At 43.0% G+C, this 72,089-nt stretch overlaps 1 long non-coding RNA gene across 2 annotated transcripts; it reads left to right on the plus strand.

Annotated features, from left to right (window-relative positions):
- Positions 1–16,577: 16,577 nt before the first annotated feature.
- Positions 16,578–52,487, plus strand: LOC130355811 (uncharacterized). 2 transcript variants are annotated; one of them, XR_008888665.1, is made up of 3 exons: positions 16,578–16,696; positions 51,890–52,023; positions 52,381–52,487. It is a non-coding gene; the product is annotated as an uncharacterized LOC130355811 (long non-coding RNA). The 2 variants fall into 2 exon arrangements; XR_008888666.1 differs by lacking the exon at positions 16,578–16,696 and adding an exon at positions 16,743–16,864.
- The last annotated feature ends 19,602 nt before the right edge of the window (positions 52,488–72,089 follow it).

Genomic DNA, 72,089 nt, shown 5'->3' on the forward strand with positions numbered 1-72,089 from the left:
CCTCGATATGCCGCGGGGTCACGCGGTGTCCCCGCGTCATATCGGGTCGGTCCCGGCGGCTATCAATGGCCGGGACCCGCGGCTAATACAGGACATCACCGATCGCGGTGATGCCCTGTATTAACCCTTCAGACACGGCGATCAAAGCTGACTGCCGCGTCTGAAGTGAAAGTGAAAGTATCCCAGCTGCTCAGTCGGGCTGTTCGGGACTGCCACTGTGAAATCGAGGCGTCCCGAACAGCTTACAGGATACCGGGAGGGCCCTTACCTGCCTCCTCGGTGTCCGATCGACGAATGACTGCTCCGTGCCTGAGATCCAGGCAGGAGCAGTCAAGCGCCGATAACACTGATCACAGGCGTGTTAATACACACCAGTGATCAGCATGAGAGATCAGTGTGTGCAGTGTTATAGGTCCCTATAAAAAAAGTGTTAATAAAGGTCATTTAACCCCTTCCCTAATAAAAGTTTGAATCACCCCCCTTTTCCCATAAAAAAAATAAAAGTGTAAATAAAAAATAAAACATATGTGGTATTGCCACGTGCGCAAATGTAAATATATCATTAATTAAACCGCATGGTCAATGGCGTACGCGCAAAAAAAATTCAAAGTCCAAAAAAGCGTATTTTTGGTCACTTTTTATACCATTAAAAAATGAATAAAAAGTGATAAAAAAGTCAGATCAAAACAAAAACTGCACCAATAAAAACTTCAGATCACAGCGCAAAAAATGAGCCCTCATACCGCCCTGTACATGGAAAAATAAAAAGTAATAGGGGTCAGAAGATGACATTTTTAAACGTATAAAATTTCTTGCATGTAGTTATGATTTTTTCCAGAAGTATGACAAAATCAAACCTATATAAGTAGGGTATCATTTTAACCGTATGGACCTACAAAAAAATGATAAGGTGTCATCTTTACCGAAATATGCACTGCATAGAAACGGAGGCCCCCAAAATTTAAAAAATTGCGTTTTTTCTTCGATTTTGTCACACAATGATTTTTTTTCCATTTCGCCGTGAATTTTTGGGTAAAATGACTAATGTCAATGCAAATTAGAATTGGTAACGTAAAAAATAAGCCATAATATGGATTTTTAGGTGGAAAATTGAAAGGGTTATGATTTTTAAAAGGTAAGGAGGAAAAAACGAAAGTGCAAAAACTGAAAAACCCTGAGTCCTTAAGGGGTTAATGTTAATCCTGTGGAATGTTGTAATAAAGGGAAGGAAGAATTTCTGTACTGAACTATGTGTCAGTGCGTTATTCACTATAATAATAATTATTGATTTGGAAGGGAACAGATATCCACTAGGTCTTGAAGGAGAGATCTACTTCAGCACTTTGAGCAAAGGTTCATGCATCTTCTGTTTTAACGCAACACACCTGGAGAATTGAAAGAAATTTAATCATTATTTTTCATTAAACTTCCTTTCAGCCACATTCCCCTAACTTGACTATAGGACAAGACTGTATTCATTCATCATAGAAGAAGTGATGGGATTCATTAGAAACTACTACAACTATCTAATTTTCCTGAAGACAACTGTGTCTAATAATTTCCTTCCAGGTACTGCTTACAACCTTAGTAATTCAAGAAAAACAGACAAAGGCAGACCTTTGATATCGGAGAAGCTGCATTTTTTCTTTTGGCTCTTGGAGAAATTTAGGGTGGGACAGATGGGAAAGCTGCTACCTGCTAAACTACCATGACATTCTCAAGTTTGTCGGAAAAGACCAGCCCAACTATTGGAAACCAAAGACTATCCACCAGCTCATTTAAATAAAATACCTAAACAGAGTTTATCCCATGTCTCCATCCTTCCATGGATGATACTGTTTAGCAGAACATGAATTCTAGAAGTTTGACCAACCAGCACAAGTTGACATGGATGGCCATTCAGGGGGGCTTAACCCCTTAAGGACCAGGCCATTTTACACCTTAGGACCAGAGCGTTTTTTGAACATCTGACCACTGTCACTTTAAACATTAATAACTCTGGAATGCTTTTACCTATCATTCTGATTCCGAGATTGTTTTTTCGTGACATATTCTACTTTATGTTATTGGTAAAATTTTGTCGATACTTGCATCGTATCTTAGTGAAAAATTCCAAAATTTGCTGAAAAAATTGAAAATTTAGCATTTTTCTAACTTTGGAGCTCTCTGCTTGTAAGGAAAATGGATATTCCAAATAATTGTTTTTTTTATTCACATCTACAATATGTTTACTTTATGTTTGCATCATAAAATTGACGTGTTTTTACTTTTGGAAGACACCAGAGGGCTTCAAAGTTAAGCAGCAATTTTCCAATTTTTCACAAAATTTTCAAACTCACAATTTTTCAGGGACCAGTTCAGGTTTGAAGTGGATTTGAAGGGTCTTCATATTAGAAATACCCCACAAATGACCCCATTATAAAAACTGCACCCCCCAAAGTATTCAATTACATTCAGTCAGCGTTTTAACCCTTTAGGTGTTTCACAGGAATAGCAGCAATGTGAAGGAGAAAATTCACCATCTTCATTTTTTACACTCGCATGTTCTTGTAGACCCAATTTTTGAATTTTTACAAGGGGGAAAAGGAGAAAATGTATACTTACATTTGTATCTCTCGAGTAAGCACATACCTCATATGTCCATGAAAAGTGTTCGGCGAGCGCAGTAGAGGGCTCAGAAGCGAAGGAGCGACAAGGGGATTTTGGAGAGTATGTTTTTCTGAAATGGTTTTTGGGGGGCATGTCGCATTTAGGAAGCCCCTATGGTACCAGAACAGCAAAAAATCCCCACATGGCATACCATTTTGGAAACTAGACCCCTTGGGGAACATAACAAGGGGTAAATTGAACCTTAATACCCCACAGGTGTTTCACGACTTTTGCATTTGTAAAAAAATATATATATTTTTTCACTAAAATGTGTGTTTCACCCAAATTTCACATTTTTGCAAGGGTTAATAGCAGAAAATATCCCCCAAAATTTGGAACCCCATCTCTTCTGAGTATGAAGGTACCCCATAAGTTGACCTAAGTAATAAGTTGACATAAGTAATAAAGTTGACATAAGTAATAAGTTGACATAAGTAATAAAAATAGCAAAAATTCAAAATGAGAGACAGGTGGCCAAAGAAAGCAAAACTAATCCTAAATATTTTTTTAGATATATAAATGCAAAAAAACCAAGGACAGAGCATGTAGGTTGTCACAGGCGATCAAGAGAAGGCGGAGCTACTGAATGGGTTCTTTAGTTCTGTATACACTATGGAAGAAGGAGCTGACATTGGCCAGGTCAGTGCTGGTAACACATCATGTAATGTACTGAACTGGCTTAATGTAGAGATGGTACAAGGTAAGTTAAGTGATATAAATGTAAGCAAATCCCCAGGACCGGATGGACTACACCCAAGAGTTCTTAGAGAGGTAAGTTCAGTAATATCTGTACCCCTGTTCATGATATTTAGAGATTCTCTGGTGTCTGGTATTGTGCCAAGGGACTGGCGCAAGGCGAATGTGGTGCCAATCTTCAAAAAGGGCTCTAGGTCTTCACCAGGAAACTATAGACCGGTAAGTTTAACGTGCATTGTGGGTAAATTGTTTGAAGGACTTATAAGGGATTACATACAGGAATACATAGGGGATAATTGTATTATAAGTGATAGCCAGCATGGGTTTACTAAGGATAGAAGTTGTCAAACCAATCTAATTTGCTTTTATGAAGAGGTGAGTAGAAGCCTTGACAGAGGAATGGCTGTGGATATAGTGTTTCTGGATTTTGCTAAAGCATTTGATACTGTCCCTCATAGACGTCTGACAGGTAAGTTAAGGTCTTTGGGTTTGGAAATTTTAGTTTGTAACTGGATTGAACACTGGCTCATGGATCGTACCCAGAGAGTGGTGGTCAATGATTCGTACTCTGATTGGTCCCCGGTTATTAGTGGTGTACCCCAAGGTTCAATACTGGGACCGCTGTTGTTTAATTTATTTATCAATGATATAGAGGATGGTATTAACAGCTCTGTTTCTATCTTTGCAGATGACACCAAGCTTTGTAGCACGGTACAGTCTATAGAGGATGTGCATAAGTTACAAGATGACTTGGATAGACTAAGTGTCTGGGCATCCACTTGGCAAATGAGGTTCAATGTGGATAAATGTAAAGTTATGCATCTGGGTACTAATAACCTGCATGCATCGTATGTCTTAGGGGGGATTAAACTGGCAGAGTCACTGGTAGAGAAGGATCTGGGTGTACTTGTAGATCACAGACTACAGAATAGCATGCAATGTCAGGCTGCTGCTTCCAAAGCCGGCAGGATATTGTCATGTATCAAAAGAGGCATGGACTCAAGGGACAGGGACATAATACTCCCCCTTTATAAAGCATTGGTACGGCCTTACCTGGAATATGCTGTTCAGTTTTGGGCACCTGTCCATAAAAGGGACACTGCAGAGTTGGAAAGGGTGCAGAGACGCGCGACTAAACTAATATGGGGCATGGAACATCTTAGCTATGAGGAGCGATTAAAGGAGTTACAATTGTTTAGTCTTGAGAAGAGACGTTTAAGGGGGGATATGATAAACGTATATAAGTATATTAATGGCCCATACAAAAAATATGGAAAAAACTGTTCCAGGTTAAACCCCCCCAAAGGACGAGGGGGCACTCCCTCCGTCTGGAGAAGAAAAAGTTTAGTCTCAAGGGGCGACACACCTTCTTTACCGTGAGGACTGTGAATTTATGGAACGGTCTACCTCAGGAACTGGTCACAGCAGGAACAATTAACAGCTTTAAAACAGGATTAGATACATTCCTGGAACAAAATAAGATTAATGCTTATGAAGAAATATAAAATCTCATCCCTTCCCCAATATCGCGCCACACCCCTACCCCTTAATTCCCTGGTTGAACTTGATGGACATATGTCTTTTTTCGACCGTACTAACTATGTAACTATGTAACTATGACCTGAAGTGCACTACGGGCGAACTACAATGCTCAGAAGAGAAGGAGTCATATTTGGCTTTTGGAGAGCAAATTTTGGTCGGGGGGCATGTCGCATTTAGGAAGCCACTATGGTGCCGCAACACCAAAAAACCCTCACATGGCATACCATTTTGGAAACTAGACCCCTTGAGGAACGTAACAAGGAATAAAGTGAGCCTTAATACCCCACAGGGGTTTCACGACTTTGGCATATGTAAAAAAATATATATATTTTTTCACAAAAATGTGTGTTTCCCCCCAAATTTAACATTTTTGCAAGGGTTAATAGCAGAAAATACCCCACAAAATTTGTAACCCCATCTCTTCTGAGTATGAAGGTACGCCATAAGTGGACCTGAATTGCACTACGGGCAAACTACAATGCTCAGAAGAGAAGGAGTCATATTTGGCTTTTGGAGAGCAAATTTTGCTCGGGGGGCATGTCGCATTTAGGAAGCCCCTATGGTTCCAGAACAGCAAAATAACCCCCACATGGCATACCATTTTGGAAACTAGACCCCTTGAGGAACATAACAAGGGGTACAGTGAGCATTTACCCCCCAATGGAGTCTGTCAGAACTTTGGAACAGTGGGCTGTACAAAATTTTTAATTTGCACAGCCCACTGTTCCAAAGATCTGTCAGACACCAGTGAGGTGTAAATTCTCACTGCACCCCTCATTACATTCCGTGAAGGGTGTAGTTTCCGAAATGGGGTCACATGTGTTTTGTTTTTTTTTTGCGTTTGTCAAAACCGCTGTAACAATCAGCCACCCCTGTGCAAATCACCTCAAATGTACATGGTGCACTCTCCCTTCTGGGCTTTGTTGTGCGCCCCCAGAGCACTTTGCGCCCACTTATGGGGTATCTCTGTAGTCGGGAGAAATTACATTACAAATTTTGGGGGGCTTTTTCCCTTTTACCTCTTGTCAAAATGAAAAGTATAGGGCAACACCAGCGTGTTAGTGTAAAAAATTTATTTTTTTACACTAACATGCTGTTGTAGACCCCAACTTCACCTTTTCATAAGGGGTTAAAGGAGAAAAAGCCCCCCAAAATTTGTAACACAATTTCTCCCGTGTACGTCGATATCCCATATGTGACCCAAAACTGTTGCCTTGAAATACGACAGGGCTCCAAAATGAGAGCTCCATGTGCATTTGAGGCCTGAATTAGGGATTTGCATAGGGGTGGACATAGGGGTATTCTACGCCAGTGATTCCCAAACAGGGTGCCTCCAGCTGTTGCAAAACTCCCAGCATGCCTGGACAGTCAACGACTGTCCGGCAATACTGGAAGTTGTTTTGCAACAGCTGGAGGCTCCATTTTAGAAAGAGTGGCGTACCAGACGTTTTTCCTTTTTATTGGGGAGGGAGGGGGGCTGTGTAGGGGTATGTGTATATGTAGTGTTTTTTACTTATTTTATTTTGTGTTAGTGTAGTGTAATGTTTTTAGGGTACAGTCACACGGGCGGGGGATTACAGCAAGTTCCCACTGCGAGTTTGAGCTGCCGCGCAAAATTTGCTGCATCGCAAACTTGCAGCCTGATACTCACTGTAAGCCCCCTGCCCATGTGAATGTACCCTGTACATTCACAGGGGGGGGGGACCTCCAGCTGTTACAAAACTACAACTCCCAGCATGCACAGTTTATCAGTGCATGCTGGTAGTTATAGTTTTGCAACAGCTGGAGGCACACGGTTGGGAAACACTGAGTTAGGAAACAGACAATGTTTCCCAACCAGTGTGCCTCCTGTTGTTGCAAAACCACAACTCCCAGCATTCTCAGGCATGCTGGGAGTAGTAGTTCGGCAACATCCTTAGAGCCAGATGTTGCCGAACTACAACTCCCAGCATGCTGGGAGTTGTTGTTTTGCAACATCTGGAGGACTACAGTTTGCAGACCACTAATACAGTGGTTCCCAATCTGTGCCCTTCCAGATGTTGCAAAACTACAACTCCCAGTATGCCAAAACTGTCCAGGCATGCTGGGAGTTGTAGTTCTGCAACATCTGAAGGGCCAGATGTTACAGAACTATAACTCCCAGCATGCCTGGACAGTAAGGGCATGCTGAGGATGTGTAGTTTTGCAACATCTGGAAGGGCACAGTGGTCTCCAAACTGTGGACCTCCAGATGTTGCAAAACTGCAACTCCCAGCATGCCCAGACGCCAAGGGCTGTCTGGGCATGCTGGGAGTTGTAGTATACAGGGTCCCATTACAGCAATGCATGTCGCTTTACGGCGACGTGCATTGCTGTAAAGGGCCCGACCGCGGCTGAAGATCTACTCACCTGTCGCCGCCGCCGCCATCTTCCTCGCCGGGATCCGGGTCTTCAGGGACGAGGTAAGTACCAGGGCTGGTCCCCAGCACTCGCCCGTCCCATGCTGCGTCCTCCGGTCTTCCTCCCGTCCTCTCCGGACTTCCAGGGGCCGGGCAGGGCGGGAGGAAGTAACCGCCCCCCCCGCCCCTTGCGATTGGTCGGTTAGTTAACCGACGGATCGCAGGGGATCGGAGGAGGTGGCAGGCTTGCCACCTCGCTCCGATACTTCAGCATGGTCCTGGCTGTCTGTGACAGCCGGGATCATGCGAAATTACCGGGCGGTCGGGTCCCAGAGACCCGATCAGCCCGGTATCGCCGCAAATCGCAAGGGCGATTTCCCTTGCGATTTGCGGCGATCGCCGACATGGGGGGCCTACATGGCCCCCCTCGGCGTTTGCCCTGGATGCCTGCTGAAGGATTTCAGCAGGCATCCAGTTCCGATCTCTGCCCGGCGAGCGGCAGAGATCGGAAATACAACAGGATGTTCTCTAACGTCCTTGGGCCTTAAAGCCCAGGTAGTGAGGACGTTAGAGCACGTCCTGTGTCCTTAACAGGTTAAAGGGGTACTCCAACGCTTAGACATCTTATCCCCTATCCAAAGGATAGGGGATAAGATGCATGATCGTGGGGTCCCGCCGCTGGGGACCCCCGTGATCTTGCACACCGCACCTCGTTTATAATCAGTCCCCGGAGCGTGTTCGCTTCGGGTCTGATTACTGTCAATCACAGGGCCAGAGCATTGTGACGTCAAGGCTCTGCCCCGTGTGACGTCACGCTCGGCCCCCCTCAATGCAAGCCTATGGGAGGGGGCATGATGGGGTGCGGCGTGCAAGATCACGGGGGTCCCCAGCGGCGGGACCCCCGCGATCAGGCATCTTATCCCCTATCCTTGGATAGGAGATAAGATGGCTAAGCGCCAGAGTACCCCTTTAAAAAATGTCATGCATGTCAGTGAACTATGCAACACCAGGTACTGCCCAAAGTGTCTAATCTCTAAGGACACTTGCATTTCTCTAAACTCAGAGACTTTCTTATAGATATGAGCTTTCCAAACCCAGTTGCACTCAGAACTCTGGGGAAAAAGCAGCTTGCCGAACATTAGAACTTTACCAGGTTTAACTTGTATGAGCTTGGTAACAATGCTATTATCAGAGAAGGGATGAGGAACACATGGTATTTTGGCAACTGAATACATGATAGGATGAGGAAGTAACAGCTAGCGGCAAGATCACATGACTGCAGGTTAGCCAATAATTGTTTGCATTAAGTTACATACAGCTCGTAGGCCAATCAGGAGACAGCACATAATTTGATTTAAGACTCTGATAAAACCCTATGCACTGCATTGTTGTTGCCATCTTGGAAAAAAAGGTGAGCAGTGCACAGAAGAACTCATTGTGAACTACTGATGCCAGAAAGACTTTACAAATACAATACAAAGTAAGTTGAGCAGAGCACTGTGCAGTGGCTGACCTCAGTGACCTGCATTGCTGTGTCCATTTGCAGCACTACAAATCCCAACAGTATGACTGCAGAACAAGCGAAGTGAAGATTTATTATGCCATAGTTTCATACAAGGATGTGTTTTGGCATGGGAGCCTTCCTCAGCTCTTTGCCTATGGCAGAGAGCTGAGGAAGGCTCCCACGCCGAAACGGGTCCTTGTGCTAAACTATGGCATAATAAATCTTCACTTTGCATTACTGGTGAGTGCTGGGTATCATCTTTCTTCTACCTGTGGCTTTACCCTACCTCGTGCACCACTGCAGACTCTAGGGAAGTGCCAACATATCACTATATTGAACTTGTCCATACCAGTTAGGACACATCACCTTTGTTACAGCCAAATGTGCCCTGGGACACAGTCCAGGAAGTGCAGACAGGACAAGTGCTCCTCTGTGCCCACTTCAGACCTGTCTCTTAGCCTGCATTGCGCACATCTAGAGTGAGCATGCGTTGGTGTTCTGAAGTTTTTTGTGTGTTAAAGAGTCCTGCATACTCTCCACCCAGCTCCGAAAGTGAGCCAAAAGCTCTTTAGTGTGTGATTGGTCTTGATTGGCTGATGCTGCACCTCCCTCAGCTCTCGACAGTGAAAGCAGCTCCTCCCCACAACAAAGGCTCCGAGCATTATAGGAAGAGGATGTGCACAGCACGTCTGCAGTTTCAAAGGGCCAATAGCCAATTAAAGTTCTACCTTATTGAGTGCAATTCAGCATTCCCAGACTCCTGAATGGCTAATCAGTATATCAGTATTCCGGAGTCTGGGAAAGCTTACTGACACACATGGTGACAGTCATATAAGATGTCTTAAAGCTTTCTCAGACTCTGGAATGTCTGATCAACATTTCTGCCATTCAGGGGCCTGAGAAAGCTGGATGATACCTAGCACTAAACTGCTGAACTAATTTAGCCAGATATTTATTTTACACATTATACCTTCTTATACATTGACCATAGTGTATTAGGTATACTACTGGCACACTCCCACAATGCTCTCTGTTTTACATGTGTGTATTAGGAAAACAGAGAGAAGGGGGTTACAGAGTAGCCTTCTGTAATAGGAGGAAAGGCAGAGCTCACTCTCAAGGCACAGTGACTCAGAGCATAAGCAAGGTGGAAGTGTGAGGGCAAAAGACCTGCTTGCAGAGCACATGCCCCCTCCAGAGTAGAGGATGTGAGAGCAGAAAGGAGGTATTTGCGGGAGAAATAAAGGTGCTAGACACATCAAAATATGTACATAAGCAGGATTAGGTGCTAAGTAATATATAACTTTTTTTTGTGTGGGATATGACAGGTATTTTTCAAGTATAGTTCTATTAGCATTATAAGCTATGCTCAATGGGGAAGATTTATCAAAACCTGTGCAGAGGAAAAGTTGACCAGTTGCCCATAGCAACCAATCAGATCACCACTTTCATTTTTTTTACAGGCCTCTTTAAAAATGAAAGAACCAATCTGATTGGTTGCTATGGGCAACTGGTCAACCTTTCCTCTGCACAGGTTTTGATAAATCTCCCCCAATGAATCTTTAGAAAAAGAATGAGACATGGAGGTACTATGGTTATTATTGTAACATCTGCCCTCCAGCCAGACATGCTGGCCCTGAGTGCTCTCTTGTCATGTCCCCGCTTCCGGCGGGGCTGGGATTCGCATCGCGGGACGCACCGTAGATTCCGCTCCCTGGCACAGCTCACGTCATAATCCACACATGCCCAGAGGATCCACCACCTGCTGTGACCCTGACAATTATGCATAATGTATGGTAGACAGAAAATCTGTCACATGAAATCTGATCTGAACAAGGTGATGGTCTTCTCAAAGGGGTGGCCATTTGGAGAGGATTTACTGTACTTAACAAATGTTCAAATTACTTTTTAATGTCTTCACTTCATAGAATATGACTGCATGAGGTTATAGGCCAAAACCCGGGGGCTACTTCGAACAAACAATCCCAATATAGCTTTACTTTTTCTAGAAGGTAAAGCAGCATTGTGATAGGTTCTTAAGAGCAATGGCATTTATTTTCATTTCAGACAGTTCACACATATTCTTGTATGTCCAGCTTTTCATCTACTATACATCAGTATCATCCTTACAAATATAAATACATTTAAGAAATGTGTCCTTGTAAACATTTATATAGATGGATTTGAATCTATGCCAGTTATCCATGGCAACACTCAATATTCCCCAAAACAAATAAAGAATAGATAGACACCTTTACAACATTAAATAGTGGTACTCCACTGGAAAGCATTTTTCTTTAAATCAACTGGTGCCAGAACATTAAACAGATTTGTAAATTACTTCTATTTAAAAATCTTAATCCTTCCAGTACTTATCAGCTGCTTTATGCTGCAGAGGAAGTTCTTTTCTTTTTGAATTTCTTTTCTGTCTGACCACAGTACTCGCTGCTGACACCTCTGTCCATTTTAGGAACTGAGATTAGAAGCAAAACTCCATAGCAAACCTATCCTGCTCTGGAATGTTCCTGACATGGATAGAGGTATCAGCAGAGGTGGTCAGACAGAAAGGAAATTCAAAAAGAAAAGAACTTCCTCTGTAGTATAAAGGTGCTAATAAGTACTGGAAGGATTTAAGATTATTAAATATAAGTAATTTACAAATCTGTTTAACTTTCTTACACCAGTTGATTTTAAGGGGTACTCCGGTGAAAACCTTTTTTCTTTTATATCAACTGGTGGCAGAAAATTAAACATATTTGTAAATTACTTCTATGAAAAAATCTTAATCCTTCCTGTACTTATTAGCTGCTGAATACTACAGAGGAAATTCTTTTCTTTTTGGAATGCTCTCTGATGACATCACGAGCACAGTGCTCTCTGCTGACGTTATTATACTAATAATAACGCTTTATTTATTGTTCTTCTTAGTGGGATTTGAACCCAAGTCCCCAGCGTTGCAAGGCAGCAGTGCTAACCACTGAGCCACCATGCTGCCCTTAGCATACTTCTGCTATGCATCTGCTATGCATGGTTGCTAAAATGGACAGAGATGTCAGCAGAGAGCACTGTGCTCGTGATGTCATCAGTGTTCCAAAAGAAATGAATTTCCTCTGTAGCATTCAGCAGCTAATAAGTACTGGAAGGATTAAGATTTTTTAATAGAAGTAATTTACAAATATGTTTAACTTTCTGCCACCAGTTGATTTAAAAGAAAAAATATTTTCACTGTAGTACCCCTTTAACCCCTTCATGACCCAGCCCATTTTCACCTTCAGGACCTGGGCATTTTTTGAAAATCTGACCACTGTCACTTTAAACATTAATAACTCTGGAATGCTTTTACTTATCATTCTGATTCCGAGATTATTTTTTCGTGACATATTCTACTTTATGTTATTGGTAAAATTTCACTGATATTTGCATCCTTTCTTGGTAAAAAATCTAAAAATTTCATGAAAATGTTGAAAATTTAGCATTTTTCTAACTTTGAAAGTCTCTGCTTGAAAGGAAAATGGATATTTCAAATAAATTATATATTGATTCACATATACAATATGTCTTCTTTATGTTTGCATAAAAAAATTGACAAGTTTTTACTTTTGGAAGACACCAGAGGGCTTCAAAGTTCCACAGCAATTTTCCAATTTTTCTCAAGATTTTCAAAATCGTAATTTTTCAGGGACCAGTTCAGGTTGGAAGTGGATTTTAAGGGTCTTCATATTAGAAATACCCCATAAATGACCCCATTATAAAAACTGCACCCCCCAAAGTATTCAAAATGACATTCAGTAAGTGTTTTAACCCTTTAGGTGTTTCACAGGAATAGCAGCAAAGTGAAGGAGAAAATTCTAAATCTTCATTTTTTGCACTCCCATTTTCTTGTAGACCCAATTTTTGAATTTTTACAAGGGGTAAAAGGAGAGAATTACCCTAACATTTGTAACCCAATTTCTCTCGAGTAAGGAAATACCTGATATGCGTATGTAAAGTGTTCGGCGGGCGCAGTAGAGGGCTCAGAAGGGAAGGAGCGACAATGGGATTTTGGAGAGTGAGTTTTTCTGAAAGGGTTTTTGGGGGGCATGTCCCATTTAGGAAGCCCCTATGGTGCCAGAACAGTGGACCCCCCCCCCCCCCCATTTTGGAAACTATACCCCTCATGGAATTTAATAAGGGGTGCAGTGAGCATTTACACCCCACTGGTGTTTGACAGATATTTGAAACAGTGGACTGTGCAAATCAAAAATTGTATTTTTCATTTTCACAGACCACTGTTCCAAAAATCTGTCATACACCAGTGGGGTGTAAATGCTCACTGCACCCCTTATTACATTCCGTGAGGGGTGTAGTTTCCAAAATGGGGTCACATATGGATATTTATTGTTTTGCGTTTGTCAGAACTGCTGTAACAATTAGCCACCCCTGTGCAAATCACCTCAAATGTACATGGTGCACTCTCCCTTCTGGGCCTTGTTGTGCGCCCATAGAGCACTTTGCGCCCACATATGGGGTATCTCCATACTCGGGAGAAATTGCATTACAAATTTTAAGGGTCTTTTTTCCCTTTTACCTCTTGTGAAAATGAAAAGTATAGGGCAACACCAGCATGTCAGTGTAAAAATTTTTTTTTTTTTTACACTAACATGCTGGTGTAGACCCCAACTTCACCTTTTCATAAGGGGTTAAAGAAGAAAAAGCCCCCCAAAATTAGTAAGGCAATTTCTCCCGAGTACGGTGATACCCCATATGTGTCCCAAAACTGTTGCCCTGAAATACGACAGGGCTCCAAAATGAGAGAGCGCCATGCGCATTTGAGGCCTGAATTAGGGATTTGCATAGGGGTGGACATAGGGGTATTCTACACCAGTGATTCCCAAACAGGGTGCCTCCAGCTGTTGCAAAACTCCCAGCATGCCTGGACAGTCAATGGCTGTCCGGCAATACTGGGAGTTATTATTTTGCAACAGCTGGAGGCTCCGTTTTGGAAACAGTAGCGTATCAGACGTTTTTAATTTTTTTGGGGGAGGGGGGGCTGTGTAGGGGTATGTGTTTATGTAGTCTTTTTTACTTTTTATTTTAGGTTAGTGTTAGTGTAGTGTAGTGTTTTTAGGGTACAGTCACATGGGCAGAGTTTCACAGCAAGTTTGCCGCTGGAAGTTTGAGCTGCAGCGCAAAATTTGCGCCATCTCAAACTTGCAGCAGTCACTGTAAACCTCCGCCCATGTGAGTGTACCCTGTATATTCACATTGGGGGGAGGGGGCAAACATCCAGCTGTTGCAAACTCCGAGCATGCCCTTTGGCTCTCCGTGCATGCTGGGAGTTGTAGTTTTGCAACAGCTGGAGGAACACTGGTTTGGAAACACTAAGTTAAGTAATAAACTTTCAAGTGTTTTGCAACCAAACTTAGTGTTTCCAAACCAGTGTGCCTCCAGCTGTTGCAAAGCTACAACTCCCAGCATGCATGGTCTGTCAGTGCATGCTGGGAGTTATAGTTTTGCAACAATTGCAACAGCTGGAGGCACTGAGGTAGGAAACGGACAATGTTTCCCAACTAGTGTGCCTCCAGTTGTTGCAAAACTACAACTCCCAGCATGCCCAGACTGCCCAGGCATGCTGGAAGTTGTAGTTCGGCAATATCTGAAGGATCAGATGTTGCCGAACTACAACTTCCAGCATGCTTGGGCAGTCTGGGAATGCTGGGAGTTGTAGTTTTGCAACATCTGGAGGTCCACAGTTTGGAGACCACTGTATAATGGTCTCTAATCTGTGCTCTTCCAGATGTTAGAGAACTACAACTCCCAGCATGCCTGGACAGACTGAGCATGCTGAGATTTGTAGTTTTGCAACATCTGGAAGAGCACAGATTGGAGACCATTATACAGTGGTCTCCAAACTGAGGACCTCCAGATGTTGCAAAACTACAACTCCCAGCATGCCCAGAAAGCCAAAGGCTGTCTGGGCATGCTGGGAGTTGCAGTTTTGAAACTCCCAGAGGCCGCAGTGAGATCTCTTTACGGCGATCTCACTGCTGCCAATGAAGATGCCTCCCTGCTGCCGGAAACTCACCTCCGGGACGCAGCGCCGCCGGGACCGCATGGAGGACGTCGCTGGCGCTGGGACCGCTCGGGACACCGCTCGGATGGGTAAGTGACGCCGGGGGACGGGTCAGGGACACTTAGCAGAGCGGTGTGTGTCCCGATCCCCGTGATCGGGACTCACACACCGCGCTGCTAAGTATTTTCATAGCGAAACGCTGCTATCAGCTAGTCAGATTTGACCAGCTGATAGCAGCGATCGCTGGGGTGGGGGGGGGGGGGGGGGGGTGGGGGATGAAACCCCCCGTAGTCGCATGGTAAGATGGCCACCATCTTACCGGGCGCTGCGGGATGCCGCGAGTAGCGGCATAAATGTTCATGACGTACCTGTATGTCATGGGTCGGGAACACCTTGCCACCCATGACTTACAGGTATGTCATAGGTCGGGAAGGGGTTAAAGACATTTTTTTTCCAGTGGAGTACCCCTTTAACCTTTTTTTTTCACTCCCAATGCATTAACTTATTTGTAACTGTGTCAAAATTCTGTGAATATGCTAAATTCGCTCTATATCTGAATGTATACAACATCTGCTACATCACTTTATATTTCAGGAACATGCATTTGCACCATTAGATCACCATGGGAATAAGGACAATATGCATTTAGGTATATAGGCTGGCATTTCTCATTGTATGAAACATTTTTCTACACCTTGTTTTTGTGTGCTGGTAATGTGTAGGAGCACTACATTTATGAAATGGTCACAGAGCATTTGATACATTCTGTGCACAAAAAGGTGCAGTTAATAAAACCCTTCCATATCATTTGTATTGCCAAAGTCAGTGGATTGCAACTCAAAATCAGCAGAAATGTGTAAACCAAAAGTTGCAAAAAAAGGTGCAAATAAACCTTGCTTGTGCCTTTTTTTGTGCCTTTTCTGGACACAAAAAAAGTTGAAAGACAATGAAAAATTTTGGCCACAGTGTACTGTACTATTCCTCTCATTTAAGAAACTGTAGGCTGGTACTGAGCTTGTGCATGGGTAATCCAGCACCCATGTAGTTAATAAAAGAGCGATTTAGGAGGAGATAAATCAGTGTTTATTGAGTAATGCTATTGTGTTTCGGAAGGACAAATGCAGTTGTAATTCTTGGTTCACATCTCTTCAGGTTTTAACATTGGAAGTATTTGTCAGGAGTATAAAGCTTACAGCACACATGAAACTGTGTATAAGCAATCTTCACCCAGAGCTACAAGTGGGGCAAATTGTGGTGATGGCTACTCTTCATACTCCTAAACAAATGATGCAGTAGGGCAAAAATCTGAACAGTTATCTAGTTGGAAGAGTGAGAAAAACTGGGAAAATGGTTCATCTACTTCTGCTTCTTTTGTGTTAAATAAATGTAGTTTCTGTCAGAACTTAATGTTATTTAAACGTTAACCCCTTAAGGACATTGGATGTAAATGTATCTCCTAATGGCCTGGAACTTTGTGCACAATAATTGCAATTTTGCCCCTGTGTGTTCAATGTCTGCAAGCAATCTTCCCTTTCTCATGATGTCCTTTTGCGCGTAATAATAGAGGTGACATATAACATCATGAGGAAACCTTGGGTTCATGATTTGAGCTCTGATGACTCTATGGGGGAGATTTATCAAAACCTGTGCAGAGGGAAAGTTGCCCAGTTGCCCATAGCAACCAATCAGCTCGCTTCTTTCATTTTAAACAAGGCCTCTGCAAAATGAAAGAAGCAATATGATTGGTTGCTATGGGCAACTGGGCAACTTTTCCTTTGCACAGGTTTTGATAAATCTCCCCCTATGATCCTATTGATTTTAATGGAAGAAGACAGAGGATTGCTTAGTATCCGATTCATAGGAGACACCAAGACAGTGTGTAGATCCTGCCGGTATACTGACTCTGGCAAACCTCTCAACCTTATGTTATTATGCAGGTTTCTGTTTCCAAATTTATCTGGGCTCTCAGACAGGATATGCAGTCTTGCAGCAGTGTCTTTCAAATCTCTGACTGTCCAAAATCATAGACTTAAAGGTCTCAAGGTACTGATTCAGATACATTGTAATGAAGAAACTTCAGTTTTTTACTGCCTTAAGAGCCTTATATCAGGCTATTTTGCAGTCCATGGTAAGGGCAGACATGTCAGGCTTGGTAGGCAGAAGAGCTCATAGAGTTTGCAACGCTGGGTGACCCTTGAGGGCAGTGCTTTCCAAACTCAGTGTCACAACTGGCGCCGGCAGTCTTCTGGTGTGCTGCAGGACCATCCCATCCCTCAGCAGCAGCCGCCCCTGGTCACTGTTTGTAAGTCGCCATTGCCTGGGCTGCCTGATTTTTTAACTTGCTGCTCCGGGAGGCTGCCGGGATCTCCAACATCCCACCTGAGGAGGGGAGGAATTATGATAAAGTTGCACAGGTAGTGATGAAGCAACACATCGGGTGATAGAGGTGGGAATGGAATGGCCCAAGGGTGATGAAGGGGGCAATGAAATGGCATAGGAAGTGGGTGATGAAGGGGAGTGATAAAGTGGCACAGGGGGGTGATGAAATGACCCAGGTGGTGATAAAAGAGGCAAATGAAATGGCACAGGGGTTGATGTAGGGGGTGATAAAGTGGCATAGGTGGTAATAATGTAATACAGGGGGTGATGAAATGGCCCAGGGGATGATGAAGGGGAACAGGGGGTGATGATGGGTGGGGAGAAGAAATGGTACAGGGGGTGATGAAGTGGGTAATGAAATGTCACAGGGGGTGATAAAGGGGGTGATGAAGTGGCACAGATAGTGATGAAGTTGCACAGGGGAGAATGAAGTAGCACAGGGGATGATGAGGGGGGGGGGAATGAAATGGTACAGGGGGTAATGAAGTGGGTAAGGAAATGTCACAGTGGGTGATAAAGAGGGTGATGAAATGGAATAGGGGGGGGATAAAGTGGCACAGGGGTGAATGCAGGGGGTGATGAAGATGGAAGGGATGAAATGGCACATGGAATGAGGAAGAGGAAATAAAACGGCTTAGGGGTTGATGAAAGGGGTTGATAAAGTAAATACTGCACATTAGCGCTACTGTATTAGAGGTTTGGGGTGAGGAGCAGTGTTAACCGTATAAAAGCTCTAGCAGAAGCACAGGTTATACTTGTCTGCTCCTATCATGTCAATTTTTGCATTTTCATGTTTTATTCATCACAATTTAAGAGCCATGGTGACTTTACTTTTTAATCTAAAGACCCATATTAGGGCTTGCTTTATGCAGGGTCAATCTTTCTTTGTGATGACACCATTTATTTTACCATAAAATGTACAATTTTCAACTTTTTTACAATTTTGTTTTTACAAATCTAATTTTTATGTCTAGCACCTTGATTTTTTTTATTACACTTTTAATTTAGCTCACAAGTCTGAATTCCTCTTAAAGGGAGAGGGTGTGGCCTCACTGTGCAGGTCTCCGCCCCCTCCCTCAGTATGCTGTCTGCTCACATCTCCCCTAGCATTAGCAAAACTACAACTCCCAGCTTGTCCTCACTGACAGTAGCGGGACACAAGCTGACAGGGGGAGGATTTTTCCTCTAGCTGTGAGCCCTGCGCTCACAGCTGTCAATCAAGGAAGTGTGTCCATGACATAGGTGATGATGCATGGACACAGCAGGACTAGAATGTGTCCAAGCAGGCAGGGGGGGCCAGTTGTTTGACTTTTTCAGTATGAAATACTGAACATTTTCTAATGAAAACAATTGCAAAACCTATTGGTTTTGCATGCTTTACAACATATCAAAAGTTTTTGTATCTGACAGTGCCCATTTAACCCCTTAAGGACCCAGCCATTTTACACCTTAGGACCCGGCCATTTTTTGCACATCTGACCACTGTCACTTTAAAAATTAATAACTCTGGAATGCTTTTAGTTATCATTCTGATTCCGAGACTGTTTTTTCGTGACATATTCTACTTTAACTTAGTGGTAAAAATTTTTGGTAACTTGCATCCTTTCTTGGTGAAAAATCCCAAAATTTGATGAAAAATTTGAAAATTTTGCATTTTTCTAACTTTGAAGCTCTCTGCTTGTAAGGAAAATGGATATTCCAAATACATTTTTTTATTCACATATACATAATGTCTACTTTATGTTTGCATCATAAAATTGACAAGTTTTTACTTTTGGAAGACACCAGAGGGCTTCAAAGTTCAGCAGCAATTTTCCAATTTTTCTCAAAATTTCCAAACTCGCTATTTTTCAGGGACCAGTTCAGGTTTGAAGTGGATTTGAAGAGTCTTCATCTTTGAAATACCCCACAAATGACCCCATTATTAAAACTGCACCCCCCAAAGTATTCAAAATGACATTCAGTCAGCATTTTAACCCTTTAGGTGTTTCACAGGAATAGCAGCAAAGTGAAGGAGAAAATTCACTATCTTCATTTTTTACACTCGCATGTTCTTGTAGACCCAATTTTTGAATTTTTACAAGGGGTAAAAGGAGAAAATTTATACTTATATTTGTATCTCTCGAGTAAGCACATACCTCATATGTCCATGAAAAGTGTTCGGCGAGCGCAGTAGAGGGCTCAGAAGCGAAGGAGTGACAAGGGGATTTTGGAGAGTATGTTTTTCTGAAATGGTTTTTGGGGGGCATGTCGCATTTAGGAAGCCCCTATGGTACCAGAACAGCAAAAAATCCCCACATGGCATACCATTTTGGAAACTAGACCCCTTGGGGAACATAACAAGGGGTAAATTGAACCTTAATACCCCACAGGTGTTTCACGACTTTTGCATTTGTAAAAAAAAATAAAAAAAAAATATAAAAAAATAAAAAAGTGTTTGTAGCCATATTTCTCTCGAGTAAGCACATACCTCATATGCCTATGTAAAGTGTTCGGCGGGCGCAGTAGAGGGCTCAGAAGCGAAGGAGCGACAAGGGGATTTTGGAGAGTACGTTTTTCTGAAATGGTTTTTGGGGGGCATATTGCATTTAGGAAGCCCCTATGGTGCCAGAACAGCAAAAAAAAAAAACACATGGCATACCATTTTGGAAACTAGACCTCTTGAGGAACGTAACAAGGAATTAAGTGAGCCTTAATACCCCACAGGGGTTTCACGACTTTTCCATTTGTAAATTTGTTTTAATTTTTTTTTCACTAAAATGTGTGTTTCCCCCAAATTTCACATTTTTGCAAGGGTTAATAGCAGAAAATACCCCCCAAAATTTGTAACCCCATCTCTTCTGAGTATGGAGGTACCCCATAAGTTCCCCTTAAGTGCACTACGGGCGAACTACAATGCTCAGAAGAGAAGGAGTAATATTTGGCTTTTTGAGAGCAAATTTTGCTAGGGGGGCATGTCGCATTTAGGAAGCCCCTATGGTGCCAGAACAACAAAATAACCCCACATGGCATACCATTTTGGAAACTAGACCCCTTGAGGATTGTAACAAGGAATTAAGTGAGCCTTAATACCCCACAGGGGTTTCACGACTTTTCCATATGTAAAATGTTATTTATTTTTTTCACTAAAATGTGTGTTTCCCCCCAAATTTCACATTTTTGCAAGTGTTAATAGCAGAAAATACCCCCCAAAATTTGTAACCCCATCTCTTCTGAGTATGGAGGTACCCCATAAGTGGACGTCAAGTGCACTGCAGGAGCGCCACAATGCTCAGAAGAGAAGGAGTCCCATTTGCAAACTTTGCTGAAATGGGGGGGACATGTCGCATTTGGGAAGACCCTATGGTGCCAGGACAGCAAAAAAAAAAACACATGGCATCACATTTTGGAAACTAGACTCCTTGAGGAACGTAACAAGGGGTAAAGTAAGCCTTAATACCCCACAGGGGTTTCACGACTTTTGCATATGTAAAATAAAAAAATAAAAATTTCACTAAAATGTGGGTTTTCCCCCAAATTTTACATTTTTACAAGGGTTAATAGCAGAAAAGACACCTCAAAAATTGTAAATACATTTCTTTGGAATAAGGACATATCTTAATTTTTTATGATTTTCGCTCCGCGGGTGCACACCAGGTCTTGGAGTGGGAAGTCAGTCAGGGGCCTTGAGCTTATTATAGCAGCCAGGATGTGGGATCCCCCCTCAAGGAGCATTAATGGGGGGAGCACTGAGCCCTAAATAGGGGAACACTATGGGGGACAACGGGCCGTAACTGGGGTAGACAGGTGGGGTACAGAGGCCCGTAATATGGGGTACAGTGGGCCAGAAAACTCTAAATCATAAAATAATAAAACAGGATATGTTCCCAGAATGATGACCCAGAGCATAGCCAAAACTAAAAAAAATATGCCCGCCCCAAACCCTATGCTCTGAGTCATCATTTTGGGAATGTGATGTGTGTGGCCGTCCCTAACCTGTTGCCTCAAATGCGCACCCCGCTCAGGTGGAGAGAGAGCGCTGCGCATTTGAGGCAACATAAAAAGTCCCCGATGATTGTGACTCAGTGACCTATGACCCATTTTTGAAAAAATACCCCCAGAGGTCTTATCAGGTTTTTTTTTTTTTCAGTTTTTTGGGGGCAATTTAGTGATTTATGGGGGTTATATTTTGGAATGTACTCTGGACTTGGTACATTGGTCAAATTATGGAAAATTCAAATGAAAAGGGAAAATGTAGGGCTCCATGGAAGTGTGATACTCCCTGAAGCAGCTTATGCAGAGGCCCGGATTATCTGGGCAAGTGTCACATTGGTACCTGGTGTCCCTCCGAATCCCCCTCCTGTAACACACTCTGCATTTTTTCTGGGATCGCCCCTTCTTTCCACTGTGGGGGATCTCACCTGGAAAGTGTTGGCCTGGGACGATCCTGGCGCCTATAACTCCAGACCCTTGGGAAGTCCGGCCTGCTCTTTCCCGGTCAGCAAAGATCAGGAACCTTAGGACTTCTTCTTGGTACTGGAGGAATGTCCCTGTGTTGCCAGCGTACTGGGATAGTACAAAAGCATTGTACATGGCAACCTGTACCAAGTAGACCGCAACTTTTTTGTACCATGCCCGTGTTTTCCGCATGGCGTTATATGGCTTGAGGACTTGATCAGAGAGATCAACTCCCCCCATATACCGATGGTAGTACAGAATACAATCGGGCTTGAGGACCGGTCCCACAGTACCTCGCACAGGGACAGGGGTGCTGCCATTCCCATGAATAGTGGTGAGTATAAGGACATCCCTCTTATCCTTATACCTGACCAACAACAGGTTATCATGGGTCAGGGCACAGGACTCACCCTTGGGGATAGGCGTCTTAACAAAATTTAGAGGGAGGCCTCTCTGATTCTTCCGCACGGTCCCACAAGTGGACGTGGATCTGGCGGAAAGGGATTTGAACAGAGGGATGCTGGTATAAAAGTTGTCCACGTATATGTGGAAACCCTTATCCAGCAATGGGTGCATAAGGTCCCAAACGATTTTCCCGCTAACACCCAGAGTGGGGGAACAATCTGGGGGTTCAATACAGGAATCTCGTCCCTCATATTCTCTAAACCTGCAAGTGTATCCGGAGGTACTCTCGCAGAGTTTATAGAGCTTCACGCCATACCGCGCCCGCTTCGAGGGAATATACAGGCGGAAGATGAGTCTCCCCTTAAAACTGATGAGAGACTCATCTACCGAGAGGTCCCTGAGCAGTACGTAGGCCTCCAAAAATTTGGCCCCAAAGTGATCGATGACCGGCCTCACTTTGTAAAGCCGGTCATGGGAGGGATCACCTCGGGGCGGACATGCCGCATTATCTGCATAATGCAGGCATTTCCGAATCGCCTCGTACCGCTTCCGTGTCATCGCCATACTGTAAAGCGGGGTCTGATAGAGGACATCCCCGCTCCAGTAATGACGGACACTTGGTTTATTGTCCAGGCCCATATGCAGCGTGAGGCCCCAAAATGTCCTCATTTCCGCTGCATCAATGGCGCGCCATTCATTGGACCTGGCCAAAAAGGAATCGGGGTGGTGGGCAATGAACTGCTGGGCGTACAAGTTCGTTTGCTCCACCATTAGATTGACCAGGCTGTCACTGAAAAAAAAACTTTAAAAAGTCCAGATCAGTGAACCCAGCCGTGTCAATCCGGATTCCTGAGTCACCAACATACTCAGGAATCCGTGGCTGATAACCCTCTGGGGGGCTCCAGACAGGGTCAGCGGAAGGGGGCTCTGCTGCACTTGTCTGGGGGGCCGGACTCCTATTACGAGCGGCATTGCCACTCGTACTAGTGTCGGCCACTGGGTCACTCTCATGGGGGGTGCGTGGCCTCGCCTGGCGGCGTCTCCGCCGCCGTACAGGGGACTCATCATCACTACTAGATGATGAGGAGGGCGATGAAGAACACAAAAAAGTTGATCTTCATCGTCCTCACTGGCAGATTCGGAGTCGGAGGCTAAAAAAGCGTAAGCCTCCGCTACCGAAAATGCCCGGCGGGCCATCGCCTTTTTTCTACGTTGGTGGCGGGGGGGATTGTCGGTGGCGGGGGAGAGGGGGTGTGTGCGGGGGTGGGGCGGGGAAGTATGTACTGTGTGGTGCTTGGTGTAAAAAGCGTAATAACAGTAATAGAAAAAAAAAAAGCTGTGGCCAAAAAAAAAAATGGGGTGGCGCACGCAGCTCCCTGAACCCCTAATAGTACCCGGGGTAAGGGATCAGACCCTAATAGGACCCTGGGAGACCTATTAGGGGGTCAGGGGAGGGGGAGGTACTTTTTTAAAACTTTTTTTAAAACTTTTTAAAAAACTTTTATTACACTCTGTTACTTATTTGCTCCTACCTGTCCCTGCCCTCAGCTTTCCCTATTCTACAGCTCCTGAGGGGCTCCGGAGCTCTGAGGGGGGATCAACGGTCCTCTTCCTGCTGCCTGAACGAAAACAGTGGGTCCAGCAGCGGGAAGGGACCGTTAACCCCTCCTCTGCCGCTCTGCTATTGGCTGGACGATCGCCAGCCAATAGCAGCGTTGCTGGGGCGGTGACAGTATCGTCACCACTCCCCAGCAACTGCAGGTGCTTGGCGGTGTAATTGTACACCGCCGATCACCATTTATTTCCAGGTCATCGGGTCACAAGTGACCCGAATGACCCGAATCGCCGAAGATCGCTTGCGTGATTTCGCGAGGACCCGGGACCCCCCTCGGCATTTGCACGGCATGCCTGCTGAAGGATATCAGCAGACATGCCATTCCGATCTCTGCCCGGCGCACGGCAGGGATCGGAAAACGCCAGGACGTATGGGGACGTCCTGGGTCCTTAAAGCCCAGGGTGCGGGGACGTCCCCGCACGTCTTGGGTCCTTAAGAGGTTAAAGGGGTACTCCCATGGAAAACTATTTTTTTTTTATTATTAACTGGTGCCAGAAAGTTAAACAGATTTGTAAATCACTTTTATTAAAAAATCTTAATCCTTTTTAGGGGCTGTATACTAAAGCGAAATCCAAAAAGAAATGCATTTCCTGTGATGTCCTGACCACAGTGCTCTCTGCTGACCTCTGCTATCCATTTTAGAAACTGTCCAGAGAAGCATATGTTTGCTATGGGGATTTTCTCCAGTTCCTAAAATGGACAGCAGAGGTCAGCAGAGAGCACTGTGGTCATGACATTACAGGAAATGCATTTCTTTTTGGATTTATTTTTAGTATACAGCCCCTAAAAAGTACTGGAAGGATTAAGATTTTTTAAGAGAAGTGATTTACAAATCTGTTTAACTTTCTGGCACCAGTTGATTTAAAAAAAAAAAAAAAGTTTTCCATGGGAGTACCCCTTTAACCTGTTAAGAACACGGTGACCCCGCATCATATCGCGGCGGGCCCAGCGTCATAGTGAAGCCGGGACCCGCCTCTAATAGCGCGCGGCACTGATCGCGATGCCGCTATTAACCCTTTAGCACGCTCAAAGCTGAGCCGCGTGGCTAAAAACGAAACTAAAAGTGCCCGGCTAGCTCAGGGAGCTGTTCGGGATCGCCGCGGTATAATCGCGGCATCCCGAACAGCTGTAGCACAGGAGGAAGGTCTCTTACCTTCCTTCCTGCAGTCCGATCGCCGAATGAATGCTTCAAGCCTGAGACCAGGCTTGAGCAATCAATCGTCGAAAACACTGATTCATCCAATCCTATGGAGATGGATCAATCAGTGTAAAAGATTAGTTAATGCAATATTATAGCCCCTTATGGGAGCTATAATATTGCATAAGAAAAGTGTAAAAAAAATCATTAACCCTTTCAATTATCCCTTCCCCTAATAAAAGTTTGAATCACCCGGCATTTCCAAGAATTAAAAAAAAAAAAGTGTAAATAAAAATAAACATATGTGGTATTGCCGCGTGCGTAAATGTCCGATTTATAAAAATATACCACTTTTTAAACCGCAAGTTCAATGGCGTACGCGCAAAAAAATTCCAAAGTCCAACACAGCGCATTTTTGATTACTTGATCACTTTTTATACCACAAACAAAGTGAATAAAAAGTGATCAAAAAGTCTGATCAGAACAAAAATGGTACTGCTAAAAACTGCAGATCACGGCGCAAAAATATGAGCCCTCATAGCGCCCTGAACACAGGAAAATAAAAAAAAGTTATAGGGCTCAGAAAATGACAATTTTAAGCGTATAAATTTTCCTGTATGTATTCTTGATTTTTTTCTGAAGTGATACAAAATCAAACCTATACAAGTAGGGTATCATTTTAACCGTATGGACCTACAGAATAAAGATAAGGTGTCATTTTTGCCGAAAAATTCACTGCGTAAAAACGGAAGCCCCCAAAACTTATAAAATAGTGTTTTTTCATCAATTTTGTCGCACATTGATTTTTTTTCCCATTTCACCATAGATTTTTGGGTAAAATGACTAATGTCATTAAAAGTAGAATTAGACGCAAAAAAAAGCCATCATATAGAATTTTAGGTGAAAATTTTAAAGAGTTATGATTTTTTAAAGTTAAGGAGGAAAAATTGAAAATGAAAAAACAGAAAAAGCACGGGTCGTTATTGGGTTAAGGACTCTTTTATATTTTCATCAACAGACTAGTATGAGGGCTTGTTTTTTGCGAGACCAGTTGTCCTTTGTAATGAAATCACTCATTTTAACATAATACGCAACCCAAAAAATACTGTATGTGTTGGAAAATTGATAAGAATATAGCAATTCTGCAAATTTTGGATGGTTTCGTTTTCATGCTGTACACTTTACGGTATAGACATGTTTTCTTTATTCCTGGATCAATACGATTAAAATGATACCCATGATTACATACTTTTCTATTATTATACCGCTTAAAAAAATCGCAAACTTTCGTATAAGCGGCAGTATGAGGGCTCATTTTTTGCGCTGTGATCTTTAATTTCTTTTGATACCACATTTGCATATATAAAACTTTTAATACATTTTTTATCACTTTTTTTGGAATAAAATGTTATAAAAAAGCAGCACTTTTGGACTTATTTTTTTTTTACATTCTCCCCGTTCATCGTATGGGATAATTATATTTTAATAATTATATTTTAATAGTTCGGATATTTATGCACGCAGCAATACCAAATAAGTTTATTAAATAAAAAATGTTTACACTTTTTGGGGTAAAATGGGGAAAAACAGACAATTTACATTTTGATTGGGGGAGGGGATTTTTCAAATTTTTTTAACTTTTATTTTTTACTTATTTTACTTTTATTTTTACATTTTAATAGTCCCCATAGGGGAATATTTATAGCAATCATTAGATTGCTAATAGTGTTCAGTGCTATGCATAGGGCAAAGCACTTATCAGTGTTATCGGCTATCTTCACTTCTGGTCTGCTCGATCTCAGACCAGAGTAGAAGATGCAGGGAGATGGACGGAGGCAGCATTACAGATGATCAGATTGCCGCGGCAGTGATGCGGGCGATCCGATCATCCACATTAAGTACCGCACTTCTGCAGATGCCATGATCTGTATTGATCATGGCATCTGAGGGGATAATGGCAGACATCCGCGCGATCACGAATGTTGGCCATTACTGGTGGGTCCCTGGCTGCTATCCGCAGCAGGGACCTGCCGTGCATGATCCGAGCATCAGCAGCCGGGACCTGCCGCGCATGACCCGAGCATCGCTCCGATGCTCGCGGTTCTCTATAGGACGTAAATGTACGTCATGGTGTGTTAAGTACCACCTCACCAGGACGTACATTTACGATCTGTAATTTATTATTGGTACTATTTTGATGTAGATAGGGGGGGAGGAGTTATTATTGTTGTCTTTAGAAAGTGTTTTGAAGTCAATTTATTTGGTTTTTGATTATGTGCTACATATGTATTTTACTATCCAGGGTGGTTGATAAGTTTAGTGCACATAAGTGCAACTTTTTTGCACAAAAAAGGGCTTTCTAAAGGCAGGTTTGCAAGCCTGGCCTGAGCTGGTGTAGATCTGCAGTGTTTTTTGGGGGGGGGGGGTTGCACCTTTTGTGTGACATTCGCACATGCCACATTTCTTGAACCAAATATAAGCAAAAAAAATGTAGTATTTTATGCTGTTTACTGTGCAAGATCAATGCCATGATGACATCAAATAAGGATTTTTTTTTATTTACATTGCTTTTATTAAAAAAATTGGAAAATGTAGGTGTTTTGAAATGGTATTATAGGAAATATTTTTAATAGATATAAAAAAAAAAACATTTCCTATATTTTTTACACTTTTTATGCCCCCACCTCCTCATGTGACTAAGCAATCAATAGATTACTTGCGCTGATCAATGCAACCACTGTTAGCAGGGCATTACACATGTACATATTACATAGACAGGACATTACATTTGAACAGAGAAAAACACAAATAGATATACAGAAAAATATGCTTACTTTTACCCTCAAAAAAACTGTATTGCCTTGTAAAGTAATGATGAAATTGAAGAAAAGGTGATCTTTTGTCTACGCATTAGTATGCAATTCTGTCATTCTGACATTTACTTCAGCATTATGCTCTTAATTTTCCACAAGTCTTTTGTGTTACAAAGATATAATTATGGTTGTAGGCTTCTTGTTGTTCTACAAAAGCTAATATGCAAAATACTTTGCCTGTAATATAGATTTGTTGGCTTGTGGGCTCGTATTTATGAATTTGTATATTTTTTTTTGTTTATTTATTTTTATTTTTTTTGCAAAGAATGAGTACAATTAGGGATTAGCAAATCGAACCTGATGAATCCGAATTTGTTACAAATTTCAGGAAAAATTCACTTTGCGTCAAATGCTAATATTGCCGCGATTCGATCGCACAAATCACTTCATTAAACTCCATTTATTGTGGTCCAGGCTCCAGGGCATCTAAGATGGCAGCTCCATATGTCAGCACATGGAGCAAGGAACGCTGGGAAGGTGGGAACAAGGGTAGGCAGGATGACCCTGAATCACATGCAGAATGCAGCCTATCAGCAGCCAGGCACCCCTGTCACAGCTCTATATAATCGGCAGCCATCTTGCAGCCACTCATTTCAGCGTTTTGCAGAGAGAGAGAGAGGGACAGAGAGCAGTGTGTGTTGCACAGAAAAGCATTTTTACAGCAGTGATTCTCCTCAAGCCCAAATCCAGCCTAGAAGCACTGATAGGGAAGGGAGAGATTGAGAGAGAAAGTGCAATTGTGGGAGTATTAAAGCAGCGATTCACCTCAAGCCCCAAACCAGCCTAGAAGCACTGATAGGGAAGGGATAGAGATTGAGAAAGAAAGTGCATTTGTGGGTGTATTACAGCAGCGATTCGCCTCAAGTCCAAATCCATCCTAGAAGCATTGATAGGAAAGAGAGAGATTGAGAGAGAAAGTGCAATTGTGGGTGTATTACAGCAGCGATTCACCTCAAGCCCAAATCCAGCCTAGAAGCACTGATAGGGAAGGGACAGAGTTTGAGAGAGAAAGTATAATTGTGGGGGTATTACAGCAGCGATTCACCTCTAGCCCAAATCCAGCCTTAGAAGCATTGATAGGAAAGAGAGATTGAGAGAGAAAGTGCATGTGATGACTGGTTCTGCCAGAACCCATAGGGTTAATGATTTCTAGCCCTGTTGTTTGTTTTTGTTGCTGGGATGACGCCTCTGTGCTCCTGGGTGTGGTTAAGCTTGCTGTGCCAATGAGAGTCATCCTGGTTGCAGCTCAGGCATATATTAGGAGTCTTTTTTCAGTCATTCTCTGCTTGTGATAGATCTTAGTAACTTACCTAGTTATCTCTGTGCTCATTTTTATTCTGGTTTTGCGACTCTTGGCTCGGCTTTTAACTTCTCTTTGATACTCTGTTACTGTACTTCGTGCTCTCCAGGTTTAGACTCGGCCCTCTGACTACGTATTTTTGTGTGTGCATGTTTTTGTTTGTTTGCTGTCAGTTGTGTACTTTCAGCCTTTCCCGACCTTTTGACAATTTTGTAGTTTATTGTTTTGACTTTTTGACTGTCCCTCACTTATTTAGGAAGGGACTACTTCTCTTTCAGCTCCTTTGGAACCTCAGGTTAGTCTTCCTGACAGTGAACCGAAAAGCTTTTAAAACCTTTTGTGAAAGTTGCAAGCTATCAGTTAAGACCCCATTCGTCTGGGACTGAGGCCCAAAAAGTTGGCATTATTATGTCTCTTTTGCAAGGAGGTCCCCAAGAGTGGGTATTTTCTCTTGATGCTGATAACCCAGAGTTGTCCTCTGTGGACTCTCTGTTTGCTGGTTTGGGTCTTCTGTATGCAGAACCTGACCGAGCTGCGTATGCTGAGCCTCAGCTGCGTACATTAAAACAGGGTCGTAGACCTGTCAAGGAATATTGCGCAGATTTTAGGAAGTGGTGTGTGGCTTCCAAATGGAACACCCCAGCTTTGATTTGCCAGTTCAGACTGGGGTTATCTGACATCCTAAAGGACATGCTGGTGACCTACCCCTCTCCCGACACCTTAGACAAAGTTATGGCTTTAGAGGTACTTTTGGATAGACGTTTGCTTGAACGCAGACGAGAATGTTGTTCCTCCTCTGTCTCTCCATTTTTGCCTGTCTCCTCTTCTGTTTCCAATCATCAACCGGTGTCTGAGGAGGAACCCATGCAGCTTGGCTCCATATCTACTCCAGAAAACCAAAAAAGGTTCCGGTATCTCAACGGCCTGTGTTTCTATTGTGAAGAGGATACTCATTTCATCAGTACCTGTGCCAAGTGTCCGCGTCCAAGTGGTCATCATGGTGGCCACTTGGGCGCACAGGTATTTTTCGATTCCCAAAAATGTAAACCTGCCAATTTGTCTCTGGGGGGAATTGATATGCCTTTTGTATCAACTAATGTATCTTCAGGGAGTTCTAAGAAGCCAGCTAAAATTGTTCTTGTTGAACCTGTGTCTGAGGATTGTGAGGAGGGTAATATTGAGCCAGATGACACCAATGACTGGTGTGATATTGAGGATGAGGACACGATAGAGGAAATTGATCGTCCGTCTGTCTCTCAACCCTCGAAGATTTGTAAGGGTCCGGTGGAGCCTCATAAAAGGGGGGGTACTGTGACTACTGGTTCTGCCTGAACCCATAGGGTTAATGATTTCTAGCCCTGTTGTTTGTTTTGGACGCTGGGATGACGCCTCAGTGCTCCTGGGTGTGGTTAAGCTTGCTGAGCCAATTAGAGTCCTCCTTGTTGCAGCTCAGACATATATAAGGAGGCCCTTTTCAGTCATTCTCTGCTTGTGATAGATCTTAGTAACTTACCTAGCTGTCTCTGTGCTTATTTTGTTTATTCTGGTTTTGTGACTTTTGGCTTGGCTTTTGACTTCCCTTTGATACTCTGACTACGTATTTTTGTGTGTGCATGTTTAGGTTTGTTTTCTGTTAGTTGTGTACCTCCAGCCTTTCCCGACCTTTTGTTAGTTTTGTAGTTTATTGTTTTGACTTTTTGACTGTTCCTGACTTATTTAGGAAGGGACTGTCACCGTGGTTACAGACCTGTTGTCTAGGGCAAGTACGTAAGTAGGCAGGTACAGGGGAGTGGGCTAAAATAGTGTGCACTCCTTCCCTGCCCAGACGTGACAGTGCAATTTTGGGTGTAGTACACAACAACTGTGTGCTGCAGCACTGGTGTGTACAACAACTGAAAAGATAATAGTAGTGTAACGTCCGTTTACTTGTTTTTGCATTTTTCTGTTTAGGTAATAGGGGGGGGGGGGGGGGCTATTTAGCCAAAGTTCTCCTGCATTCTGGTGCTGGTTATTGAGTGCAATACTACTATGTATTTTTCTGCTATATTATGACTATGTCTGCTTGAGCATTTACCTTGTATTTATATTTTCATTTTATCTGGGTTTCAACCATGGTTATATAGCATGCTCCATGTATTTTAGTATGTGTTACATTAGTCGATTTTAGGATTATGTTTGTTCGTTCTGCTCTGTCTGTGTTCACACTGAGTCTGAGTCTAGCTTGTACCCTGTGCTCTGTATGTTATATTCTTGTTCGGTGTTCTTGAGTCTATTCAGACTCATCCGGTTCTAGTCTAGTGTTTCATGTATTATATTTCCGTTTCCTACTGGGTTAGCATTTTGTCCACACGGTGGAGTGTTTCCGCTGGCCAGTAGCCTATTTGGCTTTGTTAATGGCTACTCCTATAGTGGAGTGGGGAGTCCAGTTTGTATGTTCTGTGTCCCCGTATCCTATATTTATATCCTGTTTGGTTGATCTGATCTTTGTCCTTTGTACTTGTACCTGTTTGTGAACAGTGTTCTATTTTACCTGTTCACTTTAGTGTTTTGGCTCTCAGTTCTCCTGTTTATCCCCCTCATCTCCTGGATTCTGCTTTATGCTCATATCATGCCTTGTCTTGTTCATTTTATTATGTCTGCCATTTTTCTGATATCCGGTTTATGAACTGTTTGTTAATACACTATAGTCTGCTCTGTTTGTGAGTCTATATTCTGACCTGTTAGTATGTGTATTCTGTCTGGTAAATCTGGTTGTCTAGCAGTTTTCTGTTTCTCTTCTGGTTTGTGACCAACTATGTATATTATTTGTTTTTACGCCACTGCACTTTAGCGCAGGAAGGGACCGAGTTGTCGATCCATAGTTAAGGATGGATGGGCAAGTAGGTAGGGAGAGATGTTTTAGGGTCAGTTTAAGGCTCACTCTCCCTGTCCCCCTGGTTGGTTCATGAAAAGTAGACAGCCAGTTAGGGTGAGCAGAGAACTAAAAGCCATAATCACCTGTTATTAGTGCCTAATACTGGTTGAGTAGCGGAGCGTATTGTCCTCTATTAAGTATAACCTGTGCATACATAGGTGGTGTACCATTCAGTTCCTATTAAAGTCTTAAGGGCCTAGTTATAGTGAAAGGCCAGTCAAAAGTACACACTTGCTGCTGTTCTAGACAAATACTGTTTTAACCGTAGTAGAGCACATTGTACTCCCCTCATAAGTGCATATCACGTGCGTATATCAAAGTGGTGTACCATTTTGTTCCTGTTAAAGTCTTAAAGGGGTACTTCGGTAGAGAACATTATTTTTTATCAACTGTTAGGTCCCTTTCACACTATTAAATTCAGCTGTTAAAAGACCCGTTATAAACATCCGTTAGAAAAGCCTCAACAACGGATGTTAAACATCTGTTCCAAAATCCCATTCAAGTCTATGGGATTTTTTGATTATCCGTTATGACCTGTTATAGCCCGTCATGAATAACAGACGTTATTTGTGATGGAAGAAAAAACGGCACATGCACTAATTTTTCTTCCGTCACAAGAAACGGGTAAATTAACTGCCGTTATTTTTAACATTGAAGTCTATGGCAAACGGATGAGCCTTTAAGTCATCCATTTGCACCTGGTTTATAATATCTGTTATTACTTCTGAGCATGCTCAGAAGAGGTGACATCAGCAGACTCCTGCAGTGCTGAGGGACTACTACTCCTCCCATCATGGAACAGACTTGATTCCATGATGGGAGTAGTAATTCCCTGGCTGCGGGAGTCTGCAGACAGCTGGGGAGACTACATTAGTGTTTTTACTACTACCCCCATCATGGAGCAGAGTCTGTTACATGATGGGGGTTGTAGTACAGGGGCTGAGGGATTGATCGCACCGGGTTTCACTTCTGAGACCCGATGCGATCTGCAGTTATTAAGCAGGGAAGTGGGCGGCATGCTCCGCAACCTTGAGATGTATCAGTGTGTTTCAACTTTCATTTTTTTGAGCCAATCAGGGCTCCCAGCCGAAGATTTAAAAATGAAAATTGTGAGTAGCAGAGTAGCAGGGGGGCCATATATATATTAAAAGCCCTGGGGCAAGGTATATAGTGCTGAGGGCGGGGGAGACATATAGCCTATATATCTAGCCCCCCACAGCGCATTATTAAAGATATGACCCCCGCCAGCGCATTTATAAATATATATCCCCGCCAGCGCATTAAATATATATATCCCCCGCCGGGGCATTAATAAATGTATAATCCCCACCGGCGCATTAATAAATGTATACCCCCTGCCGGCGCACGTAGCCCCCTGCAGCGCATGTATAATGTACTGTCGCAGGCTGCAATATATATATGTATGCCGGGCTGCGCTATGAATGAAAAGCATTTTAGCCGCAGCATCGGCTGGCCCGATGCTGCTGATAGAAATATTTTTCATTCATAGCACAGCACCAGCATATGTATATAGAAGCGCTGTGGGGGGCAGATAATGCTATATGTCTGCACCCCCCAGCGCTTCTATATACCTATGCAGGGCTGCGGTATGAATGAAAGGTATTTCTATTAGCAGCGCCGGCTGCCGGCCCTATATGTGCTGCTAATTTTAATATACCTTTCATTCATAGCGCAGCGCCGGCAAATGTATATAGAAGCGCTGGGGGGTGCAGACATATAGCTTTATCTGCGCCCCACAGCGCTTCTATATACATATGCTGGCGCTGTGCTATGAATGAAAAGTATTTCTATCAGCAGCATCGGGCCGGCTGCTGCAAGAATGCTTTTCATTCATAGCGCAGCCTGGCATATGTATATAAATGACAGCCTGCGATAGTACATTATACATGCATTGCGGGGGGTTACCTGCACTGGAGGGGGGTATACATTTATTAATGCGCCGGCGGGGGGTATACATTTATTAATGCGCCGGCGGGGGATACATATTTAATGCACCGGCGGGGGATATATACTTATAAATGCGCTGGTGGGGGTCATATCTTTATTAATATAAATATAGGCTATATGTCTCCCCCCCCTGCAGCACTATATAACTAGCATACCCACAGTGCTTTTAATATACATATGGCCCCCCTGCTACTCACAATTTTCATTTTTAAATCTCCCGCTGGGAGCCCTGAATGGCTCCTCGGTACCGGCCATTCAGGGCTCCCCGTGGGGGATTTAAAAATGAAAATTTAAAACACATCATACATCGCAGCGTTGTGGCGCATGCCACCTGCAGTCCTGCTTAATATGTTCTGATCGCATCGGGTCTCAGAAGTGAAACCCGTTGCGATCAATCCCTCAGCCCTTGTACTACAACCCCCATCATGGAACAGACTCTGTTCCATGATGGGGTAGTTTTACAAACACTAATATAGCTTCCCCAGCTGTCTACAGACTCCCGAAGCCAGGGAATTACCACTCCCATCATGGAAAGAAGTCTGTTCCATAATGGGAGTAGTAGTCCGGACTTTGGGAGTCTGTAGGCAGAGGTGTTATGGCCATACATGAGGAATGTTATAACGGGTCTTAACAGATGAATATTTATTCTTCCTTTAGCACCAGTTATTTCATCCGTTATTATACATAAGTTCTTTTCTTTTTGGATTTCTTTTTTTTTTTCGTGTCCACGGTGCTCTCAGCTGACACCTCTGTCCGTATCAGGAACTGTCCAGAACAGGAGCAAATCCCCATAGCAAACCTATGCTGCTCTGGACAGTTCCTGATACAGTTTGGATAACACACAGTGGGCTGAGACAATGTATTAAGCAATGTCCATGATTTTAAAAGACCCAGCAGTGTAGTAACTCATGGTTAGAAGCTTGTCTCAGAAATTTTCAAGACTTTTATTTCATAACTTCATTTAAATCTTCTTACAAAGTTGAACAAAGCTGATAACAGACAGATAGGAGCTATGATCTTCCATCTGCTCAACACCTTGGGCGCGACGGTGTTTCGGGGCATGCCCCCTTTTGTCATGCGTACCAGGTGTGGAGAGGGGAAGGAATACCAGCTCTGATCAGGAATATAAAGTTAGCCAAGAGAAATTAATACAGAAATTTGTCGAAAAAGGTAATGACGACAAACAAGTCAGACAGGAGGGAGAGTAGGTGTTACACCAAGCGCTCCGGGTCCCTGCTCCTCCCCAGAGCGCTCGCGGCGTTCCTCTCTCTGCAGCGCCCCGGTCAGACCCGCTGACCGGGAGCGCTGCACTGACATTGTCGGCGGGGATGCGATTCGCATTGCGGGATCGCATCCCAAGTCACTTACCCGTCCCGGTCCCCGGCTGTCACGTCCTGGCGCGCGCGGCTCCGCTCCTTAGGGCACGCGCGCCAGCTCTCTAAGATTTAAAGGGCCAGTGCACCAGTGATTGGTGCCTGGCCCAATCAGCCTAATTAGCTTCCACCTGCTCCCTGGCTATATCACCTCACTTCCCCTGCACTTCCCTGCCGGATCTTGTTGCCTTGTGCCAGTGAAAGCGTTTAGTGTTGTCCAAAGCCTGTGTTCCAGATCTTCTGCTATCCACATTGACTACGAACCTTGCTGCCTGCCCCGACCTTCTGCTACGTCTGACCTTGCCTCTGCCTAGTCCTTCTGTCCCACGCCTTCTCAGCAGTCATCGAGGTTGAGCCGTTGCCGGTGGATACGACCTGGTTGCTACCGCCGCAGCAAGACCATCCCGCTTTGCGGCGGGCTCTGGTGAATACCAGTAGCATCTTAGAACCGATCCACCGACACGGTCCACGCCAATCCCTCGCAGAGGACACAGAGGATCCAGCTAGCCGAATCGTGACAGTAGGTTCAAATGTTAAATAGAAAAGAATTATTAAATAAATCTGTTGAACCAAAAATAAAAAACAAACAGGACCGTGTGATGTATCTGGGCACGTACGACAAACAAGCATGTGTGGGAAAAATGTCATCCTGATGAACTGGCATATATTGCAGAGAGATAAAAATTATGGTAAATTATTCAAAGAACCACCAATGTTTGCTTATAAAAAGGCCAGTCAATTAGTGAAAGACTTTTCTGGCACGTAGACGAAAAGGAGCCTACCCCTGCTTAAATAGTAGCCACTTTAGTGGTAAAATTAAAGGAGAAAGATTTAATCATCCATCGAAAGGTTTTTCCATTACACACAAAGGTTTTTATACCTGTACCTCAAAGAATGTAATTTACATGCTCAAATGTCCGTGCGGGCTCACATATGTCGGTCAGACAGCCAGGATGATTAAAACAAGATTAACTGAATATAAATCTGTTGTTAGAAAAATTTTCTGAAAAAAAGGAGGAGGCAGTATGTTTTGGAGAGAGTACGGTCACTAGACATTTGCCTGAATATAACCATTCTATTACAACACTTGAATGGTTAATACTTGAGGAGGTTCCCATACAGGCAAATGAAAATCTTAACAAAAGACATCTGTTACAAAGAGAATGTTTTTGGATTACTGAATTAAATAGCATTTTTCCACATGGTTTGAACGAGATATGTAGTTTTAAAGTATATCTATAACATGATAACACCTGAGTTAATGTGAATTTGTCTCTAGAATAGTGCTTTACATGCGGTTTATTATTGTTAACTTACCTAATGTGAACAGTTGTCTATCGAGGATTGCTATATAATCCTTCCTCTCTCCACACCTGGTATGCTTGACTATGGGGGCACGCCCCCAAAATGCCATCACGTCCAAGGTGTCGAGCAGATGAAAGATCACAGCTCCTATTTGTCCATTATCAGCTTTGCTCCACTTTGTAAGAAGAGTTAAATGAAGTTATGAAATAAAAGTCTTGAAAATTTCTGAAACGAGCTAACCATGAGTTACTACCCTGCTGGGTCTTTTAAAATCATGGACATTGCTTAATACATTGTCTCAGCCAACTGTGTCTTATCCAAACTTGGTCTAAAGGGAGGAGTGGAGCTCCCTTGTGGGATACTGCACAATACTGTGCGAATTCAGGCAGACTTTTGCTACGTGTTTTTTATATGCAGTTCCTGATACAGACAGAGGTTTCAGTAGAGAAAACTGTGGACAGAAAAAAAAAAGAAACCCAAAAACAAAAGAACTTTCTCTGTAATATACAGCCGCTAACAAGTACTGGAAGGATAAAGATTTTTTAATAGAAGTAATTTACAAATCTGTTTAACTTTTTGGTAACAGTTGATAAAAAAAAAATGTTTTCCACTGGAATACCCCTTTATGCGCCAAGTTACTGAAAAAGGCCAGCCAAAAGTACACACCTGCTAGTGTTGTAGACAAATACTGTTTTAAGCGTAGTGGAGCACCTTGTACTCCCTTCAGAAGTGCATACCACATATGTACATCTAAATGGTGTATCATTTTGTTCCTGTTATAGTCTTAAAGGGGTACTCCGCCTTTAAGGACCTAGTTACTGTGAAAGGCCAGCCAAAAGTACACACCTGCTGCTGTTCTAGACTGCTGTCATTGACTGGTTAACTCGGTCATCCACTTCATCACAAGTGACATCTGACACGCCCAGTCAGCAGTCGGTCCTCAGACACAACCATCAGTTGGCATGGCCCGGGAGCAGTCCCTGTCCTCCCATTGCATCTGTCCTATGCTGTTCCCTCCCCCATAGAAGTATCCTATGCTGTGGGTTCAGCTCCTGCTTCCTTTGCTAGGCCGGCAAGTAGTGATGAGGAGAGTGGCGTGGTAGGTGTGTTTGGAGCATTCAGGCTGCTGAAACAGACACTGTTGAGGAACCTGAGGAGAACATCAGTGACGTGCAGACACAACTTGATGATGACGAAGCCGATCACACTTGGGAGCCGGATGCAGAAGGGGCTTCATCATCATCAGGGTGAGGAGGGTGGCAGGTTGCCCGTGAGGCAGCAGTTGAGCCAGCAAGGTGGTAGCATGGTTGAGAGTCATGCTGACTCTAAACCATGCTATCACCTTGCTGGCTCAACTGCTGCCATGGTGGTGGCAGCAGTGGGAAGTCTGGAGACAAATGTGCCTGGGGTAGACCACCTGCTTAGCGGCAGCCTACCTGCCTAGGAGGTAGTGGAACAGGGGTCCCTGATGTCAGCAGCAGTAGCAGTCAGTCAGTGCAGACTGTTGGGGGAAAATCAGTTACTCTGCGGTGTTGCAGTTTCTCATCAAGTATCCGGAAGATGTTAACATGGCCACATGCAATTTAAAAAAATATCATTAATCCTTTCAATTGTGAGGCCCTTTGGTCTCGTCAGGCTGCCGCCACCTCCAGGCTGTGTCATTCTGTAACCATATGGTCTCTTCTTGCTGCTGCTACCTCCAGGCTTGGTCATTCTACCACATTTTTGTCTCCTCATGCTGGTGCCACCTCCAGGCTGTGTCATTGTGCTGCCATGTGGTCTCCTAATGCTGCTGGCACATTACATAAAATTTTTTATTCACAATGTAAAGAAGGTAGTCGCACTCACTAGAGAAGATATACTTCAACAGCAGCTTTTATTCCAACGGTGAACAAGTGTAAGAAACACAAATAGATAGTCCGGGATACTCCAAGCGGGGAGCGGGAGCGGCAGCTCAGACGCGGGGCATACCAATGAGGAGGCGACTAGTTTCGCGTCATTAGACGCTTCTTCCGGCCAACAGGTATACGCCTCCCATCAGTGGTAGCCATGTATTTATACACCAGATCATATGTAGTGAACAATTGAAAAATATATGCATTGTATAAAACATAAAAAAATGCATAAAAAACATCAGTACATAACTTAAAACCACTAAAGAGATACATGACTCACAAAAATGCTGAAAAATCTTGTCTTTCATTCATGCCCAGCGGCCCCATGGCGTTAAGTTTAACTATCCAAAACGCCTCTCGGCGCATCAGGTTGTACTTTGGCTTGAATCTACCATGAGCATGCAGCACCTTTTGGGAGCCACTGCCCAGATGGATATGGAAACTCCCATAGAATTTCCCATGAACTCTGTAGTACATGCGAGTAGAGCTGACGCGGGGTTATACTTTACGTCATGAGACTCACAAGATGCTTTATTGAATTTGAGTACTAAAAACTTGGAATATCGTGTGCATTCCCTAGCAGAAAAAGAGATGCATCTTTATTGGACTGTTCAGTCTTTAGATGCCTATATTAAAAGTAATCGAGTGCCCCGAGGATTACGTGCATACAAACCTCCTTCCCAATTTGCTGAAGATGGCAGTTTTGTGGCAGCATGGGAACAGGCATATTTGGAGCATTTCTTAAAATTACAGCTAATTATTTATCAAAAGAATGTATCCGAATATGAGAAAACAGCTGAAGAATTGCGTAAAGCAAAAAACACATTAAAGACGCGCTTAACAGAGGATAAATATAATGTTTTAATTGTTGCTCTTCAGAAAAAACTGGCAATATTACAAGTGGAAATTAAGGAGTTAAAAAGAGACAAAAATCTACGTGATAAGAATGACTTTGAAAGTGGTTGCGTTTTCTCTTGGAGAAATAATAACTATGTGGGCAAGTCCAGTGGATATAAAAAAAGAAATTATAGGGCTGACCAGACACGGGCTTTAAAGAAAAAAGATAAACCTAAAAAGGCATCTGATTTTCTTACTACGGAATCTGAGTCTAGCCTATCAGAGGAGGGAGAGCCCAGACAGGGCCGTAGCCAGGGGCAACAGCCAAAAACGACTGGTCTCCCTTTAGGCGGAGAACCAGAAGGGGGAGAGGCAAGAATAAGAGGAGCCAATTCAGGAGCTCGGAAGAGAAAGAACATCTCCTGGAGACCCCTACAATAGAGGACAATGTTATTAATTTAACTGACTTACCCTTGGACTCTAGTTGTATCTCTGTGCTGCCTAAAGGACTGAATTTTGGGTTACATGACAGCTTCAATTCTACACGTTTTGATATTGATTTGCATAAGGCCTTACGCAAAATTTGTTTGAATACATTTTTCACCAGCATGAAAAAGGAAGCTGTTGATGTAGCTAAAAATTCTAAACCTCTGGAAGGGGAAAAAACCTTGTTGCATCTCTAAATTAGGTTTTAGTTTGGCACATGAACTTTCCTCTCAGGATTGTGTTGAAATACTCTGAGAGTTGATGGACGGACATGAATTTGATAGGGAGGTATCTAATATAGATGGGGATGATTTATACACTCCGTCCTCCTTTTTCTGTGGGGGCAATAAATCCACTTTCTGTCCGCCCACCATACCCGGCAGTAATATTGATTTTTTTCCATAAGGCTGTAAAGAGAGATGTTCAAGCATTAATTTATCCAACCCCCCCCCCCCCCCCCTGAAAAATCTTTCTACGAAAGAGGCTAATGCATTAAAATGGTTAGGTTCTAGGAAGGACCTATTAATAACCAAGGCAGATAAGGGAGGAGCGGTGGTTGTTTGGAGCACTGAGGCACACCAAGCCGAGGTTGATTGGCAGCTTGGTGATAATACAGTATATATAAAACTTAAGAATAATCCTACAGTAAAAAACACTGATCGCCTCCGCTCCCTCCTTAGACGCCATGTAGAAAAAGGAGTCATTTGAGTTAAGACAGCAGAGAAATTGATTCTTAAGAGTCCTAAGCCCACTAGATGGTACGTACTTCCAAAAGTACACAAGAATCTTGATTGTCCTACTGGCCGCCCCATAGTGGCTAGTATCGAGTCTGTGACACAGCCTCTTTCTAGCTACTTGGAATGGTTATTAGCCCCGCTACTGAGTGGGATACCATCCTTATTAAAAGATACTAGTGAATTATTAAAAGCTTTTGATAATTTCGCTTGGATGGATTCATTTCAGTTAACATCTATCGATATTGAAAGTTTATATACCCGCATCCCACATGATGCGGGTATAGGGGTTTTAGATGTATTTTTGCTCGAAGTAGGAAAGTCCCAAGAGTTTAGGGATTTTGTTTGTGAGTCCCTACGCTTTGTCCTTGAAAATAACAATTTTCTATATGATGAGTGCTGGTACAGGCAGGCCCATGGCACAGCCATGGGCTCTCCTGTATTTTGCACTTATGCTAATATTTTTCTCACTATTCTTGAAAAGAAGTGCATTTTTTCTAGTTCTAACCCTTTCTTGAGACAGATTAAGCATTTTCTACGATATGTTGATGATGTCTTGGTAATTTGGGATGGAAACGAAAACGAGTTCCAAGACATCATCTGCTATCTTAATGAAAATAATGGAGCTAATATGTTGTTTACTAGTGGTTTTGGAGGGAATAAGTTAGAATTTTTAGACGTGAAATTGATAGTTAACGGCGGTGTGTTACAGACGGAGGGGTATAGAAAGGCCATCGCCAAGAATACTCTTCTGCACTATGAAAGTTCACATCCATCTTATGTAAAAGATAACATACCGTACAGCCAATTTTTACGGCTAAAAAGAGTAAACAGCAACAATGACACTTTTTTATCCCAGGCAGAAGAATTAACCCACAGATTGGAGAAGAGACGTTATCCTCAGGAAATTATTACTAAGGCTTTTGATAGTACTAAAAATAGAGACAGGAGAGACTTATTAGCATCCAAAAGAAAAATGAATAAAACTAGAAGTAGTGAAGAAAAACGGATTGTTTTTTTTTTGTTTGCTAACTCTCCGATAAATAACATCATAAAAAAAGTGTTATTGACAATTGGTATCTCCTCCAAAATGATGAAGATCTTAGAAATTGTACGGAGGAGAGGCCAATTGTCACTTTTAGAAGATCTACTACTGTAGGGGATGTACTAAAGAAATCTAAGAATTCAATTGAACAAAAAGGTAATTGGTTGAACAATTTGGCATCCAAGGGGAATTTTCCCTGTAGAGGATGCAATTTTTGCAATTTGAATTTAGCAAAGAGAAATTTCTCTTTGGGTGGTCACAATATTTTTGTCAACCAATTAATCACATGCAAGTCCTTAGGATAAGGGTTACGTTTTTCACCACTGGACTACCCCTTTAAACTTTTACAATTTTAATATATCTAAAATCTTCAATTAAAATTTTACAAAATATCTTTAATCTTTTCTATTGTGAGGCCCTATGGTCTCATCGAGCTGCTGCCACCTTTAGGCTCTGTCATTGTGCCGCCATTTGACACATATCGGGTTTTGTGGTCTTACAGTTTTAGTTCAAAGTAAACGCTTCGAACATTAAACTTGTGAATCTTTTTTTTTTTTATTACCACCACATATTACAAAAAAAGAATACAATATTTTATACAATTTTTTTCTTTTTTTTTTTTTTTACTCTTCCCATGTTTTAATCTTCCCTTCCTTATATATATCCCCTATTTTATTCACCCCCATTGTGCTAGTGTTAAAAATTCTAATTTATTTATTTCCTCATCTGTGTTTTTATTATTCCAAATGAGGGCTATATCCAATATCCCAGTTATTCCCACCTCCCTTTTTACCATTTTCCAAGTTCTTTTCAAGGCAGCTATTGTTATACATTTTTTCCATCCTTTCTCTTTTAATTGCCCTGACTCCAGTAACTGGTAAATATCATCATATGATCCTATACATCATTCCATCAAATACTCAATCATATGAGATCTCCTCCAGTCCCTAATAAAGTATAATTGGGCGGCTAAAAAATACTTTTTCACGTCCGGAAACGTCATTCCCCTTCTCTTCTGGGTAGACATAAATATTCTATCTTAATCCTCACCCTTCTTCGGCCCCATATCAAAGCATTGAAGATTGACAGCATTCTTTAAAAAAAAATGTCATCACACCAAATGGACTAAATACGTATATATATATACACACACACATATATATATATATATATATATATATATATATATATATATATATACGTACGTATATACGTATAAGCACTAAATACGTATAATATTTTCGTCAACATAATAGTTTTAATTAATATCATTCTGTCTGCTTTAGAAATTTTGAAGTCGCTCCATATTTTAATTTTCTTTTCCATGTTCTTTATTAAGGGTTCTAGGTTTAATTTATAATGATCTTCTAATTTACCTGAGATTTGTATACCTAAGTATTTAAAGTGCTCGTCTCTTTTTAATATTTTTATTTCGTTTTCTATGAATATATTATTCTCCCCCAATGGAAGGAGTACTGATTTGGACCAGTTTATTTCTAACCCCGAGAAACTCCCATATTCCTTGATAATCTCTAGTGTTGTTCGCGAATATTCGCAATTCGAATTTTATTCGCGAATATTGCATATTCGCGAATTCGCGAATATTCGCGAATATAGCGCTATATATTCGTAATTACGAATATTCGTTTTTTTTTATTTTTTTATTTTTTTATTTTTTCCACAGTACACATCACAGTGATCATCCCTCTCTGCTTCCAGCTTATGTGGTGTAAGAAGGCTCTAATACTACTGTGTGAGACCGGTGTGCGAATTTTCGCATATATGAAAATTTGCATATGCTAATTTTCGCATATGCGAATTTTCGATTATACTAACTTTTGTATATGCGAATTTCCGCTTATGTTAATTTTCGCACACGCGAATATTCGCATATGCGAAAATGAAACGAGAATATTACGAATATGCGAATATTCGCGAATATGACGAATATTCGTCCATATATTCGCGAATATTCGCGAATTCGAATATGGCCTATGCCGCTCAACACTAATAATCTCCATCACTCCGGTCAGATCCGACAGTTTTTCCAAAAAAAGGATATCGTCTGCATATAAGGATATTTTGTCCTCTCTCCCCCTTGCACCAAACCCGCCAATCTCCTTCTCCTATCTGATCTTAACAGCCAAAGGTTCCATGCTCATAGCAAACAGCAAGGGGGAGAGAAGTCATCCCTGTCTGGTGCCTCTTGAGAGCAAAAATTCGGATCATGTCTATATATGTTTTCCCAAAGCCGCATTTTTCTAATACTGCCCACAGGAACTCCCACTCCACCCTGTCAAAAGCCTTAGTGGCATCTAAAGACAGGATGGAGTGTTATTCCCCGCCCTGTAATTTTCCCATATCTATATTCGTAAGGACTCTATATATATTGTGTCGGGCCATTCTTCCCGGGATAAACCCGCACTGATCTTCCTGAATTAACTCTGTGATATTACTCTGTAATCTAATGGCTAATGCTTTGGCGAAAATCTTGATATCCATATTTATTAACGATATGGGTCCATACGACCCCATATCCTCTTAATCTTTTCCCTCTTTCAGGATCAATATTATAACCACTTCCCACATTGAGTCCGGTAATTGACCGGTCACCATGCTGGTCTCAATCACTCTATGTAATGCCGGGATCAAAATTCCGCCAAACTTTTATATACCTCAAAGGGTAGTCGATCGCTTCCAGGTGTTGTATTACCCCTAATCTGATCTAGCGCTTTATTCAGTTCTATTCTAGTTAATGGATCATCTAAGGTTTGTTTTTCCATTTCGGGGAGTCTAGGAAGTTCCATTTGGTCCAAATAATTTTGTGTTTCCTTTCTTTCCTTATTATATTCAGATCTATATAATAACTCATAATATTCTCTAAATTCCCTTATTATTTCCTTTTTTTTTCTATACACCAATCTCCTTCTTTATTCCTTATCCCAGAAATTCTTTGCTTAGTGTGTTGATTTGAGACAATTGCCATCAAATACTTGTTTGGCTTCCCTGCCTGTACAAATCTTTGCTGGCCTTGAAAAATCAATTTATTTTTACTCTTTTCCAACATATATTCATTAAATTCATTTTGTAGCTTATTTAATTTTTCCTTACTCTCTTCTGATGAGTTTTGTGTATATTCCTTCTCTCTATCCCTAAGATTACTTATTAAGCCCTCCTCTTTTGATTTAAACTCTTTTTTTTCACTTTATTGCTCTTATTATTTCCCCTCTTAGGTAAGCTTTACAGATCTCCCAGACAACCGGGTCACTTGCTGTGCCCCAGTTGTTTGCAAAAAACTCCCTCAAGTTTTTTTCTATTGTGGCATTCTCTATCAAATTTAACCAGTGAGGGTTAATTTTCTGGAACCCATCTCTTACCTCTTCCTCTGTTTTTATCAGTACTTCTAGAGCAGCATGATCCGACAGACATCTAACTCAATAATGTGTTTTTATCACCTTATTTAAACTAAAGTCATTTCCCAGACATATATCTATTCTGGACATAGTCTGACAGGTCTTGTTCCAACATGAATATTCTTTCTTTTGAGGGTTGTAAATAGAGATGAGCGAACTTACAGTAAATTTGATTTGTCACAAACAAACTTCTCGGCTCGGCAGTTGATGACTTATCCTGCATAAATTAGTTCAGCTTTCAGGTGCTCCCGTGGGCTGGAAAAGGTGGATACAGTCCTAGGAGACTCTTTCCTAGGAACGTATCCACCTTTTCCAGCCCACCGGAGCACCTGAAGGCTGAACTAATTTACGCAGGATAAGTCATCAACTGCCGAGCCGAGAAGTTCGTGACAAATCGAATTTACTGTAAGTTCGCTCATCTCTAGTTGTAAATCCTCCAAATATCGCTGAGTCCCAATTCATTACATACTTTCACCAGGGGGGTGCAACCCACCTCTCCTTTACTCCCGCTTGCCTTCCATCTATCTAACCTCTTATCTAGGACGCAGTTCATATCCCCCATGGCAAACACAGGGCATTCTCCGCAACTCACACAAAAATCAAATAATTTAAGAAGGACCGCGGATGAGAAAGGCATTTATATACAAATGCTAATACACATCTTAAGTTTTCTAGTCTCCCATATAAAAAAACAAACCTCCCCTCATCATCTACCCTTTTTCGAATTAATTCCCAATTTAAGTTTCTACTGATTAACACCGAAACCCCCCCGTGAATATGCTGTATGAAGAGAATGGAAATAATGTCCCCAAACATTGCGATTCAAAACCATTACTGTTTCTCTCGTTAAATGTGTCTCAACTAACCCGACTATACCTGGTGCGTGCTTCATAATAACTCCCATTACCGCTGATCTTTTAAATTTATCCCCAAGTCCTCATACATTCCATACCACAGCCTTAACAGTCATCCGCGGTCATTCTCTTACAGTCCAGTTGAAGACAATAAACACTGTAGTGAGAAGGAAGAGAAAAGGAAAAAAAATGTTTTTATTTTTTATTTTTTGAGGAAAAAAAATCCCCTTCTTTTTTTTTTTTTTTGAGAAAAAAAAAAATAAAAAAATAAAAAAAAATAAAATAAAAGGAGAAAAAGAAACAAAACTTCCCCAGGGTTCCCCAAACGGGCGAACCGCCATTGACTTCAATGGGCAGGCGAATTTTAAAACCCACAGGGACTCTTTCTGGCCACAATATTGATTTAAAAGTTGATTCAAGGGGACTAACACCTGGACTGTGGCGTGCCAGAGTAGGATCCATGGCAAAACTCCCATGGAAAATTACATAGTTGATGCAGAGTCTGGTTTTAATCCATAAAGGGCATAAATAACCTATTATTCCTAAATGGTTTGGAATAATGTGCTTTAGCCCCCTTTAGGCAGCACATAGATCCCCCATTTAGGCATCACATAGTTAGATTCCCCCCTTTAGACAGCATATAGATTCCCCCATATTAGGCAGCACATAGTTAGATCCCAACTTTAGGCAGCACATAGATTCCCCCATGTTAGGCAGCTCAATGTTAGAGCTGCCCTTTAGGCAGCACATAAGATTCCCCCATATTAGGCAGCACATAGTGGGATTTGAACCCAAGGTCACAGCGCTGCAAGGCACCATAACAAGTGCAGCAGCAGAGGCCAGAAAAATTAGGCATGTACACATGGATGAAAAATTTGGAATTGTCGCAGCCGCATCTGTAGCAGCAGCCAGAAAAATTGCAGCACCATAACAAGTGCAGCAGCAGAGGCCAGAAAAATTTGGCATGTACACATGGATGAAAAATTTGGTATTGTCGCAGCCGCATCTGTAGCAGCAGCCAAAAAAATTGCAGCACTAGAAAAAGCGCAGTAGCAGAGGCCAGAAAAATTAGGCATGTACACCTGGTTGGAAAATTTGGTATTGTCGCAGCTGTAGCAGCAGCCATAAAAATTGCAGCACCATAACAAGTGCAGCAGCAGAGGCCATAAAAATTAGGCATGTACACATGGATGAAAAATTAGATATTGTCGCAGCCGCAGCTGTAGCAGCGGCCATAAAAATTGCAGCACCATAACAAGTGCAGCAGCAGAGGCCAGAAAAATTAGGCATGTACACCTGGCTGGAAAATTTGGTATTGTCGCAGTAAGCAGCGGCCAAAAAAATGTCTGTTTGTTTCGCCAGGCAGAAAGTGCCCTAAAACATTGCGGCTTGAACCCTAGTTGGTGGCGGATAAGTCACGCAAGTTATCCGGCATTCAGAGTTCAAATACAGCAGCATGTGGACCATTTTTAGGCCAAGGCAGCTCATCTGATCAGGCCTTGTTCAGTCAAATGTATCGCCCAGTGTCAGTCCCTTCGGGATCCATCCCTCAATCATCTTAAGAAAGGTGAGGTAATCCAGACTTTTTTGACCAAGGCAACTCCTCTTCTCAGTGACAATACCTCCTGCTGCACTGAAGGTCCTTTCTGACAGGACACTTGAAGCAGGACAGGCCAGAAGTTCGAGCGCAAATTGGGATAGCTCAGGCCACAGGTCAAGCCGGCACACCCAGTAGTCAAGGGGTTCATCGCTCCTCAGAGTGTCGATATCTGCGGTTAAGGCCAGGTAGTCTGCTACCTGTCGGTCAAGTCGTTCTCTGATGGTGGACCACGAAGGGCTGTGGCGATACGTAGGACTTAGAAAGCTCCACATGTCCTCCATCAACAGCATGTCTGTACAGCATCCTGTCCTTGCCGGCGTGTTCATGGAATGAGGAGGAGGATTACTTTCACCTCTTCCCCTGTTAGATCCCTGTTGTGCTGTGACATGACCCTTATACACTGTGTACAGCATACTTCTTAATTTATTTTGGACCTGCTGAATCCTTTCCGCCTTGCTGTAATGTGGTAACATGTCAGGCACTTTATGTTTATACCAGGGGTCCAGTAACGTGGACACCCAGTACAGGTCCTTCTCCCTCATCCTTTTTATACGAGTGTCCCTCAACAGGCACGACAGCATGAAAGACCCCATTTGCACAAGGACGGATGCCGAGCTAATCATGTCCCGTTCCTCGTCATCAGTGATGTCAGGGAAGGTATAATCTTCTTCCCCCCAGCCACGTACAACACCACAGGAACCAGATAGATGACAAGGAGCACCCTGGGATGCCTGCTGTGGTTGGTCTTCCTCCTCCTCTTCAAAGCCACATTCCTCCTCTGACTCCTCTTCCTCACAATCCTCTTCCAGCGTTGCTGCAGGTCCAGCAAGCGATGCTGATAAGGCTGTTTCTGGTGGTGATGGTGTCCACAACTCTTCCTCTTCACTCTCATCTACTGCCTGATCCAGCACTCTTCGCAGGGTACGCTCCAGGAAGAAAACAAATGGTATGATGTCGCTGATGGTGCCTTCGGTGCGAATGACCAGGTTTGTCACCTCCTCAAAAGGACGCATGAGCCTACAGGCATTGAGCATGAGCCTCCAGTAACGTGGCAAAAAAATTCCCAGCTCTGCAGATGATGTCCTAGCACCCCGGTCATACAAATATTCATTGACGGCTTTTTCTTGTTGGAGCAGGCGGTCGAACATTAGGAGTGTTGAATTCCAACGTGTCGGGCTGTCGCAAATCAAGCGCCTCACTGGCATGTTGTTTCGCCACTGGATATCTGACAAGTGCGCCATGGCCATGTAGGAACGCCTGAAATGGCCACACACCTTCCTGAACTGCTTCAGGACATCCTGTAACCCTGGGTACTTGAGCACAAAGCATTGTACAATCAGATTACACACATGTGCCATGCACGGCACATGTGTCAACTTGCCCAACCTCAATGCCGCCAACAAATTTGTTCCATTGTCACAAACCACCTTGCCGATCTCCAGTTGGTGCGGAGTCAGCCACTGGTCCACCTGTGCGTTCAGGGCCGACAGGAGCGCTGGTGCGGTGTGACTCTCCGCTTTAAGACAAGTCAACCCCAAGATGGCGTGACACTGCCGTATCTGATATGTGAAATAGCACCTGGGGAGCTGGGGGGGTGCCGGTGATGTGGAGCAAGACGCAGCAGGGGAAGAGGACTAGGCCGAGGATGTTAAGGAAGAGGATGGAGTAGGAGGAGTAGAGGAGGTGGCAGCAGGCCTGCCTGCAAGTCGTGGCGGTGTCACCAACTCCTCTGCAGAGCCACGCATTCCATGCTTGGCAGCCATCATCAGGTTTACCCAAGGCGCAGTGTAGGTGATATACCTACCCTGACCCTGCTTTGCAGACCAAGTATTAGTGGTCAGATGGACCCTTGCCCCTACACTGTGTGCCAGACATGCCATAATTTCCTTTTTCACAATGGAGTATAGGTTGGGGATTTCCTTTTGTGCAAAAAAATTTCGTCCGGGTACCTTCCACTGCAGTGTCCCAATGGCTACAAATTTTTTAAAGGCCTCAGTCTCCACCAGCTTGTATGGTAAAAGCTGGCAGGCTAGCAGTTCCGACAAGCCAGCTGTCAGACGCCGGGCTAGGGGGTGACTTTGAGACATTGTCTTCTTGCGCTCAAACATCTCCTTGACAGACACCTGACTGTGGGCAGATGAGCAGGAACTGCTCAAGGCGAAAGACGGAGAGGCGGATGGTTGAGAGGGGGCAAGGAGGGCAGCAGTGGTTGACCTGGCTGAAGATGCTGGACCAGGAGGAGGATGGCAGCCCTCTCTATTTGTTTATGCAGCCGACCTTCTATCTCTTCAGTGATATTAGGGGGTCTGTAGATGACACCAAATACAATTTTTTCAATATTTCCCTCCTTTTTTAATTCTACCCACAGTGATTCCACCTCCCCAGAATCATCACACACTATGGCATCGTTCACACTGACTTTCATACCACTTCTAACATACAGACAGACTCCACCACCTTTTCTGTTCATACTATCTTTGTGAAAAACAATGTAAACCCCTGCAGATTGACAGCCCAGTCATGCGAGGAGTCCAGCCATGTCTCAGTGACCCCAACTATATCAATATGTTCCTCCAGTATCAAGGCATCAAGCTCCCCAATTTTATTTGCTAGGCTTCTGGCATTTGTGAACATACACATTACATTTCCATCCTTTATGTTATTGGGGTTAATGGGATTCAAGGGTGTAAGTTTTATTTTCCTATGAAGCCTATTCCTATTAACTATTCTAACCCCTCCCTCCGCTCCACCCCCAGGTACATTTATATTTCCCACCTCTCTATCTACACTATCTTCCCCCTCTTTGCTGTAGGTTCCCTCCCCCCAAGTCCCTAGTTTAAAAACTCCTTCACACTTCTAGCCATCTTCTCCCCAAGCACAGCTGCACCCTTCCCATTGAGGTGCAGCCCGTCCCTGCGGTAGAGCCGGTAACCGACAGCGAAGTCAGCCCAGTTCTCCATGAACCCAAACCCTTCCTTCCTACACCAGCTTCTGAGCCACTTGTTTACCTCCCTGATCTCCTGCTGCCTCTCTGGTGCGGCTCGTGGTACTGGTAGTATTTCAGAAAATACTACCTTGGAGGTCCTTGCCTTAAGCTTGCGGCCTAAGTCCCTGAAATCATTTTTAAGGACACTCCACCTACCTCTTTCTTTGTCATTGGTGCCAATCTTTCAGCCCTTTGAATACTGTAGTAGTTAGTTGCTTGAAGGAACTTAAGTTTGATTCTGGAGTACCCCTTTTAACCAGTGGTTCCCTCCCAACCAGGACTGATATCTTTCAGCCATAAAAAGGGCTTTTTTGGGTGCTGTCCTTAAAGCAGATGTTACACTAGTGCTTTAGAAGTAAACTGGACCCTGAATACACCACCTAGCAGCAACCTAGCTATCGCTTTCCCTATACAGCAGGAGCAGGTTCTCTGTCCCTCCACTTCCTAAGCCTGCAGCATGTTGAATGAGGCTAAAATGGCGTCCGTGCAAGAGGTAGGAGGGTCTGGAAGGGAGGGACTGCTGCTGATTGGCTGTAATGTGTCTGCTGGCTCTGACTCACAGGGTCAAAGTTTACTGCAATGTTAAAGTATAGGGGGCAGATCGAACTTCACATATGTTCGCCCGGTGATGCGAACGCGAACATGCGAAATTTGCTGGGAACTGTTCGCCGGCGAACAATTTGCGACATCTCTAGTCCTCAATAAAGATGAGCGAATCAAATCCGACAAATTAGTAAAAAAAAAATGTAATTCCTCTCTAGTCGTCATCACATATTACCTCTGGAATTACCACAAGAATCCAATGAAACAGGTTGGAGCGATAACAATGAACCATAACTGATTAAATGAAACATTCACAGTTCCACACAGAGTAAGACAGGCGGGGTTGGCTAAGAGGCAGTGGCTGGAACACGTGGTAGCTCGCCTTGCGGCAGACCACCAGCTCGATGCTCACCAGAATGGGTCCTCAAAAAGGATTTTTAAAAATTGAAATAAATTCTAATAAAATTTAATAAAAAATACATAAAAATTGTGATGTCATATGGTCTTGCAACCCTGCTGCCACGCTCTGCGTCAGTGATTCTAATAGAGATGCCTGTAATCTGCATGTCATACTGAATAACAGTATTATTTCACTCACGCAGCACACTCCCTATTCGTGTTACGACAAGGCAAAGTGTTCTACACCCTTATTGAGGCTTGAAATAGTCATTTTTAATAGTGATTCGCCATGAATAAATTAAGACCAAAACACATTTTGGGGAAAAATTTGGCAAATTGGCCAAATCTAATTTTTCAAAAATTTGCTCATCTCTAAGTACAATGATTTCTCCTGTGAAAAGAAAAACAAAAACTGATTCTCTATTTACACTAATGTAACTAGTCACATATCACCTTTTTATGTACAATATTCATCCCTATGTATTTAGGAACAGTGACAAAAAGCAAACCCATGGGCAAGTACTGCCTCTTCACATTCAGGCATTGATGCGTAGATGCTTTGTCCCCAGAGACTTTATACAGTGAAACCTGAATGAACAGAAAAAGGTTGTGTAGCATTCTTCTAGAATTGCCTGACGTGCCCCCATGAGAATCAGGAGACACCAGAAGTACCTAGAGACTGGACGGAGCAACTCAAAAGACGGTAAATAAGACTGCACGGTGGTGTTTGTAATAAAATCACCCTTCCCCTGCTGGCTCTCTGCCACTCGCCTCACAGTGTTACATAAGCTGTCATGTAGCTAAGAGTTCTTTGCCGTCTGCAATTTATCTCCAGAGTGTAAAAGTGATGTGCATGGGATGTGAAAGAGATGGAAGCTTGCAGGGAAGGCTCTGAGTTTTAAGAATCCTGGTTTACCCTGTGGACAAATTCACTGTAGCATAGTTGCTTCTGTCAGCATATGGAGGCCCAAACAGCAGGGGAAAGATGGAGCGTAAATGATGTGAATGGAAGCAGCGAACAGGGTATGGTTACAGTAATTATTATCTTTTTGCATTTTAGAGCCTTGCCAAGATTTTCCACACATAGTTCCATAGCTGAAGGATAAAATATGAGATATTGATGTCAGTGATTCCCAGCTGTAAATACTTATTTGTGCATGGGGATATGAGTAGTGTACATACAGAAATTACAAGCATTCTCTGACCGGTGTGACTCAATTAGCTTAACTACAATGTGTGGATAAGTTTATTTTATCGGTCTTTCTTCTAGATCGAGTACATTAGTGATTTATTCAAAGTGATGGAAAGCAACCTGGATACTATTACAAGAAGGATTCCATCAATGCATGAAAGTGATCTACAGTCAGGACAATAAGTGCCCCAATAAGAATTCTAGAATAATTTACCGTATTTTATTAACATACTGTATGTGCTTCACAAGGGGACTCTATGGTAGTTCTGATGTTTTGATGCTCTAGAATACAGGTTTGTGCCCTCACCAGTCAACATATGCATGGAGTTTGTTCTTCCCTTAATGGTTTCCTTCAACACTGCAAAAACTTTTTGGGGGGCTGGCATTTTTACACGCCAATCTTAAAGTGTACCTGTCAGATGCCACAAAAAAATAAAAAAATAATAATATATATATATATATATATATATATATATATATATATATATTATGTTACTCAGTACCTAATCCTGATTATGTACATCTAATTTTTATGCCTTTAACACCTATATTTATTATAAAATAGCTCTTTTTTATTAGCTCATTGTTAGAAATCCTCTCAGGGGAAGGGGGCGTGTCCCTCCCTTGTGGTGGTGGGAGTTAATTGGTGTGCCTGCATATGCAGCCTTGTCCATGAGTCCTCTCTTGTCCAGGACTCATGGACAAGCCTGATGCTGTTGCAGGACCGGTTAATGTCCCAGTAGGTATGGGGACCCCTAGTGTTTGGATTTTCAGGATCCTTTTCCTTTATTAAATATTCAATTTTCTTAAACAACCCACCAACCAACAATTTTCTTACAAATGGTCTTTAATTTTCATTAGTAACAACATATAAAAAGTTTTTGGATCTGACAGTGCCCATTTAAGGAAACTCTTGCCAGTGTAGGACACACACTAGATGTATCAATAAATGCCAGTTTGGAGCTGGTGTAAATTTCAACTGGTAACAGGCATAAATTGTAGTGAATTCAGTTTGCTCTGTCCGAAACTATGCCCTCAATTGGGGAGATTTATCAAAACCTTTGGAGAGGCAAAGTTGCCCAGTTGCCCATAGCAACCAATGAGATCGCTTCTTTCATTCTTATTAAGGCCTGTAAAAAATTAAAGAAACAATCTGATTGGTTGCTATGGGCAACTGGTCAACTTTGCCTCTCCACAGGTTTTGATAAATCTCCCCCAATGTGCTAATCCCCATTACCTGGTTAACACAATCATTTATGTCCTTTTTCTGACCTGTGCCAGCGGCAGATTTTGATAAATTCCCCACACTGTTATATGATTTGGTAATGTATGAAACTGTCCCAAATGTGTTTCAGATATAAGAAAATTATATTATGTCTCCCTTAAAATAACTACTGATGTGAGTGTATACTACCTATGGCTACCAAAGATAATATGTTATACAACGGAAGTCCTGAAAATCCAAATGTGTTATCTCTGAGTTTTTTAATGGACGTGTTGACAAATTTAACTACATATTTCACCATTTGAACTGAAGAGAGGAAAATCTAAAGACAAGTTCTGAAGCAAACTTAAGTGATACAAAGTTCATGTTCATGAGTTTTATATGATTTGGAGTTTTAAACTCATTTAAAAGAAAACACTTGTTTATTCCATGATAAGTTAAAGCATTTCCATTCTAACAAGAAGCTTGAGGCTTCCTTTATTTTTACAGCTACATTCTTTTTTGCCAACATCTTAATGGGGTATTCCAATTTAAAATCACTTATCCCCCATCCACAGGATATCCTTGATATAATATAAAGCCAGGAACTATTGATAGTGTTCAGAATATTGGACAGAAAATATGTTTTTTTATTTTATTTTACTGCCAACACATTCTATGTTTCTTTGTTTCATACCCCTTTTTACTGAACCTTCATCTTTTTTTTTTTTACTGAGGTCATACCCCTTTGTCTGACATATCAGCAACTGATAAAACATAATGAATGTGGTACACATCATCTATGCCTGTCTTTAGCACAAATTGTTTCAGAAATATGGCTGATTTGAAATAATAAATCTAGACACATGGATGTCCATCAAGTTCAACCAAGTAGAGGAGGAGATGAATGAAAGGAAGGGCTATGGATGGATAAAGGGGGGGGGATGTCATTTTACTTTTCTGCAAATGGATTAATTTTTTTTTTGTTCTAAGAATTTGTCTAAGCCTGTTTTGAAAATCCCATGTCTATGTCACCCCATGTGCTAAAAAAAAAAAAAAAAATCTGAAAAGTGTGTGATTTCTTCCTCCCTCACCTCGCAGTCTACAGTAGGTTTGATTTCTCTCTATTGATTGTGTGCTTTCCTTACTATCTGTAGTATGATATAGAACAGTCTGTGTGATCTGCCCTCTCTAATGACTTGTATGCTTTGCATCCTTATTTTACACTCTGTATACAATCTCTTACTCCCTCTTAGGGCATGTTCTGTTGGTGCTCTGCTGTCTGTGGAATGTCCTGATGAAAATGTTCTGTGTGGACATTCCACCATGTGAACATAGCCCAACACTGACAGAAAGGAAAGGTAGAGCAGAAAGAGCTCAAACAAACATCTGAATAAATTAACTTATCATATGAAATGCTTTCGTCTTTACATATTTGAATGTGCTGACAACAAAATCACACAAAAATTATCAATGGAAATCAAATTAATCAACCCATGGAGGTCTGGATATGGAGTCACACTCAAAATCAAAGTGGAAAACACTAAAGGCTTATCCAACTTTGATGTAATGTCCTTAAAACAAGTCCAAATGAGGCTCAGTACTGTATGTGGCCTCCACGTGCCTGTATGACCTCCTTACAACACCTGGTCATGCTCCTGATGAGGTGGCAGATGGTTTCCTGAGGCCTGGACAAAAGTATCTGCTAACTCCTGGACAGTCTGTGGATGGAGTGAGATATGATGTCCCAATCGGATTCAGGTCTGGGGAATGAGCGGGCCAGTCCATAGCATCAATGCCTTCCTCTTGCATGAACTGCTGACACACTCCAGCCCCATGAGGTCTAGCATTGTCTTGCATTAGGAGGAACCCAGGGCTAACCGCACCAGCATATGGTCTCACAATGGGTCTGAGGATCTCATCTCGGTACCTAATGGCAGTCAGGATACCTCTAGCAACACATGGAGGGCTGTGTGGCCCCCCAAAGAAATGCCACCCCCCACCATTACTGACCCACTTCCAAACCTGTCATGCTGGAGGATTTTGCAGGCAGCAGAACGTTGCTGGTGCTGCAGTCCCTTCCTTTTCAAGTGGTGGACTCTGCACCTTTCAGAGAACTGGTGGCTTGTGCCGAGCCGAGTTGAAGAGTGGCAAGCCGTCATTTCTTTGTGAAGAAGGCTGTACCAGTCCTGCCCAATTGTGTGGAAGAGAAGGTGGGCCAGTCCTTGAGCCTGTCGGTTTGTACAAAAGTGCACGGCAGCGCTGACGTCTGGAGCTGTAACTATGGTCAGGGACAGTACATGTCCTTTCCGGCTCACTGGGTGAATGTGGTTCCTGCACAGCCACAACCCCAACCTGGACAGGTCACACCGCTTCCCCCTCTCCGCTCTCAGGCCGTTGATCCTGTGACAGTGTGCAACTCTGCCTCCTCACCCTCCACCGTGTCCTCAGCATCCACTGCCCAGACAAGTCCCAGTGCCCCTTCAGCATACCATGTGTGCAGGGCACTGCGGTGTCACACTGTTCTTCACATGGTTTCCCTTGGCAAACGGAGTCACACAGGGGAGGAACTGCTAAAAGTAATTCTAAAGAAATCGGAGCATGGCTTACTCCATGAAAACTGGAAATGGGAACCATTGTGACTGACAACGGGAAGAACATCTTGTCTGCACTGCGACTAGGAAGGCTGAGCCATGCACCCTGCATGCCACATGTGTTCAATCTGGTTGTCAAGCATTTCCTGAAGTGATCCCTCCATTTGCAAGACATCCTAACAATGGGCAGGAAACTTTTCATGCAATTCAGCCACTCGTACACCGCAAAGCACACCCTCCTTGAGCTGCAGCGTCAAAATGGTATCCCCCAACATGGTCTGATTTGTAACGTTGCCAAACGTTGGAATTCCACCCTCCATATGTTGAACCAACTATACAACCAGAGAAAAGCAATCACCGATTTCTTGATGATCCAAGCGGAAAGGGGTTCTCCCATGTGTAACTTCAATGTGAATCAGTGGCAGCTCATACGTGACCCCTGCCGTTTGCTCAGGCCCTTTGAGGAATAGCGTTGAGCGTCATAGACCATATTCGAATTCGCGAATATTCGCGAATATATGGACGAATATTCGTCATATATTCGCTAAATTCGTATATTCGTAATATTCGCGTTTTTTCGCATATGCGCAAATTCGCAAATGCGAAAAATCATATGTGCAAAAATTTGCATATGTGAAAATTTCTGAACTTTATAGCAAGTATACCAGTGTAACTTGATAGAAGCAGCAGAAGGGAGGGAGCAATATTCGCGAATATTCGCATATGCGAATATTCGCCCGGCGGTCTCACACAGTAGTATTAGAGCCTTCTTTAGACCACACAAGCTGGAAGCAGAGAGGGATGATCACTGTGATGTGTACTGTGAAAAAAAAAGCAAATATTCGTAATTTCGAATATATAGTGCTATATTCGCGAATATTTGCGAATTCGCGAATATGCAATATTCACGAATAAAATTCGAATTGCGAATATTCGCGAGCAACACTATTGAGGAAGCCAGTCGCCAGGATTACGGGATGAATGACATCATTCCACTGCGTCATTTCTTAAAACACATGTTGGAAACAATTGCTGGTCAGGGCACTGGAGATGTGGCGCCTACATCTCACGGCCACATAAACCCTGTGGGGACTGAACTGGAGGAGGAGGAGGAAAGGGAGGGGCACAGTGAAGCACAGTTTAATTTTCACCAAATGGGTGATTTTTCTAGTAATCTGAGAGGGGAGGAGGAGCAGAAGCAGCCAGAGGAGCTAGAGGGCTATGAGGAAGGCGAGACAGAGGACCCAGACACACCATGGCAGTATGCAGTGGAGATGGAGGCAGGGAGTCCCTCCGAGTCACCTGCACAAATGGCATTATGCATGCTCACTTGCTTGCATAGTGACAGCTGAATTGTCACCATTCGGCAGCGGGATGACTTCTGGCTCTCCACCTTATTGGACCCTCGCTACCGCCACAAAATAGGGGCCTTTTTTATACCCACTGAGAGGGAGGACAAACTGACCTACTACAGAGGCATCCTATGTAGTCAGCTGACTGATGCCTAACGGCGCCATCGTCCATCCTCTCGCAGGTCTGAATTGGGGGCCCCCTACGCTCACCTTCCACTGCCATGGCTGCTGGGGAGGGGTGGGGTGGCAGGAGCAGTACCAGCTCCATCAGCAGCAGCTGGTACTGCTACAGTCGCTGATGAGTACCTTTCTTCACCCGCATAATGAAGCAACTCATCAGCAGCAGGTAGACCTGGAGCAGGACCTGAATCAGTAGGTGGTGGCATACCTTTACATGCCCATGCCAACACACCTGGAAGATCTGCTGGACTTCTTGGCAGCCAAACTTGTGGCCGCAACTAGCAGAGTTTGCCCTGGAAAAGCTGTCCTGCCCGGTCAGTAGTGTGCCATCAGAGCGGGTGTTTAGTGCGGCGGGGGCGATAGTCACCCCAAGGAGAACTCGTCTGTCCATGAAAAATGTGTTGAGACTGACCTTTGTGAAGATTTAGGCATGGATCAGCCAGGATTTCCACACACCAATGCTTGATGCATCAGAGTACATTGACCATGGTGCCACACGAACACTTCACAAATATGGATAGTGACAAACAGATTTAAGGTGCTGCTCCCCAGTTACAAACATTCCTCCACATCAGACCTTTTTTCACCCACCTTCAGCATCAGGTACTGGTATTGCCACCCACTGCACCACTCTATCATCGGGTCAATTTCAGGACTCCTGATGCTGCTGCTGCTCCCACCTCCATGCTGTGCCATTCAGCCACTATATGGTCTCTTCATGCTTCAGCACCTCCACGATGTGCCATTCAGCCACTATATGGTCTCCTCATGCTTCAGCCAACTCCAGGCTGTGCCATTCAGCCCCTTTATGGTCTCCTCATGCTTTAGCCACCTCCAGACTGTGCCATTCAGACACTATATGGTCTCATCATGCTGCCACAAACTCCAGGCTGTGCCATTCAGACACTATATGGTCTCTGCATGCTTCAGCCACCTCCAGGCTGTGCCATTCAGACACTATATGGTCTCCTCATGCTTTAGCCTCCTCCAGGCTGTGCCATTCAGACACTATATGGTTTCCTCATGCTTCAGCCAACTCCGGGCTATGCCATTCAGACACTATATGGTCTCCTCATGCTGCCCCAAACTTCAGGCGGTCATTCAGCCATTATGTGGTCTCCTCAAACTGATGCCACCTCCAGGCTCAATTTCAAAATATTAAAGGGGTTCTCAGGTGCTTATACATCTTTTCCCCTATCCAAAGGATAAGGGATAAGATGCCTGATCGCGGGAGTCCCGCCGCTGGGAACCCCCGGGATCATGCACGCGGCACCCCGTTTGTAATCAGTCCCCGGAGCGTGTTCGCTCCGGGACTGATTACAGGCGACCACCGGGCTGGCGGCGTGTGATGTCACACCTCCGCCCCGTGTGACGTCACGCTCTGCCCCTCAATGCAAGCCTACGGGAGGGGGCGTGACAGCTATCACGCCCCCTCCCGTAGGCTTGCATTGAGGGGCAGAGCGTGATGTCACACGGGGGCGGAGGCGTCACGTTACACGCCGCCGGCCCGGTTGTCGCCTGTAATCAGTCCCGGAGAGAACACGCTCCGGGGACTGATTACAAACCGGGTGCCGCGTGCATGATCCCGGGGGTCCCCAGCGGCGGGACTCCCGCGATCAGGCATCTTTTCCCCTATCCTTTGGATAGGGGAAAAGATGTGTAAGCACCGGAGAACCCCTTTAAATTTTAATTTTAAAATTCATCTTTTTATCTTAGGGATTGTGAAGCCCTATTGTCTACTTGTGCTGCCGCCAGCTCCAGGCTGTGCCATTCAGCCACTATATGGTTTACTGATACTGCCAGGCCTGGGACATTACTTAAAAATATTTTATGGTAGCACTAGCAACCATAAATCTTCAATTTCAATTTTAAAATTCATCTTTTAATCTTAGGGATTGGGAAGCCCTAGTGTCTACTCATGCTGCCGCCAGCTCCAGGCTGTGTCATTGTGCCACTATATGGTCTCCTTATGCTGTTGGCACCTTAAATTAAACTTTTAAAATGTTAATATATCTAAAATCTTCAATTTAAAATCTCTAAAATATCTTTAATCTTCTCTATTGTAAGGCCCTATGGTTTCGTCAGGCTGTTGCCACCTCCAGACTGGGTCGTTCTGCCATTATATGGTCTCCTCTTGCTGCCGCCAATTCCAGGCTGTGTCATTCTGCCAGATTATGGTCTCCTCATACTGCTGCCACCTCTAGGCTCTGTTGGGTTTTGTGGTCATAACATATTAATTCAAAGTAAACACCATGATATTAAACTTGGGAATCTAATATAAATCTTAAATTTAAAAAAAATTGATGTAATCTTTTCAAGACTGAGGCCCTGTGGTCGTCTATGTCATATTATCTGTGGAATTATCACAAGAATCCAATGGAACAGCTTGGAGCTATAACAATAAACCATAACTCATTAAGTGAAACATTCACACTTTCATAGTCAGGGGGGTGTTGAGAGGCAGGGGCTGGAACAGGTGGTATCTCGTCTGGCGGATGACCACCAGCTCGATGCTCACCTGAACTTTAATACATTTAAATTAAATTAAAATCACATAAAAAATCTCTTTATTCTCTTTAATTTTGACACCATATGGTCTCCCTACTGCCACATTGATGCTTTGCAGCAGTAATTCTAATAGAAATGCCTGTAATCTGCATGTCATAGTGAATAACAGTATTATTTCACTAACACAGCACACTCCCTATGCGTGTTAGGGCAAGGCAAAGTGCTCTACACCCATATTTAGGTTTTCTGTAGGCCAGAAACAGCCGTTTTTAATAGCGATTCGCCGCAAATAAATTCAGTCTGAAACTACTTTTTTCAGAAAATTTGGCGAATCAGCCGAATCTCTAGTGATATGAATGCAGCCTAACATTGCTTTTATAGACCTGGGAACATTACAACAGGAGGTTGCAACCCAACAAGGAGTGGAGGGCAGAGAAGTCATCCCTCAATAATATGCAGTCAAAACAACTGTTCCAATGTAAAAACTGTGGCAAAGATTAAACAGACTTATAAACTGTGGCAAATATCTGCTCTTTTTTTCCTTGTATGATTCACATGTTCAGATTTTATTATTTCTCCTTATCGTATTCTCTATAGTGTGAATTGGATTCAATTCGTTTTATGATAAGACTAAAATAAAAATAAAAATTGGTTTGATACGTGATCTACTTAAAAAAAATCACCATGTATTACTGATTCTCATGCTGAATTTAAAGTGCAGATCCAAGCACAAAGTTTTATGAATAAGTACTATTAAATTGTAGTATTGTCCAGTTTTGCACTATATTCCTTTTTCATACAACTCTGGATTTGCACTTTAAATTGAAGGATTATAACTTGTCTCTAAATAATTATTTTTTAGCCTCCTGTTTCCTTATCTGTCATAAACACCTTCGTTAACCTCATTAAAAATGAGACTAAGGATCATTGAGTGTACTGAATATGACTTTGAATATGACTAAAATGTCTAAAAATAATTTGTCTTGCTCCTTAAGCGCAACATGGTCATTTTCTGCCAATAACCTGGTTATTACCTGAATTTAAATGTAAAATGTAAAAAGAATGTAAAAAATACATTGCTGAACAATTGTCAGGTCTATAGGAAAATTCAGGTGACTCTTGAGAGGCCATAGCAAAAGAAATTAAAAGCATAGTTTAAGATGGTTCAGAAAGACTTACCGTATATACTCAAGTATAAGCCGAGTTTTTCAGCACGATTTTTCGTGCTGAAAACACCCCCCTCGGCTTATACTCGAGTGAACTCTCCACCCGCAGTGGTCTTCAACCTGCGGACCTCCAGAGGTTTCAAAACTACAACTCCCAGCAAGCCCGGGCAGCCATCGGCTGTCCGGGCTTGCTGGGAGTTGTAGTTTTGAAACCTCCGGAGGTCCGCAGGTTGAAGACCACTGCGGCCTTCGACATCATCCAGCCCCCTCTCACCCCCTTTAGTTCTGTACAGTACTCGCCTCCGCTCTGCGCTGGTCCGGTGCTGCAGGACTGTCCGGAGAGGAGGTCGTCCGGTGGGATAGTGGTTCCGGGCTGCTATCTTCACCGGGGAGGCCTCTTCTAAGCGCTTCGGGCCCGGCCCCAGAATAGTCACGTTGCCTTAACAACGACGCAGAGGTACGTTCATTGCCAACGTACTTCTGCGTCATCGTTCAGGCAACGCCTCTATTCCGGGCCCAAAGCGCAGAGAAGAGGCGCCCCCAGTGAAGATAGCAGCCCGGAACCACTATCCCACCGGACGACCTCCTCTCCGGACAGCCCTGCAACACCGGACCAGCGCCGAGCAGAGGCGAGTACTGTACAGAACTAAAGGGGGTGAGAGGGGGCTGGATGATGTCGAAGGCCGCTGTGGTCTTCAACCTGCGGACCTCCGGAGGTTTCAAAACTACAACTCCCAGCAAGCCCGGACAGCCGATGGCTGCCCGGGCTTGCTGGGAGTTGTAGTTTTGAAACCTCTGGAGGTCCGCAGGTTGAAGACCACTGAGGGCGGATGATGACAAGAGGATGATGAAGGGGGGGTGTGGGATGATGACAAGAGGATGATGAAGGGGGGGTGTGGGATGATGAAGGGGGGTGGGGATGATGACAAGGGGATGATGAAGGGGGGGGGTGTGGGATGATTACAAGGGGATGATGAAGGGGGTGGGGATGATGACAAGGGGATGATGAAGGGGGGGTGTGGGATGATGACAAGGGGATGATGACAGGTGATGATGATGAGGGTCTGGATGATGACAGGCGGTGATGATGATGAGGATGTTAATGACGGGTCTGGATGATGACAGGGGGGGATGATGTATTTCCCACCCTAGGCTTATACTCGAGTCAATAACTTTTCCTGGGATTTTGGGTTGAAATTAGGGGTCTCGGCTTATACTCGGGTCGGCTTATACTCGAGTATATACAGTATCATAAATACTGATGAAAGAAATATTTTTGTGGGTTCAATATCCTACTATGTTATTTTAATATATACTACTATGACTATTATAAAGTCACTTATTAATTCTCCGGCTGACCTGTTACGTCTGGTACGGGCTTAATTTTTCATGTTTCAAGGGATATTCCCTATATATTTTGCTGGGTCTAATCTGATATAACAATGAAAACAAGTTATACTTACCTACCACAGCCTCAGCAGGACCTGCTGGCTCATCCAGGCACCAGCCACATTCATGCCTAAGGCCAGTGATTGGCTGACAGATCTTGTCTTTGAAACAGGAAGATCTTGTCTTTGATACAGGGAGAAGCAATTTGCAGTAGGGAACCGCAAAGAGCTGCTATGGGACCTGCAAGTTACCGGAGTGTGTACATTGTGCCTGGCATAAAAGCACCTATTACATTTGTTTTCCACTACCCTGGAGCTTCACAACCAACTATTTAGACCAAACCCACTCTGGTCAATATTACAGAGATGTCTTTTTTTTTTCCCCCTTCATTCTTTTTTTTTTTTTAGCTTGGGACTGAATAGGCCCAAAACATTGCTTGTTTGTGATAAAGGAGTTTTTTGGCATAATATTGTAAAGAACTCACTGTAAGATGAATAGAACTCCACGGCACTTGCTGGCTGATGCTTGAAAAGACCTTTATTCCAAAATGCTTGACACACAGGAGGGGGCAGAAAGTGACGGGACTACGTCCGTTTCACGGCCTCTCACCGCGTCCACTGGTCCCATCACTTTCTGCCCCCTCCTGTGTGTCAAGCATTTTGGAATAAAGGTCTTTTCAAGCATCAACCAGCGAGTGCTGTGTAGTTCTATTCATCTTACAGTGAGTGTTTCACTTAGTACTATACTATTGACCACTGAGCATTTCATAGATGCAAGCAATACGGAGGGTGTTTGCCTAATTGGGATCCCGGAGCAGCCTAAGCTTGTTGCAGGGGGTGAATAAGCAGTGCCGACAGCGTACTCTTCTTTGTGCATATTGTAAAGAACTTTTGCTCATGGATAATTAAGATTAAGAACAAGGAAAAACTTGCAATAGGAGTGTCGACTATATTTATTTTATTGGATAAAAAAGGCATACCACATTACTGACTCCAAGGGACATTACTAGAGATGAGCGAACTTACAGTAATTCGATTCGTCACAAACTTCTCGGCTCGGTGTTTGCGGACTTTAGCCTGAATAAATGAGTTCAGCTTTCAGGTGCTCCGGTGGGCTGGAAAAGGTGGATACAGTCCTAGAAGAGAGTCTCCTAGGACTGTATCCACCTTTTCCAGCCCACCGGAGCACCTGAAAGCTGAACTAATTTATGCAGGCTAAAGTCATCAACTGCCGAGCTGTGAAGTTCATGACGAATCGAATTACTGGAAGTTCGCTCATCTCTAGACATTACCACTTCGAGTGTGTGCTGCCTGCATCTATTCTCATATACCATTATTAAAAAAGAAAAGGTGGTAAATTTTTTCTTCTAAAAATGCAAATAAAGATGGATTTACAAGTTGTCCATACTAAAATTTTAAGCCCACTAACACACGCCTAGTGTTTAATCTGTGTTCATGTATATGTAGGATATTTTTGCCTCAAATCCTTATTTGTTCTTTTTTTCTCATCTATTTTTTTACAGTCATTGGATGGAATAATATATCACCACCTGAACAATGGAGTAAACCTTGCTTTCTCTTTTTACATTTTTATACTCTCTTATTGTTACTGTTCACACTTGAGAGGGGTTGATTTGACCAATTAGGTGAAAGCTTATTCTTTTGTATAACCATGAGGCTGACAGATTTTATTATAGATATTTTTGATTTTTTGTTCTGCTATATCTTGTCTTTATCGTGTTCCAGTCTTAGGTTTCTTAATTTAATGTAATACCTTGGTGGTCTCCTAGTTCCTTTACACCCCAGTGGACTGTGTAAATGTGGATCACATCTCTGACACTGCACTTTGTCTTTTTGTGATTCTATTGATCTATGGCTTCCTCTGACTGTGCCTTAGAACCATTACACATTTTCTGCTGAAGTGCTGCAGCTTTCTCTTTGGATAGCCATAAGCTAGAGACAACTGGTAACGTCACAGATAATTTTTAGAGGTGGAAACATATTACTGATTATATAAAAATGTAAAATTAGAAACCCTTTAAATCAGGGACCGATGTGACATATATATATATATATATATATATATATATATATATATATATATATAGAGTATACAAAAAAGAGGATTGCAGCAGCACACATTGGTCAAAAAAATTGAGGCTCTTAGCGCACTTTTTTGATCAAAAACGTGTCCCCCATCCACCACGGGGAGGTGGCCTCATTCAGGATGGGACCCTAACACACATTCTGAGCCTAACACTCAGATACCAACTCACCTCTGCTGGGCATATAGCCTCTGACTGGGTGACATGCTGGATCCATATACAATTTAAAACACCACCTGGGAGAAAGGGGGAGGGGTGCACAGCTAAAGAGGGTGCCATTCCCCCTGTGTAGTAAATACAAGCAAAAAGAAAATTAGCCAGCACAATAACCTAATACATGGGTGCACACTGCTGTGGCAGATACAGAGTATACAAAAAAGAGGATTGCAGCAGCACACATTGGTCAAAAAAATTGAGGCTCTTAGCGCACTTTTTTGATCAAAAACGTGTCCCCCATCCACCACGGGGAGGTGGCCTCATTCAGGATGGGACCCTAACACACATTCTGAGCCTAACACTCAGATACCAACTCACCTCTGCTGGGCATATAGCCTCTGACTGGGTGACATGCTGGATCCATATACAATTTAAAACACCACCTGGGAGAAAGGGGGAGGGGTGCACAGCTAAAGAGGGTGCCATTCCCCCTGTGTAGTAAATACAAGCAAAAAGAAAATTAGCCAGCACAACAACCTAATACATGGGTGCACACTGCTGTGGCAGATACAGAGTATACAAAAAAGAAGATTGCAGCAGCACACATTGGTCAAAAAAATTGAGGCTCTTAGCGCACTTTTTTGATCAAAAACGTGTCCCCCATCCACCACGGGGAGGTGGCCTCATTCAGGATGGGACCCTAACACACATTCTGAGCCTAACACTCAGATACCAACTCACCTCTGCTGGGCATATAGCCTCTGACTGGGTGACATGCTGGATCCATATACAATTTAAAACACCACCTGGGAGAAAGGGGGATGGGTGAGTTGGTATCTGAGTGTTAGGCTCAGAATGTGTGTTAGGGTCCCATCCTGAATGAGGCCACCTCCCCGTGGTGGATGGGGGACACGTTTTTGATCAAAAAAGTGCGCTAAGAGCCTCAATTTTTTTGACCAATGTGTGCTGCTGCAATCCTCTTTTTTGTATACTCTGTATCTGCCACAGCAGTGTGCACCTGTGTATTAGGTTGTTGTGCTGGCTAATTTTCTTTTTGCTTGTATTTACTACACAGGGGGAATGGCACCCTCTTTAGCTGTGCACCCCTCCCCCTTTCTCCCAGGTGGTGTTTTAAATTGTATATGGATCCAGCATGTCACCCAGTCAGAGGCTATATGCCCAGCAGAGGTGAGTTGGTATCTGAGTGTTAGGCTCAGAATGTGTGTTAGGGCCCCATCCTGAATGAGGCCACCTCCCCGTGGTGGATGGGGGACACGTTTTTGATCAAAAAAGTGCGCTAAGAGCCTCAATCTTTTTGACCAATGTGTGCTGCTGCAATCTTCTTTTTTGTATACTCTGCATCTGCCACAGCAGTGTGCACCCATGTATTAGGTTGTTGTGCTGGCTAATTTTCTTTTTGCTTGTATTTATATATATATATATATATATATATATATATATATATATATATATGGTGATACACCTACTATGGCTATATAAGTTGTGTTTATTAGAAGGTTTTTTTTTCAGTATTCGCTTCCTCATCCCTTTCTTAACCCTCTTTTTAAAAAAAAGGTAGAAAATACTGCTAAAGGTCCCTAAAGCATTAGTTGCTTTAGCTTTTTATGTATGTCATAATGTTTAAAAACATAAACAAAGAAAATTACAAAAAGAGCCTATTCACAAAACTGCTTCATATTTCATTTTCAATATATCTGAACAATAAAAAGAGGCTTGTAAAGTTGACCAGATGCTGATAGGATCCAATCAAGTTGCTCAGAGGCCTTTTCAAAAATAAGAGAAGCAATCTGATTGGTTGCAGTGGGCAACAGGGAAACTTTTCCTCTGTACAGATTTTGATAAATCTTCCCCCTGTGCTTGGCTTTTTCCCAGGCTATTGTGCAGAGGAAACCAGTTCTCCTACCATGCTTAAAAATGTGACAGAAATCTTGATGGAACTTTCAGATATAAAAAAAAAAACTCAAAGTTTGGTTTCCCATGCTATAATTAATTTGTATAAAAATATTAAATTCTTGAAAGCTAGAAAAGACTACTGAGAGAGAATGGATCATTTCAATGGTCTTATACAGGATGTATATACAATTTCCTAGATGCTTTTCAAGGAAGAAGTGCATTTCTAGGAGCAATTTAAGCTTTTCTTTGGCCAGTTTATTTAGGCATAAAATACAAACGTGTCACAACTAATAAAATATGACCCTGATATCTCAATATATCATGATTAATTTACAACAAGTCATGAATAAAGAAAAATGTGAAGTTCCATCCCCTTCATGACTTTAGTGTATTGTTCAAATTGCTTTTTGGCAAGCTTCAGCTACATGATATATTACGCCTCATCCAATGAAAATGCTGAATTTTTGCTTATTCTGCAAAAAGTACTTTTCCTGGGGCTTAAACAAAACACAAGTTTATGAAGAGTCTTTGTTTCACTGCTGATCTCTACATCATCAATCATAGAGAGTTCTGATCCACCATTTAAATAGACACTGTCATTTTAACGAACTTTGCACAGATCAACAGTACAAGCAGATATAATAAAAAACTTTGTAATACATTTTATCAGATTAAAAAATACATCTTTCTTGTTATTAGGCTTCTTTCCTCTTCCCCTACCTAAAATGTCATCCATTCTGAAAATAAGTTCAACACTCAATTCTTTCCTGTGTTTAAAAGATAGACATGCAGCTAACTCAGCAGATCAAATTACAGCTGCCCCCCCCCCCCATGTTTATGGAGGGAGGAGAAGGGAGATAGGATTAGGAGTTTCTGGAAAGGAGAAAGACAGGTGGCAGTTGTTTGGGGCACTCGTCAAATCCCCAAGCCAACCTCCACCACCATCTGGGGGGTCTGATGAGTTTAGATGGAGGTCTTCTGTTACCTGCCAGCCATAGGCACTCCACTAATACAGTCTGCCTCGAACTGTAGTAGCAGAGTACTGATTTCACTGATCAATGCTATGCTATGGAAAGCAATCAAACAATTGATTAATAAAAATAATAAAAATATTTTCTTTTTTAATATATTAAAGGGATACTCCAGCGCTGAACATTTTATCCTATCAAAAGGATAGGGCATCCCTCCCCTGGGGACCCCCGTGATCTCTCCTGCAGCACTCCCATTTTTCAGCTGCACAGAGCGAGGATCACTTTTTGGCTGATGACGGGCAGTGCAGGGGACGGACTATCGTGACATCACGGCTCCACCCCCTTTACCCCCTCAATGCAAGTCTATGGGAGAGGGCGTGATGGCCACCATGCCCTGTCCCATAGACTTGCATTGAGGGGGCAGGGCATTACATCACGGGGGGGCAGAGCCTTGATGTCACGATACTCCGTTCCCTGCACCGCCCGTCATCAGCAACAGAGCGATCCTTGCTCTGTGCAGCTGAAAAATGGGAGTGCTGCAGGAGAGATTGTGGGGGTCCCCAGTTGCGTCTTATCCCCTAACCTACATCTCTCTAATAAAAAAAAAATTCAAATAAAAAAATTTAAACAAAAATTTTTTACATATTTGGTATTGGTTATGTGGAATTGTCCAAACTATTATAATATAATGTGTATGATTCCACAAGGTGAAGCAAAAATGGTGGCCCCGTGTTATAGAACTGGAGTGGACTCAGAGCGTACAGGTACGCCCTGCGTAAGGGGTTAAATACTTACAGTATTTTTTAAATTCACCAACAGTGATTGTGAATACTTCTACTGTTGAATTCAAACACAAGATCAGTGTGAATTATGCCCTGAGTATATGCTATGCTATGCACAGACTGTGAACTTATCTCAGAGTATATACTGTGGTCATTGAAAGAACCAACAGAGCAGCAGTGTGAATTAAGTCTTGAGTGGGTGAATAATAATAAAAATACAAAACATTACCTTAGAATTGGAAATGCTAGGTCAGTGTAAATCGTGTTCGACATATATACACTGTGGCCATCTTATTTAAATGCAATGTCAGTGTGTATTAGGCTCCAAGTACATGCAAAGCTAAGCACTGACTGTGAACTATATCCTGAGTGTATATTGCGGTAATATCTCGGCAGTGTGTACTACTTCTATAAGTTGTGAAGATAAATAACATAATATCACCATATAATTGGAAATGCTATATCAGTGTAAACTGTGTCAGTAAGACACGATGTGGTCATTGCAATAATCAACGCATTGCGATTGGAATCCGTGAATGGAACTACCTAGCATGAGTAATTAATAGAAAACGCAATATCAGTGTGAATTGTACCTAAGCATCATCATCTATTGTAAATAGCGCTTGAAGATATATACTTGATGTATTTACAGTAGGACTATTACAGTGCATCCTGTGCGAATGATGTCTTGCCAACTGTAGAAAATCTTCTCCATAGGGAGGAATATGGATATTATGCAACAGTAACGGATCCCCAAGCTAAGTGGTGATGCTTAAAGCGCAACTGTCATGAGATTTTTGCTCCCCTAGACTACTACAATGTTGTTATAGATGTCCATAACATGAGTGTAACCATACCTATATGGGGTTTACTCCTTCTTTTATAACTTATAAAATACATTTATCCAGCAGTCTGGCACAGTCGGATAGGCTTGGCACTTGCAAAGCCCCGCCGCCGTCACGCCTATACTCTCCTTTCAGTGCTGGGATCGCTGTGTAGTAAGACACAGCGTATCCACATTGCATGCGCCCATCCTGACGTGTGCGTTCCACCGGCCTGCATTGACAGAGTGAACTCTCGCTCCCGCTGCCTATGCGCTCACTGCGCAGGTGCAGTACTAGAGGAAGGTAGGGGCGCATGCGCTGCATCTTGCTACACAGCGATCCCAGCGCTGAAAGGAGAGGATAGGCATGGCAGCAGCGGGGCTTTGTGAACCCCAAGCCACGCCTTTCCGACTGTGCCAGACCGCTGAAGGTGTGAACTTGTGCTGAGCTTTACATATTCTATAAGTGAAGCATCCATAGACTTTGGTATCCCAAGATGGATGCACTGCTATACATGAAGGACAGCAATCTGATGGCGACCTAATCTGAATATTTTTTAATGTTTTTTTGCAATTTTTTCTTGATTCTTTACACATTATTGCTATTTTTACACTAGCATAATAAAAGCTAAGTTTTAAGGTTCCCTGTACAGTCAATATTTTTCTAATACCTGTACTAATAGACAGATAGCCCCCGGTGTCACTCCTGACACCCGATGCAATTGTCCTTTCTATTGCAGAGATGGAGCAGCTTTCTCCTGCGCTCGCATCTCTGCACTATACTCCGGCCGCCCAGTGATGTGAATGGAATTCACATCACTTATTCATATTTGCTGCAGAGAGCTGTGATTGGCCAGATGGTTCCAGCCAGTCACAGCTTTCTGCCGGAAAGATGAATGATAGTTATATATATATTGTTAAGATTGCCCTCTTGCATTCAGTCCCCGTGCCGTCGGGGTAGAGGGGGCATCGCCTGTATCTCTGCACCTAAAAACGTTTATAGTGGGCCCCAATCTGGGAGGCTCCAGAGCTACCGAAAATTTGCCTTATTGGATTATCAACTTTTTTGCTATGTACTTTCATCTGGATTAATCCTGGCTCTTATAATATGACTTTACAGTATAACTAAACAGATACTGTTTGCACTGTCCCATTGCCCCACTTTCTTTGTCTCATTGTCCAATTAGTGAAGTGCAATACCACTGTGTATATTTTATATTTTTAGCATTTTATACCATTGTAATCATTTTATCTAGTGATCAGTCTGCGACAAGGGCCCTGCCGCAGACCTCACATCATTTTTCCAAATAAATGTTATCATTTTATGCTATTTTAGACACATTTTCTTTTTTCTCTCTCTCTTTCTTCTGATTTTGACCTTATATCTTTTACTCTGACCTAGCCTAGCAGGACTGCCTCCCCTTTTTACACTATTAGTACTCTTTCTTGGCACATGGGTATGTGCAACGCAGTATCCTCGGTATAGGTTTTCTCTTTTTACGTTGAGCTCCCACATTTTTTTAATATAGTTATATATATATGGCATATACTCATTCTACAGTGGGACCAGAGAAGAGCGTTCGGCCACCCGCATCTATGCATTATACAGGATGATCGTGATGGGTGTCAGAAGTGACATCTGCTGCAATCTGTCTATTAAAGCAGGTACTACAGCTCCCAACATGAAGTAGAGTGTTCTCCATGTTGGGAGCAGTAGTACCTGCAGTTGAGGACAGATCAGAGCGGGTGTCACATAACAGTAGAAGAGGATGGAAATCGCCCAGGTGCACGAAACTAGACGCTGCCCCCTGCACGCCCCCTGACTGTTACCATCCACTGCTCCATGTGTACCTCTGTACCTGGTGAATTTTTGTACAGCACGCTGCAATAAAGCTAATCGTCATCCCAGCAAGAATGGTGAGTGTGTTTTCCATCTTCTTCTACTGTTATGCATATGCTTGCTACATTTCCTGGATAACAGTACACTCAATATTGCCTAGACCTGGATACTAGAGATGAGCGAACCTTTGAAAAGTTCGATTCCGCCGATTCGCCGAATTTTCCGAAAAAGTTTGTTTCGATCCAAATTTTTTTGCGGCAAATCTATATTAAAAAGGCTATGTCTAGCCTACATACAGCCTCTAAAGGGGTATAGAACACTTTGCTGTGTTCTAAAACGCTCATGGAGTGTGCTGGGGTAGTGAAATAATACTGTTATTCAGAATAACATGCAGATTACCAGCATCGCTTTTAGAATCACTGCCGCACAGCAGCACAATGACAGAGCCTGGTGGTGGCATCAGTGTCAGGAGACCATATAGTGACTGAATGACATAGTGTGTGTCACGATGCCGGCTGGCAGGAGGTGGATCCTTTGTGCCAGAGAGGGATTGGCGTGGACCGTGCTAGTGGATCGGTTCTAAGTCACTACTGG

Source organism: Hyla sarda, chromosome 2, assembly GCF_029499605.1.
Source record: "Hyla sarda isolate aHylSar1 chromosome 2, aHylSar1.hap1, whole genome shotgun sequence".
NCBI lineage: Eukaryota > Metazoa > Chordata > Amphibia > Anura > Hylidae > Hyla > Hyla sarda.